Source organism: Sminthopsis crassicaudata, chromosome 1, assembly GCF_048593235.1.
Source record: "Sminthopsis crassicaudata isolate SCR6 chromosome 1, ASM4859323v1, whole genome shotgun sequence".
Lineage (NCBI taxonomy): Eukaryota > Metazoa > Chordata > Mammalia > Dasyuromorphia > Dasyuridae > Sminthopsis > Sminthopsis crassicaudata.
The window spans coordinates 234,028,416-234,100,504 of record NC_133617.1 but is presented as its reverse complement, the minus strand read 5'-3'; the positions used below and the strand labels follow the sequence as shown (position 1 = coordinate 234,100,504).

At 36.4% G+C, this 72,089-nt stretch overlaps 1 protein-coding gene across 4 annotated transcripts; it reads right to left on the bottom strand.

Moving 5' to 3' along the window:
- Window positions 1–17,391: 17,391 nt before the first annotated feature.
- On the bottom strand, window positions 17,392–59,970 carry GATA6 (GATA binding protein 6). Of its 4 annotated transcripts, none has more exons than XM_074276481.1 (7): window positions 59,833–59,970; window positions 54,498–55,658; window positions 48,394–48,560; window positions 43,988–44,113; window positions 42,856–42,943; window positions 42,656–42,759; window positions 17,392–18,990 (listed from the first exon to the last, which is right to left on the bottom strand). In XM_074276481.1, the coding sequence occupies exons 2-7, from the start codon at window positions 55,618–55,620 to the stop codon at window positions 18,823–18,825; spliced, it is 1,776 nt and encodes a 591-aa protein (XP_074132582.1). In that variant the 5' UTR covers window positions 55,621–55,658; window positions 59,833–59,970; the 3' UTR covers window positions 17,392–18,822. The 4 variants fall into 4 exon arrangements, with proteins under 4 accessions (XP_074132582.1, XP_074132571.1, XP_074132562.1 ...); XM_074276470.1 differs by lacking the exon at window positions 59,833–59,970 and adding an exon at window positions 57,389–57,636; XM_074276461.1 differs by lacking the exon at window positions 59,833–59,970 and adding an exon at window positions 57,384–57,521.
- Window positions 59,971–72,089: the final 12,119 nt, after the last annotated feature.

Sequence of the window (72,089 nt, the reverse complement as noted above, 5' to 3'; positions counted from 1 at the left end):
AAGAGAAATATAGTATAAGGCAGATCATCTGAAGGGGAAGGGTTGGCAATCTATGGAAATAATTTCTTTTTTTTTTTCTTTTTCTCTGTTTCAATTAGATCTTCTGAAGCCTAGAGAGTTTAATGTCAGTCCCAGAGTCATTATAGAATAATAGCAGCCCAATATGACAGATTTGAAGAAGACACAGCCCACTGAACCAGTCTGCCCCTCTCTCCTAAAGCTGGTTCTAACTGAAAATTTCTTCTTTTAAAACGTTTTCTTTGGCACCACATTAAAAAAAGAAAAAATGACCTATCTTTTTTTTGTTGTTGTTTTACTTTCCTAGAATATTGTCAGTTCCTAGAATACTATGGACTGTGTTTTTTAAGCTAAATCCAAGACTAGAAAAAATCACACTCCTCAGTCTGGCCCTCCTTCAAATGACAAGCAAGGTTTATACTGTGTGTTCCAATGCAGAAAAGAAAAGAAAATGAGTCTTCGTCTAACTAGATCTTGTCCTTCATCTCAAAGTCTTTAGATGTGGCTATAGATGTAGGTGGGAGAGATGCTACAAATGTGGAATGTTGATTGCATGCATTTTCTGGTGAAGGTTGATTAGTTTTTCTTAATTTCTTAATTATTTTACAGTTATTCCTTCTACATCACAACACAAAGCCTATGACCAAATACTTAACCCACATTTTACAATAAGGTACTATAAATACACCATAAAAGAAAAAGGAAAAAAATGTAGTTTTCTTCTCTTACACAAAGGGAGAACCAAAATATTTTATAAGAATTTTCCATATAATAGGGACATCCTTCCTCAACCCTGGAGATGTTGAAAAGAAAAGTATACTTTGTTACAAGCAACCTCTTAAGTTATTAATTTATAACTATCTAAAATCTATATAATCTATAACTATCTTAAAACAAATCACAGAATCTCAAGATCCTAACACAAGCTAACACAGGTAATTGACTACACAACTAATAGTTTCATATTCATTCTTATTTTTCATTTTTCTTTCTTCAGTTTTATTCAGTCAAGTCACATTTCCATAGAAATTGATTAGCGATCACTAGGTCCAGGAATAGGCAACTATTATGTCCATAGGGATTATGAACCCTAGTCCAAATCTGATCCAATACCTATAATGTGTGGCCTGTGAGCTAAAAATGGTTTTTAAAAAATATTTTAAGTCAAGTTGTACTGTACTTTAAAATGTAAAAATCTATTTTTAGTAACAATGATAATAGCTAACATTTAGTAGTACTTTACTATGCACAGGGACTATGTTAAGCACTTTTAAATTATTATATCATTAGAACTTCATAATAACCCTGAGAGGAAGGTACTATGCAAAAACAGGTGCCAGACTGGTTCTGGTCTGTGATCTTAGTTTATTCACCTTTGATCTAATCCATTTTTCACAAGAGAAAACTGAGGTCCATTGTGATTAAACTATACACAGATAATAATAAGTGGTAGAATTAGTATTTAAATCATAGATATGCCATGTTTTTAATAGATTCGGGAAATGCCATACTCTAATTTTCTCTCATTTGCCATTTTATGATGGCAGTCTTTATAAATAGGGTTTTGTTGTTATTATTACTGTTGTTGCTATTGTATTGTTTCAAGGTTTTCTTGACAAGGATATTAAGTGATTTACCATTTTCATCTCCAGCTCATTTTACAGATGAGGAAACTAAAGTAAAATTTTTAGCATGAATAGTTTCATATACATAAATTCTTTATTTCTGTTTCTTGGGGTAAAATAAAGGATTTATAAGTGTTAAATTATTTATGATGAGCAAAGAACCAGAAATAAAATATCATGCAATAGCAAATGATATGATAAACTGTGATATGTGAATGTAATAGAATATTATTGTGTAGTAAGAAATGATTAATATAAGGAATTCAGAGAAAATGAGAAAAACCTGTATAAACTGATGAACAATGAAATAAACAGAACTATAAGATTAATGTGAATGATTAAAATAATGTAAATGAAAAGAATACACAACACTGAAACTCTAATTATCCTAATTGGAGAGGTATATTTTTGTGGGGTTTTTGTTTAATTAAAAATAGAGGTGGAACTACTGAGCCTGTATACCAAAAAGATCATCAAAGAGGGAAAATATGTGCAAAAATGGGGTTGGCAAAAATTGAAAAATGAGTAGATGCCCATTAATTGGGGAATAGCTAGATAAGTTCTAGTATATGAAAATAATGGAATGTTATTGTTCTAGTAAAAAAAAAAAAAAAAAAACCAGATAAACAATCTGATTTTAGGAAAGCCTGGAATGATGCTGAGTGAAGCAAGCAGAATCAGGAAAACATTGGGCATAGCAACAAAATTGTATGATTCTCCTCAGTAATTCACCAATCCAAAGCAATCCTAATAAACTTTGGATGGAAAATGTCAATTGCATCCAGAGAGAAACCTATGGAGTCCAAATGTAGATCAACACACACTATTTTCACCTTTTTTCCCTTTTTTTTTTTCTTTCTCATATTTTTTTCTTTGTTTGGATTTTTTGCTCCCAACATAACTCATATAGAAATATGTAAAAAATGAATGTTCATATATAACTTAAAAAAAATGAAAATAAAACTTTAAAAAAAATTGATATGTGGATAGATGCTACAGAGGTGGAACGTATGCATTTTCAGATGAAGGCACTGTATTATTAGTTTTATTTAATTTGTTTTACTGTGTTATAAGAAACCTCTTGTGGGAGTGTGGGTAAAGTATAAATGTTTGATTTATAAAAACAAAAGAAACAAAAGAAAAATAATAGGGAGCTAGGAAAGTGGCCCAAGACTGGAAAAGCCATGTTCTTTAAGTTTCATGCCAATTTCTGGCAATGTTTTCAAAGCTTTATGGGCTCAAAGAAAAGGAAACTATGATCACAGCAAATCAGCATGAGCTCATTAAGGACAAAGAATGCCATCCTGAAGATTACTAAACTGATAGATTAAGGTAATGTCATAGACATAGTACACCAAGATTTCATACTCACTTGATAAAATCTCTCATGATATTCATGTGGAATATAAAGAGAGAAATGGGATTAAGATAGTATAATTAGAATAATTTGTACAACCACACCCAAAGAGCAATGTTAATGGATCAAAATCAGTGTGGAGAGAGTTTTCTAATGAAATAACACAGAGTTCTGACTTTGGTTCTGTTCTGTCCTACCTTTTTACCAGTGGCTTGGAAGACAGATATTACATTTTTTTCAAATTTTCAGGTGACAAAAAAAAAAATAATTGATTCAGAGAAATTCAGAGTAAAGCAAACTTGAAATGATTATCTTATACATATCTGAATAATTAAAATGATAGAAGGGGAAAGTGACAAACATTGGAAGAGATGTGTGGAAATCAGGACACTAATTTATTATTGGTAGAATTGTAATTTGATCCCATTTTGGAGAGCAATCTGGAATTATACCAAATTATTAAACTATCCTTTGACCCAGGAACACCACTATTAGACCTCTTTCCTCAGATAATTAGGGGGGAAAAAAAAGAACTTATATGTTCTTAAATGTTTGCGGTAGCTCTCTCTTGGAAAAAAAAAAAAACTGGAATTGGAGGAATGTTCATCAATTGGGGAATAGCTGAACAACTTATGATATATGGTTGTGATGAAATACTACTATGTTATGGAAAAACTTGCATAAAATAATGAAGAACGAAGTGAGAATCAAGAGAACATTATAAACAGTAACAGACATAGTGTTTTAAAAATAACTTCAGGACCTGCTAGATGGCACAGTGGATAAAGCAATGGCTCTGAAGTCAGGTAGACCTCAGAGACTTAACACTTACAAGTTGTATGACTGTAGGCAATTCATTTAATCTCAATTGCCTCATTAAAGAATAGAAAAAGTAATGATTTTGAATAAATAAGTTATTTTGACTATTATAAAAACCCAAGTTAACTATAAAGGACATATGAAGAAAGATGCTATCTATAGCCAGAAAAAGAATTGATAAATAGAAATATGTTTAGAATAATTTTATATATATAAACCTCTTTGTGTCTATTTGTAGCTGTCTGGGGGGGGAGAAAAAACAAATCTACATGATAATTTTGTTGTATATTTGAAAGGAATAGCAAGTTATTCTTAGTAGATTTACAGTTTTATGTGTAATCATCTTTTTCATTATACTGTTATACAAATGCTTGTTTTATTCCATAAATTTAAAATAAAATCAAAAAATAAAAGATTCACAAATAATAAAAAGCTAGAAGAGATAGATAATATGTTGAGAGATAAAATCAGGATTCCAAAATGATCTTGACAGACTAGAAAAATGGGGCACATTTAATAGGGCTAATGTGGATTTATATAAAATCTAACACACCTGGCTTCAAAAAGTCAACTGAAAAAATGCATGGGGGGGGGGAAATGACTATACACATATTCATATGAAAAAAAGACCTTTTGGTGAACCTTAAATTCAATGTCAACTCATTATGAAGTTTCTCTTTTTCCTCACACTCTTCTTCACAAAATAAGGAAGTAGCAGTTCACTTTTCTGAGACATTTTTGCTTCTAAGAAAAGTGGTTGCTAAATTATCTGCCTTTATAGTTCACTTGTTTTGGGCTTAGGTTGGCTAAGAACTGTAAGAGAAACCGTTACAATATTCTGATTCAGAGTTCTGAAACAGTAGTTATACATTCTAAATACATCAGGCTATTCTATACTGGATCAAATTGAGAACATAATATGATTCAATGATATGTATATGAAGAATTGAATAATTGTAGAATTTTTTGATTCACAAATGGTGAATTGTGGACAGCACATCCATTCAATGATTTGGAACAAATATATTTATTTTTGTTGTTGTTTAGTCATTTTCAGTTATGTCTGATTCTTTTGATCCTGTTTTTTTTTTTGGGGGGGGGGGTTGGCAAAGATAATGAAGTGATTTGTCATTTCCTTTTCTGCTCACCTGAGAGTTTGAATATAACCCTGTAGCTAACTCTATATGTTAGGGCAGATTAGAGTGAATGAGCCAACCTAGAATAGTGAGTAGATGTCCACATGTCCTGTGTGAAAGAAGGTATTACGATATAGATGATCACCCAATGTCATGTGTGACACAATTAGAACTATCCCAAAGGGGAATGAAGTATCTCCCCTGTTGAGTTTCTAGTTACTGGAGGAATCCAAGCACAAGCTGAATAACCATTTGTCAGGGATGTTTTACAGAGGAAACAAATATGGGTTGACCTATGTGACATCTGGAGTTTCTCTCAAATCTGAGATTCTACGATACTCAAAGTTTACAAATTTTATTTTTGTTTAATGTAGAGGAAGGGGTTGGACTGATTTCATAGGTTTACAGAGCTTCCAGAGAAGAAACTCATCTATCTATCTAAAGATCAGCAATTAGTCTGAGATGTTCAGACTTATTGAGCTATATGAGACATCAAGATATTTTATGACTTGTCCAGTATCATAAAGCTGTCACTGTGTGTTAGAAATCAGATTTGAACCCAATTCATCACAGCTCCAAGTTGGGCTTTCTATTATTATGCAAGAGTTCATCTTCATCCAATTAATAAAGAGAAGGGAGGAAGAAATACAAACTCAAATTGCCTGCATATCTTCCTAAGATTCTGTTCACAATATATGCACCACAAATCCCTTTCCTAAGGAAAATTAATTGATTGTGTGGCTGTGCCCTGTACAAGAAGTGGGAATCAATCCACAAATATTTATTGAACATCTATTATATGCCAAGTACTATACTAAGCAGTAAGAGAGAATACAAAGAACCCTAAAGAGTTTACACTCTAATGGGAGGAAATGGCATTTGCATGAATCAGCAGGATACAGGGTAGAAGGTCATGAGTCAGCATGACATAGTGCCCTGGTGTGAAACTCAAGGAGGACACTAAATAAGGATCCCTGCAGGCTGCAAATTAACTTAAGAAAACCACATATTAACATTATCTATGTTCTGCTGGACTTTTATTTTGTTAAATATTTCCCAATTATATTTTAATCTGGTTCCAGACATCCAGTCTGGATGGAGAGCTGTGATCAAATCTCACTTCTAATATACACTAACTAGGTGGGCCCTGACAAATCCCACAGACTCTCAGAGCTCCCAGAGAGCCAAGACGGCAGTCTCAGACCCAATGCTGAATTTCGCTGATGGAGGAAATTCCTCTCCAAGCCTTCCCATCACATTTTAGAATGTCACAAAGGTCTTATCTGCTAGGAGCTCAGGGATGACTTCATAGGGCCTGACCACTAGTCTTAACAAACTTAAAAATTATTCTGAAAATTTACAATGCCATGTATTAGCAGTTCAATATGAACAGGATATATAATATCCAGCTTCTTGACACTTTGTAACTATCATGTGAGATGAATATTATTATCCTAAATTTACAAAAGAAATTTTGTTTTTACACTAAAATTTAGAGAAGTTGAACTATTTTTTTCTGTAATTTAAAAAGTCAGGATTCAGATCTCTGATGGCACCGGGTCCAATATCCTTTCCATTGTCCCACACTGTCTCAAAGACTGTCTAGTCGGTAAAGTGCTGGACTGGTAGATAAACACTAACATTTACTTATTTAAAAACATAAACAAGTCATTTAAATTTTCTGAGCTTTGATTTTCTTTTTTAAACATTTTTTTTTATTAAAGCTTTTTATTTTCAAAACAGGTGCATGGATATTTTTCAACACTGACCCTTGCAAAACCTTGTGTTCCAAATTTCCCCCCTTTCCCCCTACTTCTTCCCCTAGGTAGTCCAATATATGTTAAGCATGTTTTTAAAATATGTTCAATCCAATATATGTAAACATAGTTATACAATTATCTTGCTGCATAAGAAAAATCAGATCAAAAAGAAAAAAATGAGAAAGAAAACAAAATGCAAGCTAACAACAACAAAAAGAGTAAAAATGCTATTTTGTGATCCACAAGATATCTAGTTCCCACAGTCCTCTCTCTGGGTATAGATGTGAGCTTTACTTTTCTTATATACAAATAAGGACAGAGGTGACTACTATAGTACATACAGGACTGCTAATAGGCTTAAATGAGATATTATACATAAATAACTTTTCAGACTAAATACAATGATATCAAAAAGACAGGAATTTGGGGAATGGGGTTTGTGATAGAAATAACACAAGGTAATCTGAGTTCAACAGATCCCACCCCTTCTCAAGAGGTCTATAGGAAGGGAAAGAGACTGAAGTTGGATAGGGAAAAAATTGCATCCTTATTTTCTCTCATTTCCAATAAAAATTTAATGTTTTCTTTACTAGGAAGCAGACATTACTCTGAGAAGGGGGTCATAGATTTCACCAGTCTACTAAAGGATTCACAAAATAAAAAAGTTTAAGGATCCCTGTTTGATAGAATACCTAAATCCTTCGCTCAGGAAAGTTTTTTCTCAATAAAAAAGAAAAAAATTACTGAGAATGTTCTTAAAACTTGTTTGGCTCAAAAGACTAAGGGCTTGGATTATTTACTTCCTTTTGCCTGAGTATAAAGCAGCTACTAGGACTTGAGGGAAGGACATGAGGAAAGGACTTGGGGGAGATCCTCCTTCCTTGGGGGAGAAAGGGGGAGGGAGATTTGTCTAATGGATCATGAGTAATGGCAAGAAAGGCAAGGGAACTTGATCAGCTATATCAACTTAAGGTATTGGATACAGGGTAGCTAAATGGCAGAGGCTAGAGTGAGGAACTTGAAGCTAAAAATAATGAGTTAAAATCCTGCCTCAGACACTTACTTGATGGATGATTCTGGGCAAGGCATTAACCTCTGTCTGCCTCAGTTTCCTCATCTATAAAATGGGGATTATTATAACACCTACCTTTTTGAGTTATTGTGAGTACAAAATGAGATATTTGTAATATATAATGTTTTATATCTCAAGTCATCTTTCTGTGATTTAAAAGTCCATAAACTATAGTACACAGTTCAAATCTGGCCTAACATCTATTTTAGTAAATGAATATCTTTGAGCTATGAATGGTTTTTGCCTTTTTAAATCACAGAAAAATTAAAAGAAGACTATTTTGTGACATGTGAAAATCATTCCAGGACAGCTAGGTGGTACAGTAGATAGAGCACCCTGGACTCAGGAAAATCTGAGTTCAAATGTGACCTCAGACACTTACTTAATACTCGTGTGACCCTGAACAAGTCACTTAACCCTGATTGCCTCACCTCAAAAAAGAAGAATTATAGAAAATTCAAATTTCAATGTCCATAAGTAAAGTTTTATTGGAACACAGATGTGCTTGTTTTTTTAACTTGTCTATTGCAACTTTTGCACAAAAACAGCAGAATAGTTGTGACAGAGATCATAAATGGGATTCTCAACCTTTGTACTGCTGTTCAGTGAATTACAAATTGTAGTGACGCAAGTATAATGCAGAAGCATTGCAATTTTTTTTATTACCAATGCATACTCATCATGCTAAGAGCAAGAAAATAAGGCAGGGGGTGGGGGTGGGGAGTTTTATCATAATTTTTTCAACTCAGGGCTGAGACTGAAATTTTTCTGAATGACAGGAACCTTCCTCAACCAACCAAGAAACTCCCAGAGATGCCCTAAAAAATACAGAAACTGGGAGGAAATAACATGAATTAAGGAAAAATAGTGACATTAATTATTAATCTGAGTGGATTTCATATGACTACTTTTCTATTGGAGAAAATGAAGGTGTGGGGAGATTTCTCTCAGGCAAGGGGGCACAATAATCTTTAAGATAGTTTTCTGACCATAAATTAGATGACAATTGAATTAAGAGATCCAGAAAAGAGGGAGAAAGTTCAGTAAAAGCTGAGAAAAGCTGAGAGTTACGTGTTTTTAACATCTGAGGGATGTCTTATTAATCTTTTTATCTTTCCCAATGCCTTGTACATAATAAGTACTTAATAAATGTTTAAAATTTTGTGGGTTGTTGATGCAGATCTTTTGACTATTCTATTTTTTTTCTATATCTCACTACATCTGTACCACACAGATGATCAAACACATATCCCTCTTTTGGTGGAGGTGACAGACTATGGAAACAGGATGCTGGAATATCTATTCAATCAGTTTTGTGTGGATTCAATGAGGGTAGACAGGAAGATATGAGCAAATGACTATGACCCTTTTTTTAAGGCATAAATTTTTTAAATAGGAGGAAAAAAGCTTGGAGGATAAGTCCAAAAAGTGAGAAGAAAAATTAGAAGGTTCTTATCAAGCCAGAAAAAATGAGTCTCTAAATTGCAGAGGACAAATAAAAAAGCATGATTTTGTTGTTATTATTCAATCATTTTCAGTCATGTTTGATTCTTTGTGATCCCTTTTGGGGTTTCTTAGATTTTTTTTTCTTTTTGCTGAGACAATTGGGGTTAAGTGATTTGCCTAGGGTCATATAACTAGGAAGTGTTAAGTGTCTGAGAGCAGATTAGAACTCAGGTTCTCCTGATTTCAGGGCTGATACTCCATCCACTGTGCCCTCCCCTCTTTTTGGTGTTTTCTTGGTAAAAATTGGAGTTTTTACCATTTCATTTTCCAGCTCATTTGACAAATGAGGAAACTGAGGCAAATAGAGTAAGTGACTTGTCTAGGTTTACACAGCTAGTAAGCATGAGGTCACATTTAAAGATGAGTCTTCCTGACTCCACTCCAGCACATGACACACACCTCCTAAGAGAGTGAATGAGGTAATAGACTCAAAAGGCAGAAACTTACATTCTTTGAACATAGCCAAATTTGTTATGAGAATGTTAGAGATTTATTTTTTCTTTCTTTTAAGAGACTAGAAGGGGAGGGGATTTAGAGAAGTTTTCATGACGAACATGGACTTGAGTTTGGCATTGAATGTCAAGGTAGGATGCCAACAGGTGAAAATAGGGTTCTTTATAAGCATTAGGAGACTATTTAAGCAAGGTTATGGATGTGGAAACAATTTGTAGAATTATTGATAAAAATCTGGTGACTTTGAAGAGGGAAAATGTAAGATCAGTATAATAGGGGAAATATTGGCTATGGAGAGCTTTTATAGAAATTGGGAATTGCTGAAGATTTTTTAGTTAGAAAAATTATATAGCAGCCGTATGTACAGGATAAGTTAGCGTAAAAAGAAGTTCTTCCTGGAAATATGTTTAGGAATCATCTCCTATAGAGTTAAAATCCTAGTAGATGAGGATGCTGAAGCTCATATAAAAAAACAATCAAACAACTAGATGAGCTGAGAGGAGAACTTTAAGAACATCTACTTTTGGGGGGCAGGAAAGATGAATATAGAATGGGAATAGTAGTATAGAATAGAATAGTAGTCAGAATATTAGGAGGAAAATCAAAACAATCAAATATCACACAAATTTGAGAGAAAGGAGGATGGGGAAGGGGAGGAGGAGGAAGAGAAGAGAAGAGAAGGGGAGAGAAGAGAAGAGAAGAGAAGAGAAGAGAAGAGAAGAGAAGAGAAGAGAAGAGAAGAGAAGAGAAGAGAAGAGAAGAGAAGAGAAGAGAAGAGAAGAGAAGAGAAGAGAAGAGAAGAGAAGAGAAGAGAAAGAGAAGAGAAAGAGAAGAGAAGAGAAGAGAAGAGAAGAGAAAGAGAAAGAGAAGAGAAGAGAAAGAGAAAGAGAAGAGAAGAGAAGAGAAGAGAAGAGAAGAGAAAGAGAAGAGAAGAGAAGAGAAGAGAAGAGAAGAGAAAGAGAAGAGAAGAGAAGAGAAAGAGAAGAGAAGAGAAGAGAAGAGAAGAGAGAAGTACAAGAAAAAGGAGGGAAGAAGGAGGAGGAGGAAGAAGAAGAAGAGGAGGAGGAAGAGGAGATAAAAGAAAAGGAGAAGGAAGAGAGAGAGAGAGAGAGAGAGAGAGAGAGAGAGAGAGAGAGAGAGAGAGAGAGAGAGAACATCAAAAACTGGTCACTAGACCTCTGCAGTCGTAGCAAGTCATATAATTTGTCTCTGGGCCAAATTTCCTCATCTACAAAAATCAAGGGGTTAGCTAAGATTTCCTCTAAGAACTTTTTAGACAGTTAGGTGGCATAGTAGATAGAGTAATGCATCTAGATTGAATTAAAATCTGACCTCTGACATTTACTAGCTCTATGACCCTGTGCAAGTCACTTACCCCTGTTTGCCTCAGTTTCCTCATTTGTCAAATGAACTGGAGAAGGAAATGGCAAACCATTCCAGCATCTTTGCCAAGAAAACCCCAAATGGGGTTACAAAGAATTAGATACAATTAAAAAATGACTAAACAGCAATAAAAACTTTTAAGCTTTTTAAAATTCTAATTCTATTATTCTGAATGTGAAAAGAACCAGAATCTGAAATTCAGAAGACCTAAATTCTATTCCCAGCCCAATATTTATTAACTATGTTATCACTGGCAAATCATTTAACCCTTGTGAGCCTGTTTCCTCATCTAAAATGGGCATTGTACTACTAGAACTGGTTGTTTTGAAGCTCTTGTTTTAAGGAAAAGACTTCTGAACTTCTAAAGTTCTACATAAATGTGTTATTAATAGTAATAACAAGCATAATGTGATCGATTTACATAATTCAGTTGAATAATGATCACAGGTTCTGACTCTGATTAAACTATGCTGATCAGCCAGGTTTCCCCTGTGCCAGATTCAACAAGAAAACATGAAGAATGTAGCCTCTTGTTTACAAACTGGGAAGCCTGTGAAAACTTTGCAGAATATTTCTGTCCTTTTAGTGATAACTGATCTCCAGGGGCTTAGAAAGACAAGCTGTTTTGGTTTGCAAGTGTAGGTGTTTTCCCTGAATTTCCTATTCTCACAAAGCTTTCATTTATTCCAGCAACACAGAGCCTGATAGTTTCCTGGAGACCAGGGACCATTTGTATTCTTCTCTGAAAAGAGTTCCGAGCCCATGTCTTGGGACAAGCATTGCTTAAGTCTCAGGGAATTCTAAGTCCTAACACTGGGGAGTGAAGCAATATTTAAGTCAGTTGGATCATAGGATCATGACCTAGGATTGTAAAGAACCTCAGAAACTACATGATCTGACTCCCTCATTTTAAAGATGAAGAAACTGGGACCTCACAGAGGTTAAAGGTCTTAGTAAAGGTCAAAGAGATATCAAGCATCAGAGGAAAGAAAATACAAGAAAGCAACCAGAGATTGCCACTAAAGAACTGATCTTGAAGTCAGAAAGAAGTGGGTATAAATCCTGTCTTTAACACAGACTATAATGAGAGAAAACCTTTCGGTTTTCCAGGCAACCAAAACTACAAATAAGAGATAAACTGTCAATCAGCCCCAGTGAAAGAAATTCCCACACCAGGAGTTGCATATACCTATGAAATCATAGGTCTAGAATAACTAACTTACTCATAGGTACCAAAAGCTACCATTTTGTTTGTGTCATGTTGACCCCAAGGGTCATAAATGCAGCTGATGTAAGTGAAGCAATGGATTTCAACTTTGATGAGGTTACATTTTTCTGTATTCACATAGCATCTAAAGCACCCTTGGCAACAAATCTTCCTTATTATTATAACTATTTTTAACAAAAAATAATCATGCAAACCATAACAACCACGTGTTGAGAATGATAAAGCCAAACATCATTGCCAAAATCTGGTGCATGTTATCTTGGGGGGAAAACCCTTTGGCACAGTGAACTGTGGAGAGATTACACAACACAGCATGGTTTCAAGGCTGACACTCTTCATTGGTCTCTCTCCTGTTGCTTTTTTGGCCCCTCTGCACTATTCCACTAGCATATTTTATGACTCTGGGCTTTACTTTTATTTTTGCATGCTCCATATTTGCAACAGCTTTGCAAAGGTATCATCTTATTTTGGAGGACAAGGATAATACAGGGGAGAAGGCAATTGTTCCATGTCAGAACCACCTGGTTTCATCTTTAAGTCAGCCTTACACAATTCTTGATATTGTATTTTCCCTGGTTTAGGAATGCCCCATGAGAGAACTACCTCCATTGATAGAGTAACAAATCTTTGCCTAATAGTTCTAAAGACTGGCTGAGGCTCAGAGAATTTTTGTAATTTGTCACACAGGCAAAGAAGCATGAACTTATCCCAGGTTTTCCTGATTCCAAGTACATGTACATGGCTTCAGCCACTCTTACAAACGTCTCCAAATATCAGACCTCCTACCACATAAGAACACAGGCAGAAGCTTCCTCCTCTGTCCACTAATGTTAATGAACAGCAAAGCAGTTTATGAAGTTATAAGGATTCTTCTATTGAAGCTTCCTGTGTCGGTCATCACCACAGTATACTTTTCTTAAACCTGAGAATTTAGTCTAATTTTTCTTCTGTGCCTCTCTCACATTTGAGACTCAGTAATTTAAGTTGTTGTATAGAAAGGACATATGTAAATATGTATATTGTACCTTGCATATAATATAAGGATTCATGGGGGCTGCTGAAAAGTTTACATATCTCTACTCTTAACAGAGAAAATAGAAAATGCTGATAGTAGAATGAACAGAGGCCAACCCTGAAGACAAGATAGACCTCAGGATCATGAAAGGTTAGTTATTTCTAAGAAATAAAAAACAAACTGCAAGATATTTTAGCTATGGGCCAAACAAAGCAAAGCTGTTTTTTCCTTGTTCCGTGGAAGGTTCTATTACCAGATTTTTCCATCTTCCGGTCTCAGTTCCTAATCTCTGTATATATTTTACAACAGGGATGCCTTAACACTTGGGGATCTTAGATGAGTATCCATAAGGCTTCTGATCTCATCCTTTTACTTTCTTTCAAATAAGCAGGATTTCTCATTCATGGTGACCTACATCAGTAGAATCCTCAAGAGAAATCAACCCATTTTTGAAGATAGGCAAATTATAGGTAGACCATTCTACCAGTTTTCCTTAACCTCCATCCATGAACTTTTAAAATATTTAGATAACTGTTTCAAAATAATTGGCCTCCTCTATAATCCTGTGTTTTATGCATTTAAGGACATTATACTAAGAAGGGGTTAATAAGCTTCATAAGACTACCAAAGGGGTGCATGACACACAAAAAAAGGTTAAGAACCTCTCCTTTGAATGATCTCAATGAAAGCCACCAGAATATTTGAGAGATCCAGAAACCATCCTGTTATTCTGTAATGGTCCTAATGCTGAAGTTAAGAACCTGGGTAGAAATCTAGCTTCCCTTTCTTGATCAAGTGGCAAGTCTTCTATAGGCCTCAGCTGGTCTCAGAACATGTTTTATATTCATTGGCCATCTTCTGTCACGGCACATTCTACAGCTCATGCCCTTCTTATCTCTAGAAACAGCAATTAAATCAATACTATCATAGCTTCTAGAAAGGAAGTGACAATTCACTGACATATGACTCTACTTACTATTCCTATAACTTCCTAATCAAAATTCCTCTCCTTTACCACCATTCCCTTATATTTCCCTGCCTCCCACCTCACTTGTATAGTGGTTATTACCACCTTCTAAGCAGCATACTATCTGATACACTAAGTGATTCATCTGTAAAAGGAGAGGTTGTTTCAGGTTCTTTCTGATTCTAGATAAGGATTCTTATCCAAAGATGATCAACCATCTACATTTCTTCTGCTATTCTAACATAAATACTCCCCTAAGTCTGCCTGAGTTTTAAAATGTAGCATTTAACTTAAAAAGAATAGGATAATCATAAGATAGTTCATTAACTAAAATTGTGCCTGAGAACAATAGAATGTTATGGTGGCCTGGTGCAATAGTGATTCATCTGGAGTAAAAAGCACGCTGGTTCAAATCTGGTTTCTGACACTTGCCTTGGCGATTTTACTTCCTATGCCTCATCTTTATAATAAAGAGCTTAGCCATGTCTCCTAGATGTCTTCAGGCTCTAGACCTCTGGTCCTCTGAGCAGAAATGCGATCCTTAGTTCACTACATCACCAAAGCCATTACAAATGACCATCCAGAGTCACACCCAGGTATGTTTCCAGCTTGGGAGGTACGTCTCTAATATACTTGGGCTGCCATGCCTAATAAACTTACATACGTACATAATATATACACATATACACTTATCCAAATCCCTTTTTTACCCTAAATAATGAAGTTTAGCAAACTGAAATACCCCAGAAGCAAGAAGCAGAAACAATGGAGAAAGTGCTAGCCTCTTTCCCAAACAATTTGTAGTTCCATAGCAAAGATGCCTGCCTTAAACTCAGAGAGTAAAATGGATGAGGAAGAGGATCCCTTTAGAGCCCTAAAGGCATAGCTCTTAATCTTGAACTGGATTGGGAAGCAGACTGAAAGTCAGGGTTGACAGGAAAGGCTCCTATAATGTATTCTTAAACTTCTCACTTAAGTAGGATTTTAAATTGCATCAAATTTCCAAGGGATAAGAAGTCAATTTATCTGCAGGGGAAAATAAATGTGTTCCCACTATGTTGATCCTTGCTCACATCTCCCTCTCTTCCCCAGGTACCAAGAAGCAATATAAGTGAGTCTAAAGAGAGCCCCCAGAGCTTTCTGATGCAAAAATGGCTTGAAATCCACATAGCTTAACAAATTTCATTAAAGCTAGATTCAAGGATAAGAAAAATTCCAAAATAATAGATCTGATAAACAGCTACAATGGAGATTTTAGCACCTGTATTTTACATTTTATTTTTAAAATATGCCTATATTAAGAAATCTTTTTTGATTAATTTTTGTTTAGACTGAATGGAGAAATGGTTGCAGGGGGAAACCAGTTCTAAAAACTCTTGCTTGACATAAGCATAGATAAAGGAAGTAATCATGTAAAAGTCTCCCTAGGTGCAATTTACTTTCAGAGTAAAGACAGGCTAATAGCAACCCCCATGTCCCTCCATCCTTTCTTTTCTCCTTTAACTCATTCCTGGATACCTGGTGCTTCTGAGCTATGTCAAAAGAAAGGTCAGCAAATCTAGCTCAGCTCTAGAATTGGAAAGAGAAAGGAAAGCTCAAGAGCATTCACAGGAAGAGGGTCATTTGGAAGCCCCTTCAACACAAGTTCATTTTTCAATCAAAGCACATTAACTGTAACAATTCCCAACCCACCAGGAAGCAAGCAGACTAACTAATGAGAACCGTAAGAGAGACATCAGTTCATGGGAAAAAATAATTTTCTTCAGCTGTCAGCCCATCCCCCTCTTCCCAATACTGAGCAGGGACCTGCCTGTTTCCTTCATTGATGTTCTCTTCAGTGGCCAAGGTCTACATGCTGCACTAGGTGACATGACTTAGATTCTACGATTCATCCCCACCATTGTTTTACTTTTGAGCAGACAAAAAAAGTGAGCTAGAAATGCAATCTAGGATTCAATTTCTTCAAGGCCTTGTGTAATCTAAACTCAAGCCCAAACCTTGTATCAAAAACTCTGCTCTCTGTGATAGCCTTAACACAGCCCTTCCCTGCACCCATAATCCCAATAGATTGACAGATAGCATATGCTGCAATGAATAAATAGGTTCATGCCAAATCCTACTATGCCCACCTATACTTCAAGGAATTACTCAATGAACTGATTAAGATGTACTACCTATATTACTAGAGCAGAGATTTAAATCCTGTGTGTGTGTGTGTGTGTGTGTGTGTGTGTGTGTGTGTATCTGTATGTCAATGTCTAGAGAAGTCAATAGACACCCTTCATCAGAATAATGCATTTTTAAATGCATATTATAAAGTATCATAAAATTTCAAAGGGACCCAATTATACTGAAATATAGTTATCAAACTTAAGTTTAAGAATCCTCATTGCGAAAAAACTCTAAAAACCCTTTTTCCTATAAAAATCATATTGGAGAAGATTGCAGTTGCATCTCCCTGATAGAACATATGGAGTAGGGATACATAAAGATCAAACCCAAGACCTAGACAGATACTAGAATTAACTGACTCAACTTCAGCTTTTGAGGTTAACTCCTTGCTCACTTCTATCTCCAAATAATCAAGGAAAAAAAAAAAACACAAAAATCAAAAACAAAAACAAAAAGACTCAGTTTCAAAATACCTCCTAGATAGCAACCTGGGTATGGACACATTTTCCTAGATCCCAGGTGATATGGGGGAAAAAAAAGAAGGAAATTCACCTTTGGATTGTCCATGGAGCTTATTTCATTCATTTAGTTAAGAAAATTCAGGTTTGTGAAATGCTTTGAATTGGTCCTCATTTGAATGACAAGCATTTCTGGCAATTAAGTAAAATACTGGGTACCTCTGATATTAAAGTGGTCCCAGTTTCTGAGCACAAATGACAACTACCTAATAAATTCAATGTCAAGACAAATCCCCAGAAGCATGAAGTACCACAAGCACAAAGAGAATCACAAGTTTTCAAATCTAAATATCAGAGGAGCGTGTGCTGGGCGTTAAACTCTGTTTGTAGGTCTCAAAGGAAAACCAGGAAGGAACACATTGTACAGAAAAGCAAACAAACAAACAATACCCTTTTATTTTTAAAGCTCTGGTGAAAGAATAAGCTTCCAAATGACATCCCATTTTTTAAAAAACTGTAAACTAACCTACCTCTAGGTTAGTCACACTATACAGACCGCATCCTATCTCTTAAAGATGCCTAAACATTTCATGGAGTATTTACAAATGTATCAGTTAGGTAGTAAAGTTTCATTGCAATCTTTCTCATTTTATAGCACATATTCCACAATAAAATAATGGGACTATATTTGCATTTTTGTATAAAACTTATTAACAAATGGAGAAAGGCAATTTTCCTGAGAGAAGATTTGTTCTTGAAATATGTTTTGTCTAACAGATAGGAAATACAAAAAGATGGGATGTGCTTGGTTTAAAAAAAAAGAAAAAGAAAGAAAACAAAGAAAAAATGCACAAAGATGTCTAGTTAACTTTTTTTAAATTATTTAAAGTACCATTAAGTTAAAATGTTTACATTCATTATAAAAAAATGTTGTTAAATCTTATGCAAATGATTTAACACTGATTGCTGCAACGCAAATTGCACTTCTTAAAAAATTATTGTATACATGGAAGAAAAATATCTTGTTTGCTACCCTGTTTACAAATTCTGACCAACTTCAGATCAGTCATATAGAAGATGAACTTTCAAAAACCTCAGTCATAGTGTATGTTAAGAAGTTATAATGCAGTCTTAAAACTGAGGAACATTTTTTATGAAAGACATCAGGAACCAGCTTGACCGTGAGAGACATGTGCCAAACAGTCTCTTTTTGCTTTCCTCCATGAGTGTAGACAGGAACTCTGATATGAAAAGCAAGGGAGAAAGTCTGTGGTCATGAAGTTGTTTGTTGGTTTAAAGGACATAAAAACCGCGTGTTATTTGGGGGCAATAAATGCTCAGAAAGCTTTTTGTTTTCTTAAATCTCTCCTGGCATCCTTTAGAACGAAAGCCCCACATAAGTCACTTTATCCGGCGAGTGGAAGCAAGGATGAGGAAGTCCCATCAGCATGCATCCTGCATCCAGAGGCGGGCAGGCAGGTTGCACTGACTGGCTGGTCGTCTGGTCGGCTATGTTGAAGATGCATGAAGCAGGTCTAATAATAGAGGAGGAAGGACGATATTCTCTTTGGTTGTATTATCTTTACCCTGGAAGAAATCCATCGTCTCTCATTTCTCTTGCATAGATGAGGAGTTGGATGGTAGTTAAGGCAGAAAGCCTCTTTGGAAAAACACCTCTATCTCAATAAAGGCACTACAAAATGACACATCAGAGCAAAGTTCTGCTAGCATCTTCACGGCTGCACAGACTGCTTGAAAAAAATATTAAAGAAACTGTGGGCGTCTAAAGGTCGTGTCGCCCTCCCTCCCAACCCCCATCCAGGGAGGTCTCCCAACTTCCTTTTTCCACTGAATCAAGCAAGTGCTAAAGCACACCATGAATCCTGTCTCACAGACGCTGTAACTTCAGCCGTGGAGGTCAGGCTGACTCCTGAGTACAGCCCATCTTGACCTGAATACTTGAGAGCGGTGCTTTCAGGGCTAGTGTTCTCTCCTGGACCAGACATCACTGAGGATCCCGCCTAGTGAGAAGGAGGGAGAAGAGAGAGCAAAACAGAAGAAAATATGAGACTGATGAAATTGTTATTTATTTAGCACAATTTTATTAGCTGCACAGGTCATAACTATCTGGAGGATTGAAAGAAGAGACTTAATTTGAATTAGAAAAGAGGATAGGAAAAGGAGGCTATATATATATATATTTATATTTATATTTATATTTATATTTATATACTTGAAATAGGCAGCCCACGCTACCAGCACAAGATTAACCCAATGCTGGCAATTTAAGCTTTTAGAAACATTATCCTATTACTCATGGCAGTAACCTCCCAGGAAGATAAATGGCTGCATGAGGCGAGAGTACAAGAAGGAATGTGGAATCAGTCCTTTTGTAAAAAATACCAACCCAAGAAGGATTTCCTGGTCCAACCATATGACACTGGTACAAAAGCATTAAGGATTATATTCCCAAACTAGCCATTCCAAACGTGATATAAACAACAAAAGGGTTACTTACACACACACACACACACACACACACACACACACACACACACACACACACACACACACCACACAACCACAATGGATCTACATAACCCATAAGGACTGATATTTCCATCAAAGACTGAATAGAAAAACACCCCTTTCAATATTTCCTGACAAATGAGATTTCTAAGCATAAGAAAATTAATCCACAGCCATCTAAAACTTAATCTCCATCTCTTGTACCTAAAATTTATCCTAGAAAATTGGCAAAATTGATACCCATTTCTATAAAAAGAAATTTTCTCATCCTATTTCTATTCTAGCACCACCATCATTTTTTTCAGCTAATATTTATTTTCTGCACAAAAGGGAAAAGTCAAACAGTTGTCTCCTATAAGAAATTGGAATGAATCATGTGCAATTAATAAAATTCACTGTGTACATTTTGGGATTAAAAGAAGGTAAAGTTTCTATTGCAAAACACAAAATGTATTTAGGGCCCAACTTTGAGGGACCAGGGTTCAAATATTACTTCTGAAGTGTTCCTCTTATGTGACCTTGAACTCCCTTACTTAACTTCCCTAGGTCTATTTCTTCATCTGCAAATTGAGGGTGTTGGACTAGATTGCTTTGGAGGTCCCTTCCAACTTGAGATCTGCACTCTTCTCTTATTTATTTATCTAGCTGCTTTATCCCCTAGGAACTAAAAGAATTTTGCAAATATTGACTATAACCAAAGAGAAAAGGAGTTAATGGTTCACATCTTGAAGGTGTGTCAGCTTCTTCAAGCTAATTTAGCACCTTCTATTCCTAGAATACTTTATTTTCCAAAACTCTTTTTCCCATATGACTATATCATTATAGAAACTTTAAAAATAATCATGTAAAAATATTAACAGTGATGAAATCAATGATTTTACATGTAAGATAATTTGAAAATGCAGCCAAATGAATTGCTGTCATCTGACTGATTTTTTTCCCACATAGTATTACATATTATTATTTTTCTAAGTTTTCTTGTATCACAAATTTTAGAAAGCTATTGAATAAGAAATTTTGTTAATTACATAATGCAAGGGGTAGCTAGATAGTATAATGGATAGAGCATCAGCCCTGAAGGCAGGAGGACCGGAGTTCAAATGTGACCTTAGATATTTAACACTGCTGTGTGACCTTGGGCAAGTCACTTAAACCCAATTGCTTAGCCAAGAAAAAGAGTGAGAGAGAGCAAAATGTAATTGTTATTGTTGAAAATTTTGATTTCTTTTAATCTGAAAGAAAAAACAAGAACTATGAAGTGGGGTAAGACAGGTGCTGAAGAGATAAGATTTCTACCAAGGACTTAGAAAATAGTCTCTCACATTCTTTGTTTTACCAGCTGGGACAATACCCTTCTATTTGTGGCATTAAGTAAAGATAAGCTGAACAGTTCTGATGAAACATGCAACCTGCTGCCCAAAAGAGAGAGGACAGAATCAAAGTGCAGATTGAGACATATATTTTAGAAGGAAGTCAGGGCCAATGTGACAATTTGTTTTGCTTGATTATATGTAGTTGTCACAATAGTTCTACTTTCCTTCTTTTTGGGGGGGAGGGAAATAGAGGAAGGGAAGAAGATGGATTTTCACTAATTAAAAAAATTGAGTTTTGAAAAATTTCAAGATAAAATGAAGGGGATGGGCTAGGTAAAAAAAAAAAAAAATCAAAAGGGCTCTTCTAAATCTTACTCTTCTATCAAGAGAAGTATCATTCTCAAAGGTTTACAGAAAGTAGCCTTCATCCCCCTTGGGAGAATCAGGATAGTTGGTTTGGGACTTTTTGCTTTTTTTTAATGTTTCTCAAGAGCATCACTATGCAAGAGTAGCACAGGTTAGAGTGCAACAATCTGACACAGCCTGCATCAAGAACAAGTTCAGGACTGCATGTCTTTTGATTAGTCAATATTAACATTTAGCTCCTCATTTTGTTGTTCAGCCCTTTCAGTGTTGTCTGACTTTTCATGTCTGACTTTTTCATTTGGGGTTTTCTTGACTAAGATACTGCAGTGATACTGAAGTGGCCATTTCCTTCTCCAGCTGAAGCAGGGTTAAATGACTAGCTCAGGATCATTCAGCTAGGAAGTATCTAAGGCCAGATTTGAACTCATGAAGATGAATCTTCCTGACTCGAAATCTAGCACTCTGCCTATTGAGCTATCTAGTTATCCTCTCAAACTTCAAGAAGTAGATTTAAAAGATGATAGGACTTAAAACTTGATAACTTTAGTTGAATGATTTCTTTGAAATGTATCCACCAATAGTATTCATTGAACTAAAAAGCTTGAGAGTAGTTCAAATCATTCAAATTCTAATTATAAAAATTAAACATATGGAAACCTTTTTATGAATGCACTGGTTAGTAAAGGTACAAATGATTCATTTTATATGATTTTTTCCCCTAAGATTGAGAATTTTCAGGCTCACCAAAAAACCCAAAAACCATTAATATTCCTCTTTACCTCTAGGAAGTAGTACATTTAGCAAAGGAATTGTCCTAATTACCTTCATCAAAAATCAATCCTACTTGGGGGCAGCTAGGTGGTGCAGTGGATAGAGCACCAGGTCCTGAATTCAGGAGGACCTGAGTTCAAATCAGATCTCAGACACTTAACACTTCCTAGCTGTGTGACCCTGGGCAAGTCACTTAACCCCAGCCTCAGGGGGGGGGGGGGAAATTTCAATCATACCTATATTAGTTCCAACATAGACTCTATATATATATATATATATATATATATATATATATATATATATATATATATATATATATATATATATATATATATATATATATTTTTTTTTTTTTTCCTTAATCTGATTTTATAAAGTCTACAACTAACTCTAATCTGTGTTCTTTATCATTATATACCTAGAGGGGATTTTCTTTTCAAAGATCTCATTTATGGCCAGTTACCTATCTTCTGACTAATCTAATATTGTGTGCATACCTCAGGCAAGAGACACTAGGCTAGAACATCAATGAAACAGAGAAAAAAAAAAGTTTTAGGCATAGTCCATGCCTTCAAATTTCTTAGGATTCAGAGGAGAATCACATTATCTGAGGAGAGTCACATATCATCAAATAAATAAATATATTAATTTTTACAGGATGAGTGCCAAAATGTAATAGAAATAAGCAATGATCTGAAAAACAAGAGCTGGGCTGAATGGGAAAGATTTTCATGGAGCAAGTGGAACTTGAGCTAGGCACAGCATAGAAAGACAGGTGGAGCAAAAAGATAAAAGAAAGATAGAAAGTATTCTAAGTAACTAGAGGCAGAGTAGAAGAAGGGAAAAAAGAGAGGGAAGTAGTAAGGAGGGGAGGGGAAAGAGAATGATGCACAATATGAGCAGCCTCTCCAACTTGGGGTAGAAATGGGAAGCAATTAATAGATCAACTTTATCAGAATGGAAAATTTGTGTAGGGAAATCACAGGAGATGAAGTCAAAAGAGGTAGGCTAGGGACAGGGTTGTGAGAGAACTCTTAAGCCAAGTGAAAGAGCTTTAAAAGCTGTCCAAATTCTGTCACTCTGTAAAGACAAATTGCCACTATCACTGAGCTTAGAAAATAGAAATGGGAATAAATCCAAGGTGAAATGATGTGATGACCGTTTTTCTAATTGCTCTTTAGGGAGGGGAAAGCAAGGAATAGGAGGATATTACTTAGAACAACAAACAGCCCAAGAGATAGGAAAAGTGTATGGAAAGGAAAGCAGGAGGGTAAAAAGACAAACCAATTCCTTTTCAATTTCATATAAGACCCTAAGGATGTACAAGGGTATTCCCAAAATGTTCTCAGTGCCACCTGGCTGCTGATCCTGGTATTCCCCTGAAGCAGACAGCTATGTTCTGTTCCACAGTGCTCACACAGAGTAAAGCATGTATACATGAATCAGTTCACCCTTAAATCCATTTAAATAGGGAGCCTGGAATTAGCAAAATGTCAGATCACTTAATTTTCTCTTTTACAAATTCTGACTTTTCACTTTCATATAATATTGTTGCCTTTGCTCTGGCTATTTCTAATGCCTTTCATGGGTGCTCTTTTCCCTCACTTAAACTTTCATATCCTGGGCTCCCTTGTTTCCCTTCAAGACTAAACTGCAATGCCCTGTATTTTCTCCATGAAACCTGTCCTGAACCCCTAGCTATTATGATCTTCTTTCCAAAAGGAACTTGTCTAGCTGTGATTTTCCTTCCAAAAAGATATGGTATATATTTAAGATGTGTCTATTCCACATATACTTATATAGGTATATATTTTCTCCCTCACAAGATGGAAGGCAAAGAGCACAGAGCCTGACATATACCAAGTTCTTAATAAATACTTATTGCTGAACAAAGCTTTCCTTTCAACAGTATCAAAAAGCTTCCTGCAGGGGAGCAAGGGAGCACAAAATGCGTGCTCTCGAACTACATTTAATTCATTAATTTCTCCAAATCCACTATAGCCCTTCAAAACACTTTAACTTGACATTACCTATTTCTTACCCTACCAGAAGTAGCAGTAAATTGTTCAGGTTTTTAACACACTTCAGGAAGTCTTCAGAATGTCAAACTAGCTTCAATCCAGTAGCCAGGCCTTCCTTTTCTGTGGGTGGGTCAATGCCCTCTTATGTTAGCACAACCCTGTAACCTGTTTGTTACTTAGCCAGAAAGGGGAACTCATTATTTCCCTGATCAAAGTGCAGGCAGGGTATGAGGGTGGGGCAGAAATCTGCTCTGTGTTTCCATTCACGGCTTATCAGCCCCCACCCTCCCACAGAACACCAAAAATGGAGACATTTCCTGTTGAAAGACTGCATTATCAGCACCAGACCCAGCCTGGGTTTAGCTTCTAAAACAAGGCAAGTTAGGTAGAACACAGACAGACAGGATAGCTGTTCTGGAAAGCTCTTCTCTTAAAGGAAAGATGACTTCAGGGAAATCCTGGGTTTCTCCCACAGGAAGACATACCAAACACACACACACACACACACACACACACACACACTCCTCTGAAGAAGGCATTGGACTAATCTTTAAATTATCCAGATTTTCTTAAGCACAAACATTTTTGTCATTGTTGTGTCATTTCAATAGTGTCTAACCGTTAGTGGCCCCATTTGGATTTTCTTGGCAAAAAAAGTAATTTCCCATTTCTTTCTTCATTCAACTCATTGTATAGATGAGGAAACTGAGACTACAGGGTGAATTGACTTGCCCAGGGTCACACAAAATCCTTTTAGAAATCTTAGTATATTTCCGTGAGATCAAATGAACAGGGAAAGTAAAGTGGATTCTGTTTTATGAACAACAATTAAGAATGCCATTTTGGAGGGAAGAAAACTAAAACTGGGATCTATTCTTAATATGGTCTGGATTTAAAGAAGCAGAACAACTTATCAACTTCATGTGTATAGGGAGCTACGTTCAGACTTTGATGATGTCAGATGCACCAGCCCTTTAGCTTCATTCAGTTCAAAATCTGTCTGCTGCTATTGACTTTGATCTCTCCATTACATCTCAGTAAATCTATGGTAAAACTTTTTTCATTTGTGAGAGGAAGCAACATGTCCTCACTATTGAGGCTATTTAATCTGCCTTTGTAAACTCTAGGTTAGACTTCTTTAAGTGCTTTATATATAACCTTCCCTTAAGAAATTCATAAAAAAAGGAAAATTTATAAATCCTAAGCCAATTTTAAAAAATCCCCCATCCCTGAAAAAAATTCACTGCACTCGATTCTCTATAGACTATCCACTATCCACTATCCTCTACTAAACTATGTCAACTATATTAAATGATAATCACAATGTGGAGAGGATTTAATATGTGTCAGTAACTTACGTGGAAACACACTTAAAGTTTATATAAAACAACTGCTTCTCTAAGTAGATTGTTTGAGATTGTAATCATATAATTCATCCACATAAGTATGTCTTTTAAATTTTTTTTTCAATGCTGTCCAATTCTTAATGAGAGACCCCATTTGAGGTTTTCTTGGCAAAGATACTGGAGGAAATTACCATTTCCTATTCCAGTTCATTTTACAAATAAAGGAACTGAAACAAAAACGACTCATCCAGGATCACACAGCTAGTAAGTGTCTGAGGTGAGATTTGAACGCAGGAAGATGAGTCTTCCTGACTGCTGGCCCAACACTCTACCAGCTGTGTTACTTAGCTATTATAAAATCTATACAAGTCAGTGGACCAAGAAATAAAATCCCAAGACCTCCATCTCACAAGTTCTACTTATGTGTGAATTGGGGTTATGTTCACATTCAGTGATACTCTTCTTTCCTGTAATATCATCAGAATCATTCAATTATATTATTTATAGACCAAAAGATTTGTGCTAAGAAAAAATGTATACTCAACTATCTCTCTGCCTTAAGGAAAATGGAAAATAAAATAATTCATAAATATTCAGTACTAATTAAATTTTTAAAAAAATCTCCAATGGAAGATTCTTTTATTGTCATAACATGAAGCCAATTAGCATGCTAAAGAACCAGCTTAACTTTTGAGTTATATTAAGGTTAATTCTACTCTTCCAGTTTACCAGATTCAGTAGACCAAGGTTATAAATAGGATTTAAAACATGATGATTTCTAATCCTACTGTCACAACTTACTTCTTTTCAAGATAGACAAGTTTTCTTTGTATAAAACACATTAGGAGAATTCATCTAAAAAATTATATTTGGATATTAACTAATTTTTGTAATGCACTCCAATCAACATACAATGGTTAAAAAAAAAAAAAAAAAGGAAAGAAAATCCCTGGTTAGAGGGATAAAATCCTCTGTAAAAGGAGGTCACTTTGTTAACACAATAACTCTATGTCTCTAAATTCCCCCATTAGGGAAATGGGGATATTTGTAAGTGCCTTTAGGTCCCTGGATGAAAAATGTTATGTAAACTAGAGTATTATTATTAACTTCCAATAATTTATTTAAATAGCACTATTCTTCCAGGACTTCAAAGGATTTTGTAGGTATACTATGTACAACATCCCAAGGAACCAGATGGTAGAAATTATTTTCCTCCTTTAATGGGCAGGGAAAATGGAAGTACAGGAAAGACTCAGTAACATGACATGGTCAATGAGAGCTGGGACCAGGAGTCCCAGTTGCCTGATTCACTAATTCACTCCTAATCTAAGTTATGTCTCAGTTTAAACTTTGAACTACACTTAGGCTTCCTTATGATCTAGTAATTAGAGACAGCCTAGAGTTGAAAATACCTGGCCCTTAATAGAATAAAAGTGGCACCGGGGAATACAGGCCTACAATTCTGCAGATCTATCCCATATTAACAACCAAATGCAGAGTGCATTCTTTTCATTGTTTAAACATCTTCCAGACATTTACTTGGAATTTTATTTACTCATAAGAATCAATATTTATTCATTTTTTTAACTTGTCTATTTATTAAGGACATTGCTTAGTAAAAATATTTTTTTGCGTCCTCATCTAAATTCTAGACCATATAATTGTTCATAAAGAGGTGAAGGATGACCCTTCCTAGGCATCTGTGCTAAAGGTCCTGGCCATTACTTTATTTCTTTTTCCCTAGAAGGTGATTCTTGTGAAGACCAACATTGTGAATACAGACTGTGCTTGATTTCAGACCCATTAGAGCTTCATATTGCTAGGAATGATTTTGGCAGACATCCATGAAAGGAATAATAAATTACTTTTGTTCCAGTAAAGGAATTCATTTTCTTCGAAGATTCATTTAGCAATAACATTTCACAGCATTCGAGGCCAGATTTCTAAAACTTCTGTCATGTTTTCCTGTAACATATTTTTTTCATCTTTGGTGACAATTTTATAAGTTCTCAATGAAGGGCTAGGGAAGAGAAGGAAGGCTGAGTCTTATGAAATATTTTAAAGCATGTAGCCAGGTTAAAAAGCAAACAACTTCTGTAAAGCCTTATCGTTCCTTTACCCAGTGTTCTGCCTCTCACATCACAACAATGAGTCACCTGCCTAATCACCCATGATTCTGTGATAAACTGGGTGGACTAAATGAAAACTAAATATTAATTTATTGGTACTGCTTATTAATATCCATGATTGTTATTGCATGCCACATTTTCCAAAGCAAACAAGAGGAAAAAGGTTGAAAATAAGATCTTGAAATAAGCTCCTCATGTAACTGGAGAGCACAACGAAATTGTCACATACACAAATCAAGATGAAATCATATAGATTCACATGCAAATACCAATTCCTGGACAAGGTGACCCACAACATATATGGTCACAGTCAGTGTGATCAGTCACACTGGGGAATGAGTGAAAGAGAGCCTGGCACATAGGGATTGAGGAGATAAAATACCAGCAAAATATTTATGTTCATGGTTTATAACAGCATGTGGTAAGTAGGATATTAATAACACTGATGAATGACCGACTCCCTAGGAGGGTTACACACTGTTTTAGGAGTCAGGAGACATCTGTTTCTGTCCCAGCTTCAGTCTATGACCTCCTGAAGTCATTCCATTTCTTTGTCTATAAATGGAGTCATCATCATAAGGCCCAGCCACTTTACTACTCTGAGACTTGTAGAGATAATGATTTTTTTAAAACTTAAAATGTATGAAAAGAGACTTTGGACTTTTAACACCTCAAAAAGTAGGTATACAAAGCATTATGTTTCTGTGTCTATCTACAGACAGAGAAGTAAATTGTGCTCAATAAATATTTTCCTAAAACATTTTAAAATATTCTTCATAGTAGTTTTACAGAAGTAATTTGAAGGCCAGGTTGTATAAAAAGCAATTTTAAATTCAATTCATAACAAGTCATAAGGGAGACAGAGACAAAAGAAGCAATTCCTTTCCTCAAAGACATTGTTCAAATATTTTATCATGCATTGATAAGTAAATGGCTTCTAAAACCAACAAATAACACTACCAAAGCTACAAATTAATTCATTGCTTTTCAAAGGAGCTATGATTTCTAACCACAATACAATTGATTTTATGTACTGCCTAACAGGTTTGGCATTCAACTGTGTGTGGATTTAAAGCAAACCCTTAATACGATTTCCACAACACATGATTTTACATTTGATATTTTATAGAACTTTATAATAATCACATTAGCTACACCAATTACCGCAATAATTTTTATCACTTCCTAGTCCCACTGTCTTTATCATGCTATAGTTCTGCAAATGGATACCATATTTATATGAAAATGGATAGTAACTGACTTGCATGTATGAATTTAGGAACAACTTTGGGATCTTGGTTTTCCCATACATAAATACTGCTGTTTCATAATAGACTACCTCAAAAGGAATGATAATAAGGAATTATGTTCTTCAATATACTATAAGAAAAGCTAGTTACTTGTTATTGAGTCATTTCAATCATGTTCAATTCTTCATGACTCTATATGAGATTTTCTTTGCAGAGCTGCTGGAGTGGTTTCCCATTTCCTTCTCCAACTTATATTGCAGATGAGGAAACTGAGGTAAACACAGGATCAAACCAGCAAGTCTGAGGCAGACATGAACTAAAGAAAATGAGTTCTTCCTAACTGCTATCCCAGTGTGCTATCTACTGTACTATTTGCCTTTCATAGTCATTAATTACTATAAAGTCAAGCTCATCCTTTATTTAAAATGTTTTCAGATAACAAAGGATAAAAGTGGGAGAGTGGTCCCTGGTCATCATGTGTTCTGATGTTCCGAGTTATTCCCTCAAATTTGAGTTAATAATGCTGGCTAGTGAGACAAGCCATAAACTTTATGAGAACTGGACTCTCCAGTACTTGGTGTACAACAAACTTGCTGCATAAGAAATCACTTCTTCTCTAAGGACCTTAATTTCCTCATCTATAAAATGAAGAGGGAGGGCTAGATGGCAGAAAGATCCTGATGTCTTAGGGAAGAGCAAGTGATTGAAGTCAGAAGGTATGGGTTTGAATTTTATTTTCCATTTATTAGCTGTGTTATTTTGAGCAAATCATCTCTCCTCTGGGCCTTCCTCTGTTTCCTCACTTACACAAGGAAACCAATGGACTACTCAATTTCTAAAGTCTCTTTTCAAACTTAAGATTGCATGAAAGAGGCAAGAACTTCAGAAATCACATTAATCTGTGTTCAAATTCTGTCTCTGGTGCTTACTAGCTAGCTCTGGAACTTTGTACAGCTTCATCACTAAAGGACTCAGTTTCCTCATCTGTAAAATGAATGGACTGGATCTAACAATCTATGAGTCTGTGCTCTATCATGCCACATGAGCAAGCATCACTTGGGACATATTCCTCCTACCTCTTTTACAGTATATAAGAAACTAGGTTTTGATGGAGATGATTTCCCAAAGGTCAAATTGAAATGGCTAAAGTCAAAAAGAGTTTGCTTTTCAAGTCTTCAGAAAGACTTTACTCAGAAGATCCAACAACTTGTATAAAGTGACAACAATCTCTTTACTAAAATTCTGACCCTTTAGTCAGCCCCTTTCTTCCTAATCAAGTTCCTTAAACCACATGGATTCAAAAGAGAAGTGGTTTCTTCCCAAATGAAAGCAATTAACACTTTAGAATTACAGAATCTTGAGGGACCATCTAACCCAACTCATATTCAATGGGAGCCCCAACAACAACATGAGATAAGTAATTATCTAGCCTCTGCTCTAAAATTTCCAGGGAAAGGGATCACCTTTTGAGGCTAGCCATGTCAGTGGGACATGTCATGGGACATCTCTATCTAGAAGGAAGGTTTTTCCGAAATCTACCTGACACAAGTCTAATGAGCATTCAGTCCATGCCTTTATTCACATCAATGATAAAATTCAACAGCACAAATCCTCTAGGGAACTCCACTCAAGACCTTCTGTTACACTGACACTGAACCACTAACAACTACTCTTTGGTTTTGCCTATCCAACCAATTAGTAATCCATCCAACTTTAAGATGAATCTTCCTGATTCCAACACAATGGTCTATTCCCTGTATCATTTAGTTGCACACACACACACACACACACACACACACACACACACACACACACACACACACACACGTTGGTGTGGGAGGGCTACTATCCCAACAGAATAATTAGAATCTTGATTTTTTTTTCTACTATCCCCCAACTAAATGTTCAAGGTAATGTAAGTTAAACTACAGTTTACATTAAATACCTTTTACCTAGCTTTCTTTATCTTCTTCAAATGTTTGTGTAAGACAACATCAAAACCAGGAGCTACAAGGTAACTAGCAAAGGTACTAAAGCTTCCCTAAGAATCCACCTTTCTTTATGAATTAGTAAAAGCAATTTATTTTAAATATTTATACTAGTTTATAATCAATTGTATGTTAGCTTCTATGCTAATCAATTTTCAAAGTCTGCAAAGTAGGCATTTTGAATTGTTGGCCTACTGTACACTACCCATTCCCCCTGTTATCTTTGCAGAGTTGGAGACTCTGAATATGGAACACTACATATAATTTTGGACTTGGGACTTCTAGTCAAGATGGCTGCCCTAACAGAGGCAGACAGCCCAGCTTCCACATACCTTCTCTAGCAAAAACCTAAAAATAGCACCAGACAGAATAATGATCAAGAAATCTAATGATAAAAATTTAACCACCCCATAAATGCACAAAATGTCATAAAAAGTACACAGATAATGGGAAAAGGGAGTTCTGCTAGCACTAGCACAACCAGAGAAAGACCAGAGGTACTAATAGCTTGCAGTATTTTTTGATCCAGAAACAACAAGAGCAGAGAACTCCCTCTGAGAAAGCCCTAGGGTGCTTGGAAACCTACAGCATGGACTTTGGAAGCAAACAGTCCAGGTTCAGCAGCATTCAGACTGAGACATAGACTCTAAGTTCCCCAGCATTTTATACTGAAATCATAGAAGGCTTTGAATGTACACAACTCTAAAACCTCAAAGCTTCAGGGAGTTTTAAGTCAGGACAGGGATGCAGATGGTCCATGTTAAGACCAACCAGGGCCAACCATCTCACCCAAAATCATAACAGAGAAAATCTTCTCCAGACAAAACATTTCAATCCAGGAACTGATAGGAAAGAGAAAAATGAGATCAACATCTATAAAGAATTATCTATCCAAATAACAACCTGCAATCAGAGACTCAAAGAGGGGGAAAAAAATGAATTTTCTGCAAGTACTAAAAGAATACCTAAGAAGAAATGGAATTGGGGCAGTTAGGTGGCACAATGAATAAAGCACTAGCCCTGAAGTCAGTAGGACCTGAGTTCAAATTTGGCCTCAGACACTTAACACTTCCCAGCTGTGTGACCCTGGGGAAGTCAACCCCAATTGCCTCAGCAAAAAAGAAGAAATGGGATGGAAAATGAAAAATGAAATAATTAGAAGGAAACCAAATAGCTTAGAACAAAATTAGTAAGCTTTACTCAAACAAACAAACAAACAAACAAACAAAAAAAAAAAAGAAAAGAAAGAAAGAAAGTCATTGAAACAGTTGAAAAAGTACAAGAGAAGATCAAAAGGAAGCTTTGAAGGAAGTATAGAAAAGCTGGATAATTTTGAAAGTAACAAGTTAATTTCTATTTTTAAGAGCAACCAATGCTGAATAGGCCCAGTTTCATACACAATATTCTTGTATTCCACTTTGCACATAAAAATGTTCCTGTTTGGGGGGTTATGTTTACATTCAGAATTTTTCAAAACTAAAAACAGTAAAAATATTTGGATCCATCTGCTATATCATGGTTAGTTCTGCTCAACTACTTTTGTTTTCCTATAATTTTAGTTCTTTGAAAAAAAAAAAGAATAGCTCTCTAGGATGGGGAAGGATATATTGGGAATGTAGTTGATATTTTTAAAATGTCAAAAATCCTTTTAAAAAAATTTTTTTAAAGTGATCTTGAGGGGGAAAAAGGAAGAAAATGTGCTTTTCAGAGAATTAAGAACTAGATTAAGTTCCTATCATCTACAAAGGGAGCTTCGGAGCCTGACTTGGGTCTGGCTTCACAACTGGATGGATAAGAGATCTGATGCAAAGCTGGCTCAGGTTTCTTTAGCAAGGTAGTAGTGTGCCCTGAAATAAGAGTCAGTTACCAAAAGAGCCACATGCTACCCTAATTATATTGTGTTACTTTTTATGGCAATAATTTCAAAACTACATGTTGAACTTCGTAACTTTAATAGAACTATCAGAGAAGTTTCATTAATAACAGAAGTATTTTAAAGAGGCCTTATTATTTCTGGAACATGGTACACCTGGGGGTGAGGGGAAACATTAGCTTTTGAAGTCATAAGACTCAGGTTTAAGTCCTAATTCCATCTATTACTAGGCACATGACACTAGAGGTAGTCATATAGCCTCTCTGACCTATTTTTTCATCTGTCAAGGAATAAGAAATGACCCACACTTTAGTCTCACTGGATTATTTATCAGGAAGTGTTGACTCTTTGTAAACCTTAAATCACTCTCAGTTCAAATTGTATCAATTGAGAGTGTACTGCAAATGCTAAATATCCACTTCTCTGGGAAAAAAAAAAAGTCTATATCTGCATTATTATAATTTTCTTCACACTTTATTAAACCTAAATAATCAATTAAAAGATCAATATTTTTATATTTGTAGAATCTGCCAATTTCTGAAGGCTAATTGCCCACAGTCAAAATTTACCAATTGACTCTTAAGCAGCTGGCTCCAGCATCATTCCCTATCTCACAGATTTCAATTGAAAACACATGCAGAAGCACTAAGGCATAATATAAACATATCATAGAAGCTAATATATATGAAGAGTATTTTAGTAATTTAATTTGTCCACCAAAGTAACCTACCAATTTTTAATCTTTAAAATAAATGATCAGGACAAAATATCAAGATCAAGAAAAAATATCAAAGAAAGTTGAAATGACATGTGAATTGATAGAAAGTGAATTAGAACCAACAATACACAATAACCATACCAATGTAAATAGGTAGAATCAAAAAGCAAAATAAAAGCCTGCATAACTATAATGATCAAGTGAAGAAATACACCTTCCTCCCTTCTTTACAAAAGGACTATGGGCATGGAATAAAGTTATATGCTATAAATCATAGTTAATGTGATAAGTTTTGCTGAATTTTTTTTAATACTCTGTTATAAGGGTTAGTTAAATGCATAGGAGATGGTAAGGAATAAATTTTTAAATTATGTAAAAAACAAAAGGAACAATGAACAGCATACAATTTTACTACCTTAAGAGTGTTGTAATAAATATCTAAAAAAGCAAATCAGGAAAAGGAGAGATAACAAGTAATGTATTTATATCAGGCTGTCTGTTCTAAATGTTTCCTAGGGTGGCTAACTATGTTACAGGTAGAGACAATGTAATCAGTTGAATCAATGAAAAAAGTACTTAAAGAAAAAGACTGGAATTTCAATCACTGCCAGTGTAATTTTGGACAAGTCAGTTCACTTCTGCAGAGCCTCAGTTTCCATATTTATAAAATATGATCATCTAGTGGTTCTGAGAAAACCACTTTGTTAACACTTTTAAAGCTATGAATTATGTGTCCTTTTGCTCAAGACAAGATATTGTACTTCCCTTTCTGGGTATTGTCACCTGCTATAGATTTAGTCTTCCCTCCTCTAAAAGATGAAGCTTTACTTCCCTAGAGCCCCTCCAGAGATTAATCTCTTCTCAAACTTCCTAGCAATGATAAAGCACTTAAGTCAACCAACAAGCATTTCCTAAATGCCTACTCTGTCAAACACTGTATAGGACAATAAGGATCAGGGCTTTTATTTTCCTTTGTCACTGAGTTTTGTTTTGTTTGTTCATTTGTTCAGGGAAATGTCCAAACTTTTGATTTAATTGGCATAAGACAGTAACCTTTATTTGCCTTAATAAATACTTATTAAGTACAGACACTATTCCTCAGTTTCCTCATCTTTAAAATGGGGATAATAGTACTACCTCCTGGGGTTATTATAAGAATCAAATAAGATAATATACATGAAGCATTTGGTCAAGTTTAAAACCCTTAATAAATACCGGTGATGATGATGATATAAGTGGTAGTAGTGGTGGTGATGATGATAATGATGATGAAGATGATGGAGGAACTCTCAAAAAGGGAAAAATCCCTCTAACACTACAGACTGGCAACTTACTGGCATTTCACCTATTACAAAGAGTCTAAGAGAGTAGCACGAAAGAGTGGAGTGGTTTGCCAAATGTCCCACAATCAGCTTAGATGTAAAAAAAAGATCTTGAAATCAAGTATCCCTAGTTCTGAAGCTGGCTGTCTATCCATTAATCATGAGGGACATTTAAAGAAAAGTCTCTGACAGCAAAGCAGTTTAGGTTCTAGGGGAAAACAGAATATATAAATGTTAAATAAACATATATGGTGATTTCAGTGATGCACGTTAACAGCAGGAAAGAGAAGGTCTTTATAGGAAAAAGCATGTGGCTTTCAAGAGGGTTGGAAAATATAATCAGCAGAAGTAAGTAAGGTGGCAGTTCATTCCAGGAAAATGACCTGCCCAAAGCACTGAGTAGGGAGATAAAAGGTTGTGTACAAAGGTTAGCCAGTAGACCATTTTTGCAAAAAAAGCAGAGTATGTGAAAGTTGGTGATCTATGAATAAATTAAATTAAAAACTATTAAACATTTACTACATGCCAAGCACTATGCTAAGTGCTAGGGATTCAAATACAAGCAAAAAGGATACTAGCTCTCAAGAAGCTTCCATTCTAATTAGCCTAGAAATATAAGCTAGAGCCATATTTTATAGATTTTATATATTAAATAGCAAAGAGCACACCTGTATTTGGGGAATAGCACTTTGCTACCTGAAGGATAGCTTAGAGAAAGGAAATGTTTTGGGGGTATTAAAGGCCTGAACTAGGGTAGTGGCCATGTTTTGGTTCATGAGGTATGGTAGAACCATTGATTAGAAGCATAAAATGAAAGTGGATGAAGACTGTAAGGTGAGGTTGCAGACATAGGTGATTAGAATGATGGTTTTGCCTTTCATAGAAATAGAGAAGTGAGAAAGATCAATTTTGGGGGGAGAGACTATGATTTTGAGGCACCTATGGCACATCCAGTTCGATATATTCAATAAACAATCACTGATGTGGGCTTAGAGCTAAGATATTAGGGCTATGCAATTTTGTATATTTGTAATGTTGCATATTATAGTAATTAGGGTTAAAATATCTCTTTACTACTCTGTAAGCCATTTTGGGGGCACAGTGAACAGAGTGTCAGGTCTAGGGGTGGGAAAATTCATCTTCAAATCTGGTCTCAGATGCTTGTTAGCTATGTGACCCTGGGCAAGTCTCTTTACCCTATTTATCTCAGTTTCCTTATCTGTAAACTGAGCTGGAGAAAGAAATGGCAAACCACCCCAGTATCTTTGCCAAGAAAAATCCAAATGGGGATCAAGAAGAGTCAAGAAAAAGATTGAAAACAATAGCATGAGCTAGATATTGTACTAAGTTTAAGGGCCCTTAAGGTGCTTTGTAGCTCTAAACTATGAATCTACTATTCCCAACTAAAAGTGGAATCTAGTCTTTGCTAATACCATGACTTTATTTCAGCCCATGGTCTCTACATAACTTGAATGACAATTAGATTTCTATCTAGGCCCTAGAAATTGTGTTTGATTACAGGTTCATAGCATCATAGGATATTAAAGAATACAAAGGAGTTTAGAGATAATTTAGTCTAATTCCCTCATTTTGCAGGTTTAAAAAAATGGATTTCAAAGAAAAGATGTGATTTGTCCAAGAACACACAGCTAAGTGACCAGGTCATTGGATTACAAATTGAGTCTTTCTTACTACAACACAACTATCCCTGCATTTGGGTAAGGTTTGATTTTTTCCACCTGTCTTTGTGTAAGGACAACAACATCATCACTGATTCTATAAACACTGCTCTGCAAGTGGCTGATAAGTTTAGCTAGGTAGCACAGTGGACATAGTGCTAAAGTGCTGAGCCCAGATGTAAGAAAATCCAAGTTCAAACCTAGTCTCAGACTCTAAGCAAGTCACTTTACCTCTATCTGTCTCATTTTCCACATCTGTGATATGGGAATAATAGTATCACCCACTTCCCAATATTGTTCTAAGAATCAAAAGAGATAATAGTTATAAAGTCACTTAGAACCTTAAAGCACCGTATAAATGCCAGGTGTTATTATTATTATTACTACTAAGAGAAGAATAGCTCCACTAGAATTTTTTTTAATTTATTTTAGCTCTTCACTTCAAAAAAATGCTTCTTTAGGATTGACCCATTATCAAAATATTCTTAACCATATGATAAAAATACTGTTAGTTATGATAATCATTGACATTTGTAACCTGCAAAGAGCTTTTCATACATGACCTCCTATGACCTTCATAATAACCCAATAAGCTATGTCATATGCCCGTCATTACCTGTATTTTATAATGAGTAAACAAGCTCAGAGAGGTCAAATGGCTTTGAAAGAAAATTATAAAGTTTTGAGCAAGAAAATGAGAATTATAGGAGCATACATAGTATTTTCATTACTGCTGCCTTATATGAACAAGGCCTTTGGAAGAGAAAAGCAGATGAGGAAATAGTTAAGAACATAATATATAATAACAGGATTGGGAATTCTGGGAAATGAATTAAAAGGCAGGAATAACAAGCTCTACTGTCAGGGATAAGGTAGTTTGCCTGATATCTTACAAATCTTTTAAAACCTCCCGAATCTTTTCTAAAAGCACTTTAAACTGAAAAGGAAATAGAACATCTCCTATATGTATCCTATATTAATGGGCACCAGGGAAAATAATATTTAGGGAGGACAATAGCAGTACAAATTGTCTCTCCAGAGGAAATAATAAAACTAATGACTTGAGATAGCTATATATTAAATGCAAAAATTATGGGTAGCAAGGAAAGTAAACCTGAGATGGTAATGCAAAGAAGCAAATTTGATCTTATCATCCTGCAAAATGAAAACCATGAGGAAGAATAAATATACCTTATGCAGAAGAAAATGGATGGATTAAATAAAAATGTTTAATTAAATAAATAAAAAAGATGGGGAGTGGAATAGCACTCTATATTGGAAATTTAAAGCCATGTGGGGAAATCTATGAACAAGAGAAGAAACATGCTAGAGAACATTTGGATAATGATCACATGAGGCTGAATCAGAAATAATGATCATTAGATCTTGCTAATAGTCTAATGACCACATTATTGTAACTAATAATGTCATTTAATGATTAATATGGTCACTAGACCACATTAAAAATCACCTGTACAGAAAGATGAAAAAGATGAGGAATACAGATGACAAGTCTCCCTGATTTTGGACTGTGTTTCTGCTTCCATCTTTCTATGTTGTTTGGCTGTCTCCACTCTTTCCTCTCTTCCCTCTCTCCCATTTCTCCCATTTCTTCCATTTCTCCTCTCTCCCCTGCCCTTTTCTCTCTCATATACACACTCACAAGATGATAATTTCTTGGCTAGTCTTAATGATAATTTCATCTTTTTAAAGGTGAAGTAAAGAATGACAGAAAATTCTATCTTGGATCTAATTCTCACCAACAAGAAAGAACTAGTTGCTGAAGCAGAAGTGATAGGAACTTTGCAAGGGAAATTGCCCCTACATATTACTACTTGTGACAATGAGACATGCAATCTAGATTTTGAAAGAACAGATTTCGGAGAGTTTAGAGAAAGCATAAGACAGTATCAGCCTAGAGAGATAATTAACTCTGCAGAGTAAAAGACAATTCAAAAGAGATGGGAAAGAGGAGCATGGCTAAAGAAACTGATTTGAATGTACACAAAATTCAGAGACCAATTTAAGACATACACATGACATGGAAGAATGGTAGATCATGAATAAGTAAGAATAGTGCCTAAAGTGCCAAAATTCAGAATAAGCTCAGGTTGGCAACGAAGACTAAGACTAATGAAAGATACAGTTTTAGGTATGTTAAGGGAAAGAGGTTAAAGAACAGATAGGATTATTGCTAAGGGTGAATGGGACAATGTTAGAAGGCAAAGGAATGCTTAATTTTTATTTTACTTCTGCTTTTTCTGCTAAGGAGAATGACATTTAGTTTAGAAAGGACAGAACAAAACTGGACAAAAGGGAGTTGAAATCCAAGATTAATTAAACACATAATAAAATATCTATATGCCCTTGAAATCACCATGCCGAGACATACTACTCCACACTCTAGAAGATGGAAAGAATTGGCAGGCATAACTATTATGTTTGAAAGAAAAAGGAGCATAGAGCTTGGGAGAGGGACTATAAGACTGGAGTTCTGATTTGTTCTGATTTCCAAAAGAAGGAAGACTAAAGTCAGAAAACTTAAGTTAGTGAGCCAAGATCTTGACAGACTATAAATAAAGTTGATAAGATGACTTTTAAAAACATAGATAAGTGCAAAATTCTATGCTTGTGTTAAAAAAAAAAAAAAAACTCATGAGTATAATATGGAGATATGACTTGAAAGTTCACCTTTTAAAAGCCTGTGTATTGTTATGAACTCCAAGCTCAATAGAAGCAAAAAGTAAAATATGATTACCCCAAAAAAGTGAATATTTCTCTAGTCTACATTGAATCGTATAGTGTATTCTTAGATGTGCTGATAATGTGTAACAACAGGCTTTCTGGAGAAAATCTGTTTTAACATCATTCTCCACTATTTTGTAAATCTAGACAATCAAAAATATAATAAAATCAAATTCTGGATTCATAGCATTTGCAATTTCATCAACTCAAGATTGTACAAGCTGGTTCTTACAAGTCTGTGAGTATATTATTATATTGGGGCCAGAAAGGAGAAAGTCCATTGTAATTCACCTTGAACAGATTACACCTTGAATATGTGTTCAATTCTGGCATTATATTGGAAATGACAACGTTAAACTAAGGAAAAATGAAAGAGGATAACTAGATTAGTGAACAGAATTCTTATTGTTCAAGGGCCTCAATTTTATGACATATAAGGATTAAATTGAAATTCGTATGTTAATCCTGGAAAAGAGAAGTCTAAAGTGGAGTTATGATTATTTCCCTTTAATGTTTGAGAGATTGTTATGTAGAAAAGGAAGTCAATTTGTTCTATGGGGAAATGGGTGGCAATTACAAAGAGGCAGATTTCAGCACAACGTAAGAATAAAATACCTAACATTTGGGCTTAATTCTCCAGCATCAGAGATCCTCAAAGTTAAGTCAGATGACCTTTCTGCTGCACAATGGAAATACTATTGGACCTGAAATCAGGAAATTTAGACTTGAATTTTAGCTTTTTTGTGGCCTTTCCTTTAGCCTTCTTAGTCTCAGCTCCATCATCTGCAATATAAATAAGTATAAAGTCCCTTCCTTGAATAATGATTGATAATGGGACAACTTAAAAATCCACAAATTAGACACAAAATCAAATGGTCCTATGACCCTGCATATCAAGGTCACTTGGGAAAATGACATGGAGAACTGCCAAGTCATCTCCAGTAGTCCTGACCAGAGCATTAATGACAATTGGTTCGATGGTCAATAAAGCACTAAAAGAAGCAAAACCCCCATCCTTCCTCTAAATAATTTAGACCCTCCAGAATTCCTCAGACTTTTTTTCCCTACTCATCTTTAGTGGCTGCTATCAGATTGGAAAGAATAGTTTCAAGAAAACCATAAAATGAATATGCAAAGTATGCAAAGTTCCCCAAGATTAAAAATGACCAAAATCTCCCTCTCTAGAAGTGATGTCAAGGAGGGGGACATTAATGATGCTAAGAAGTGAAGATAGCAGGGAAGAGAGCTCTAGAAGCCTATGAATCACAAAAACTTCATTTCTGGACAACACAGGTTTTTGGAGAGGAAGCAAAAAATAGGAAGAAAGGTCAACAAGAATACAAACTCCTACTACCAGCCCCATATTGGGCCAGCTCCTGGGAATACAGAGAAAAATTAGTCTACCTTCAAGAAAATTTTGCTCTAGAGGAAAGATAACATGTGGTTGGGTTTTTTTGTTGTTGTTTTTTTACATGTACTGGGGGAAAAATTGTCTCTCCAAATGGCAATGAGATGATGACCAAGATCATCAGTGCATCCATTTGTGAAATACTGGTAAAGAAATTTGGTTGAGGGGGAGAGGTGGTAGGGGAATGGTTAGTCATTCTTCTATGTACATCTCCTATTTGCAGCTTACTCTATGAGCAGGTCATGCTAGAATGGGACTGAACCTAAAGCTAACAGCTACAGGCTCTAATAAGTCTAATGGTGAAGTGAGGACCCAGCCCAGCATGGTAGACAAGTGATTTATAACAGAAGAACCCATCTCTCATTCTCTAAACAATTCCAAAAGTCTGAGTTGTTTTGCCTTCCCTGGCCCTTAAACAAGGAACTGACCTTTACTCTGGATAGAAAGCACAACTAAGTAGCCAAAATAATCTGCAGACTACCAGGTGGGACATATTCTCTCCTCTCTGAGCTGATAGCAACAATGTGCTTTACTAGAAATAATAACTACCATTGACCAGACCTCTAACAAGAAAACCCCATCCTTGGACAGACCTGCACATCCAAATCCAAAGGCACCAAACAGAAACCAACTGGAGTCAAAATTTCACTCCTTCTTAAGACTACAGATGTTTACTGAATATGCTTTTTTTCCCCTTGAGAGCAATAGATTTCAATCACTAGTAACTCATTTTTACATTTTAAAATAGGAACCACAAAAGAAAAAACCATTCTACCCGAATGATTTCTATTCTCAATTGCCCATTGTTGCCAGTTATTATAATAACAGGAGATCCAAACAGGCAATGGGCCAGGGGAATTTACAAAATAAAAATACAAAACAATCTTGGCAATTATCTAATGACTTGGGGTAATATAGTCTACTGATAGAGAATGCCAACGCAAAAGAAAAACAAAAAAGTTTGCTCAATTATCAATAAAGTTTAAAGCAAACTGGGTTTGTATTACTCAATTTATAGACATAGTCATAGCTCTATAGGCCTGGAGTAAAAAGACCAAAAATTTTTCACTGTCCTTTTAGCATTTACTTTTCCCATGTTTAATGTGTTCCACTTAAAAGCCTCAAAAATTAATGTTTTCTCTGTCGTCCTTGTAAACTCATCATCTAATACCCTCAAGTCCATCTTTTCTAAAGTCAATAGGCATTCTTTAAGATGCATCAATAAACAACAAAAGCAGATGAAAAGGATTCCCTTTTCCCCCCCTTTCTGAAACTTTTACAGTGAAACTGCATATTTCTGTAATGAAACAGCTGGAAAGAATTTGGGTTAGAGAACACTGAAGCATACCCAAAAAAATCATTCTAAGGACAATTTTTGTTTTGAGTTTTGTTTTTTAATAAAGAATAAACTTAAGCCACATCATAGCCTTAGGAGGTTAATATTCTGACAACAAACTATTTACTACATATATAAGGTAGAATATTTAAGACAAGTTGGCATCTAATGTAAAGCGTGGTTAAGAGTTAGAAGTCTTGGGTTCTACCTACTTCAATCTGTATGGCTTGGTTCCTCACAATAACTTGCTCCTCCAGTTGCCTACCTAGCTACTTATCCCACCCATCTTCATAATCTTTAAGGCAGTGAAGACAGGTGACATCACTAACATGGTTTGAAAAAAGAAAGTCATATTAGACAGTAAGATATTACACAGCTAAAGACAAGACTATGGTGAAGACAGAAATAGAGCTTTATATATACAACACATAATAAATTAGAATAAGCTTCGCTTTGAATAGATAATAAAAGCAAGAGTTGATAAGGCAAGGTAACTGACTTTTAAAATACTATCAGTCCTGGATTCCAGGCTATTGACCTGATATTTTTTTCTGATCTATATTTGTAGTACACGTGACTAAGATAAAAACGTGGAAATAAAACAATTTAAGGCTCTTCAAACCAAAACTTCTTGGTTTTACATGAGTTAATTTAACCATAAAAATGATATGGATCTTAATTAAGAGGTTTGTAAAGTACTTAAGTTTGTCATATGTTTACATTTCAATGTAATTTCCTTTAAAAAAAAAAAACAACTATTCAAGTATCAGCTAACTAAACTAAACTGTTGGTTTAGATTATTTTAACTACTAGATAAGATAAAAACTGAGATAACATACTTTAGAAAACCTTACTTTAGAAGGAAAGGTACAGTAGTCTTTTTATCACTCACCCCTGAGGCTGTGGTGTGTGTTGTAGGAGAAGCATTTTTGCTACAATCATCAGAGTTTGAAGATGTGGAAGTTGGAGTCATAGGAACTGCATTGTTATTGTTACCTAAAACAGACATAATTAACACCATAACTATACATATTGCTTCCTTTCTAAACTTCGGCAAAAACTTTGCAACCAAATTCTCTATTTTATATTTACCAGAGCATGACTTTGACTTATTTATGTTCTTTGGTTTTCGCTTCCTTGTTTGAATTCCCTCTTTCTTCATAGCAAGTGGTCTGGGAACCTGGGGGGAAAAAAATTCCATACAGAACATAAAGTTTAGTAAATACATCTTTGAGAAGAAATGAAACTGCAGTTGCAACTAATTTTTGCAGACATGTCTATCTGGCAAAAGAACATTTATGAAAACTCAGCCCCATCAATTTTACAAAATAATTTCATGTAGGCAAAACAAGCATCACTTGCCCTCTTCATCTCAATATTTATGCAGAATTCTTTCATTAAAAAAGTAATGAATTGCAAAACAGAACACCACTACTACTTCACGTTAGTATACATTATTTTCACTAAATCCACTTATTGGAAGGAAAAAACAAGAGATTAAATTTTTCATTCTAAAGAATAATGGAGGGCCAATTTGAAGTTACAATGATGGTTTTGATAACTTTTACATAGTTAACCCATCTCCACTCTCCCCTATCAAATAAAGAAGGTCTGTGTTAATAAACTTTTTCATTTAAAAAAAGGAATGATTTACTAACCAGAACATCTATTTCTTCACTTTAGTTTACATTTTTTTCAATCAACTCACGTATGAAGAGGTAATAGATTAAGTTTTTCATTCTAGAAAAAAACTAAATCCAATTTACAATTTCAACTTTTATATACTTAGTATATTCTACATCTCCCTTCCCAATAAAATAAAGAAGCTCTAGATATTAATATTTTGTGCCACGTTCCAAAAGAAAATTCTGGTACTGATAACAAAAACATTGATACTTTGTACTATTTAGATACATACAAAGTAAGCTATACTGATTTTCTTACATTCATAAATTAGTCTGTGATTTTGTTAGAGCTTTTTTTGTTTATTTGCTTGCTTATTCTTGTTTTTCTTTACCTTTGTAAAAAAGGTCTAACTTTTTTCATTGAACACAATATCCTGAATGCTTCTCATCTTGTTTTTTTCCTTTTTTTTTTTTTTTTTTAATAAACACTTCGGTTCATTGGATATGTCCTAATCCTACCAGAGGTACACCACATGTTTGATGATGTAAAACCACATTCAATTGCATCAGTAATGTAAAAACCACATTAAACGGCATACCCCGTGAAGTTTCATGTAGAGCCCACATGCATTGCAAACAGGTTCACCCTCTGCATTTCTACGCCACAGGGTGGTGGTTGTGGTGTGACAGTTGGCACAGGATAAACCTAGCCGCCGTGTTGAAGGCTAGAAACAAGAACAAATAAATCAGACATTAGGAAAAATATCCATTTCTTGTGTCCTTTAACATTTGATGTTCCTGACAATGGCAAATCATGTCATTTGGTTTTTGTGAGAACTAAAATACTCCAAAAAAGAAATGCAGAAAACAGGAAATAAAACTTACCAGTTACAATTCTTCCTGGATCAAAACTACATACTGGAGATTTATATAATATGATTTATCTCACAAAGCTGATAAGCAGATTTGCTATGGTGTATTACTGTTTTATAAAATAGCCATGCAATATTAAGTAATTGGTTCTGGCTCAGAGGTATTAACAGCACCATCATCTTGAGAATATGTTTGAAACTTGAAAGTACCTCCTAGTCATTGGTATTGAAGGGTTTTGCTTGTGGTTTTGTTTAAATGGAAAAGTCACTTCTGCAGTTTAAAAGATTAGCAAGCTCATTTTATATTCAAAATTTACTTCTGGTAAGGCACAATATGACCATCCATCCTATTGTGATAGTCAATAGTCAATCATTAAATCCAGGCGAGATACTGGAAAACCTAATCTCAGAAGAGCTATTATTTGCTGAATTGCAAAGGGCTAAGGCCCTCTTAACTTTTCATCTTCATTTTCTCAAGTACAGAATTAAGATAATTGTACTGTTTTTCAGGAAAAAAAGCAAATTATTATCTGCCAAAAGCAATATGGGAGCAAGAGGGAAGGTATGGGGAGGGAGTTCTTATCTACACACCTAGTCTCAATTGACCTTGGGAGATTTTTTCCAAATAGAGCAAAAAACAAGAATATGCTATATGTCCTATATTCAGCTGTTATCTTAATTATTACCCAACTGATTATGGTTCTGATGATTAGAAAAAGAATGTAGATGTTTTTATTGTTTTAACTATTGTTAAGTGGCTAAGACTATTATGTTTACACTGATAGAAATGAGGATCACTTATCCAGATTTGTACTGACATCCGATATGGAGGTAAAGTAATAAATGCATTTTGTATAAAGATGTCATATCGATTCATTCAGGTAGGTCACCTAGATAGAACTTCAGAACTGGCCTGCCCCTTTGTTCATGACAACATTAAAAGAAATTGGTTTTATCCAGGTTCTCAGTTGTTTCATTCTCAAATATGAGAATATATGAACCTTGAAGTTATTAGAAATGTCCAAACTTTTAAAATAATCAGATCTTTAACACTAAAAATTTGGTTCAAATTATTTTCTAAGTGGAATCTACCTAGCTGTCCAAAATTACAAATTATTCAGTTGAAAAGAAAAGTGGTGAGAATCTAAAAGACAGTATTTTAATATCTCAAAAAACTATGTGTGGTAAAGAAATAAAATGTAGGTAAGTAAAATAAATTAGAAAAAGTCATCATAAAGACCTAGAGAGTATCTCATAGTATACAACTAATATATCTGTCAGCAAAATGGCAAAATTCCTTGAAAGGTCCCCAGAACATGGAATTAAAATACTGGAAGAAGAATTAGGGTCCTATCTGAACTCTGGCACTTACTAGCAGCTCTGTGACCCTGGGCAGATCACTTAACTCTCTGAAGGTCAGTTTCCTCATCTATAAAATGAGAAATATTGAATAACAGAGGTACTACCAACCTCACAAGATTATTGTGAGTAAAGTTGTTGAAACTCTAAAAATGTGAGACATTATAATTATCATTACTAAATATAAACATTTAATCAAGAAGTACAATGTAGGATTTTATTTCTATGTACATTGAGAAAACAAGCACAGGCACACAAAACAATTTTATGAGCCAGACTGATGCTAGAGTAATTTTTTAAAGATCCCAAATGAAAAGTAAAATTGGATCTTATGTATATCTGTATGTTGTACTGCTATGAGAGTTAAGATTTGACACACACACACACACACAAAAAGCAAAATAAAATAAAACCATATCACTGGTGCCTTTCAAGAAGTACCTTCAACTAAAAATTAAACTCCACATCAAAAATCTTCTTGAAGGAGGAAGGGAAGGCACAAAGAGTGATTACATTTTTCTTTAAAAAAAAAAAAAAAAAAAAGATAATGATATTAGATGACTTCCAAGATCCTGTAGTCACACCTGAAAGCACGTCCCAATTTGCACTAGAATTTTTTTTTAATTTCTAACTTCTCCCCCACCCAACCCCCCCAAAAATAAGCTTGACTTTCACAGGTTTAAATTTATGAACCTGACTGATCTAATGTATATTTGGAATAATTATTTGATATGATGACAAAAAAATGTGAGATAAATTGACTGTGCTAAGATGGAATCAATTCACTACTTTTTGTCTTTCCCCCCACCTCCAGAAATGATGGAGAAGGGGTTAAGAGTGATAATTGCTTCCTCTTTAGGAATTATATAAAGTCAGTAAATTAGTGACAGTAAGGTCCATTTTGTAAACAAGCCATTTATGAGTTTTCAGTGGAATTTGAAGTCAATGGAAACAATCCAGTATCAGAAATTGCCACTATTACAAAGAATTTTATGGCTGTCGACCATATATCATAAGTCAAGCCAGTCCTCATAAACATGTGAAATGAAGGTGAATGGGTTATAAAAGTTCCTTGTAACAAGTGATCTCTGTTACATTCATCACTAACAAGGAATTTAAGTTACACCATAAATCTGCTATTTTGCAATGTCAAATTCACTGTGATTGGTTATGTACTACAGGTTAAACAAACTTAAATATAGCATTCAGTTTCTGAGAAGTATTCTCTATCCATTGTGACCATAAATAAGGAGTCTATAATGACTACTAATTGTTCATGACACACCCTCTTATTGGTCCCATTTATTGCCTATTTGCTAGCTATATTGCCTGACCTTGGTTTCCACCTGTTACATTGAAGAAAAATAAGTCAACTCTGGGATTTTTTTTTTTGTTCCTATGTTTTCTTCTTAATTCTTGCCCCTGCATTTCTTCATCATATTTACTGCTAAAACAATCTTGCTTATTAGGTATACATACACAAAACTTGTACAACAAATAGTACTATCAAAACCTGAATGTGCTTCTTGAATTGATTAAGTTTATTTAGCAATGAAGTTTGAGACCTAAATTGAAGAAAATGTTACCTTCTGGAGCTCAGCAAGTACTAAACTCAATGTGGCTTTTCAGAACTATAAATGTAGTTTCCATTAACTAAAATATGGAAACGTTGAAACTTCCCTATAACATTTATCAGGGAGGGAGACACACATATGTTATATATGGTTATACATAACACAACTTACTGCAACATCCATGCTCTACCCCATATCTTTGTACTTATTTATTTGGTTCTTAAAAGTGCCATTTGGGGGAAGCAATAAATTGCAGGAGATTGTAGGATGTTATAATTAACTTTAACTGTATACATTCACACTCATTAAATTCATTCTAGCCACTTGATTTTAAAGACACTAGAAACAAACCCATAAAACTAATTGCCTCCCTATAAGGTGAGAGACTTCTATTGTGATGCAATTTCAATCTAATCTATTTAGCACTACAACTCTTACTCCTGCTAATTAGAATATAACAAATTAGCTGCACACTTAAGAAATCTAGCATCCCACAGTAAAATGTTTTCCTTCAAAATGGATTTGTGGACTAGGATATTTCTTTAAAATAAATGTAGTTCTGTGGTGTTAGTAGAACTGTCTGTAATGAATTTTCTCCAGAAAATACAACAGTAATGAGCTCATTAAAAGAGACTCAACACACAGAGGTGAAATTGATCCCTAAAGAAAAATCAGAGCTTTTAAGCATCATAAACTTGAAAGATGTTTTAATTTCTAGATTTCAAAGACCTCAGATATAGAAATTCAAAAACAGTGGCAAACTAACCCAAATTTACCAAAATTCAATATTCTAACTCCCTCCCCCTCCAAAAAAAAATTAAAGAATGTGTAGAATTCTACTCAAAGTGGAATTAAAGTACCCCAAGAAATTATTCACAATGGAATGCAGATGTGAATAAGAGTCTATATAGAGAAAGAATATTCTCAACCCTCTCCTTCCTTCTTGAATCCAGGACTACCCTGGCGACCCAACTCCACATAGTCCCAGGAGGAGCTAGGTCTGTCCTGTCTCCCCTACTTGTTAACAAGTCTGTGAGAACTGTCTGGCTGTGTCCCAATCACAGCACTTTCCCTCAATTCCCTTCTCATGATGCCATCCTGGGGGCTCTGAATTCTGGGACATTCCCAGTCAAAGAAAACAGTATAATTCAACACCATATAGATTCAGTCACAAGCTGCTTTGTGAATGCTCTTACTTACCACTCTTTTCTGGGGTTTGATAAGAGGTCGACTCAGCCCATTCATTTTGCTGTAGAGCCCACAGGCATTGCATAGGTAGTGGCCTGTCCCATCCCTTCTCCACAGGGGCGTCTGGATGGAACCACAGTTTACACATTCTCGACTGTCCGACAGATCCTCCAGCAGTTCTGGGTTGGGGAAGGTGGAAAGGGGAGAAGGATCAGTGAGGGAACAACAAGGAAAAAAAAAAAAAAAAAAACAAGGGTTGACATGAATATCTGGAAACTGAAAAGCTAATACTGACCTGATGAAATTGAGTGAGGGGAGGGAAAGAACCCTGGGCCTCAGATTTATCATTTGTAAGTGGAAGGGGTTTGAACTAGTAGGGAACCCTTAGTTTCCAGTTCTACATCTGTGATCCTATAATGGGACCTATTATAGGTGCCGGGAGGCAGATGTTAACTTTATCTGCTTTCCTGAAAAATAATCTGGAATTGAAATGCTCTCCCTACTAAACCAATGGAGTTGTAACGAAATTACTATGCATGCTTTGAAATGCGACTGCAATCTTACTCTTTATTCCCCCCTCCTCTTAAAAACCCAAGGTACTCTCAGATCCAGGAATGATTTGGGGATTTATCCTAAAGAAGACCTTTCAAAATAATCCCATGTTCTTTGCACTCCTCCATTCCAATGAGAGTCAGAATGCAAGCCGTAAAACCAGGAAAATGCTTAAGTCTCAATTCTGACAAATTTCGGCTATGTAAATCTGAGCGGTCATAACCTCTCAGCATTTGAGGCCAGAGGCCTCAAACACCTGGCCTACCTCCCAGTGTGGCCTGAACCAAGATTAAAATATAATTGGGAAAATTTAAACTAAACTAAAACGCAATCTAATATTACTGCCTATGTGGGGAGTAATCCTTAGGTAGAACCCCGCTTCTATTTGAGTTTGATTCCTTTGCTCTAGTTAATTTTCTAAGACTATTAATTTGCCAAAGAAGGTACAAATCTTCACTAGAAAAGTGAGTTTCCTCACCTGGAAGTTCCCTAATATTTTCTATTTTGGGACATCTTATTTCATATGTTTGGTGGAACTACACCATCCTGGTATTTGACTAAAATTTTACAGGGGGCAAGGTCAATGAATTTATTGTCCAGCAGCCACACTGGAATCTGTACAAAGATTGATATTGTTATATAATTTTCCATTTGAAGAGGGGGAAAGTAGGGGATTTTGGTGTATTTTTGCTGAGAAAAAAAAGGTTCTTTAATAGGAGAACCTATTGTTGTGAGTCTAGCTCTAATATTATCCATACTAATATTCTCCTTTCTATGGCTCTCAAGTTCTCAAGTTTAGACTGAACTCGGTTGCATGTACCTTCGGATTCTAATGTTTATTGTGCAACAAGAAAATGATATTCACACACATGTATTGTACCTAGACTATATTGTAACACATGTAAAATGTATGGGATTGCCTGTCATCGGGGGGAGGGAATAGAGGGAGGGGGGGATAATTTGGAAAAATAAATACAAGGGATAATATTATAAAAAATATAGATATAATAAAAAATTAAAAAAAAAAAAAAAAAGTTTAGACTAAACTCTTTCAGGAATGAAGCCTGCACAGTTACAATAAGATTATTTGCCAAACTAGAAGAAGTCATTAAACATTAACACAGATCTGTTCACCACCACTTCCAAAACCTGGGAAAAGTTAAACAGAGGCAGTGTGACATTTTATCATTTTCCTAATGTTACCTGAAACATTTTTAAAGCATAGCACTGCTGTCTACTCTCATTTAACAATTCAGTAAAAGACTACTGAAATGAACCTTACTGGTACAGGTTTTTGGGTTTTTTTTTTCCCTTACTGAGGGAGGATTCTTTTTCTCTAAACTTCTTGGGACATTATCAATTAATTAGTAAAATAACTAATTTTCTGAAAAAAGATATCAGCCAAATAAACATTCATGGGGCAGTGTCTAAAAGATTGCTTTAAAAAGAAAAAAAAAACCTTACTTGAAAATATTTCTTTCTCCTATAAGACAATTCTGTAAGACACATTTTAAAGAGTAGCTACAGTGAGAGGTATATACAGTTGTCTCTAATGTCTTTTATCATTGTAACATTAACAGCATTAAATAACCCATCCACCCAACTCATACTGTGCCTTTCTTTCATTTTAATTCACAAATTATCATCCAGACTAAAATTTTTGATCTGTGAAAAATATGCTTGGAATCATGATTCACAGATTCGCCTGTTTTGTTGACTATCAATTAAAATAAACCTATTTATAAAAATCACTAATTAAGAACAAATAGTTGTAACATTTTATTACTCTCCCCACAAACATCTAAATGAGTGAATGGATAAACATATCTTCTCCGTGAAAGACTTCACCAAGAAGAATTAGCCCAATCATTTTATCCTTAAGATTCTTTAAATTATAGGTGACACATTTTCCCATATTTATCCCTTTTTCTGGAAATTTCTGGACCATATCTTCATATTTTATAGAATTACCACTTGATTATTATGCCAAACTTTTATACCTTTTTATTGCTTGTTGAAGAACAAGTACTCTACTTACTGACAACTCATAGTAAGGTTAATTAAATGTGCTTAAGGTTTTCAACTAATGCACTGTTTCAGCTATAAAACAAATTTTAATAAAAAATTATTTTTCCATCTTTCAGAAACGAACTGAATATCTCCAGAAATGAGAATGTAGTTTAAGGTTTTCACTGGCAAACTAACAAACACAATACACGAGAGGTTTTGTTCTTTCCGCTAAAAGCTACCATTGAATTCGGTAATCAGTAAAAATGCTTAATACTTCCAAGGACACTGAAGTTAAACAGTTATTTGTCTTGATTGTTGACTTTAAAATGTTACCTTTCAGAGTTCCTATTAGAGGGAATATTTCACTATGCCTTGAAAATTCTTTCCTTATGGTGTTGGGTTGTTTTGTTTTTGTTTTTTGCACTGCTATATATATTATGTGTCATTTTGAAGTTACAGAAAGTATGTACATATATATAACCTCCTAAAGAGAATGCTATTATTAATAAACGCCCCAAATCCAATTGAGAAATTAATTTGAATTTCACTTTTTTTTTTTTTTAATTCAAAAGGAAAACCAAGCACTCGTTTCACATGTTTGTGGTTATTGTTTAATTAGTCGGGTCTTTTCCCATTTATTATCTGGCTTAGATGTATTTACAAATCTAAACCCTATTTTCGATTAAAAAACCAGGAGGAAGGACTCCTGATAGGTAACACTGGTAGTTTTTCCATTCATTTGTTTTAGAACCCAACCTTTGCATAAATCAGTCGCTATCACTTATCCCTCTTCTTCCTCGACCTTAGAGCCCACACAGAAATTACTCAGTAACAGAAATCACCCCAGATCCCCATCCCTTCACTTTTTTTCATGCTGCGTCCCCTACACTGTGATCACTAACTACACATTGTTGACCACACGGGAATTTTTATGGGAGATTCGGCAAATGCAAAGTCGGTGGGATCTTCACGGAGTCCTCTACCCATTACTTCACAGGAAACCCGGGACTCAGGGATAAGGAACTCTGTTTAGATTCCAAAACTCTAAATTGTACAGGTTGAAAGCTTTTCATTTGTGCTTTAGTTCTCTTGCTTGCAAAGATGAAGAAAAGAGAGGGATAATGAAAAAGAGATGTCAAAAGCTAGCTAAGAGCAGTGTAACACTGACATTCCCTGCATTGTCCCCTCAAAGACATTTGTTATCAAGACACCTGCAATTTAGGGAGCAAAGAATAGAGTGATATTTAGTTTCTCCTTTCTTCTACTTGGGGAGATCTCTCTGCTTTCTTTTTCTCAATCATGGAAAATTTCCCTAAGCCTTATTCTTAATAATTCTATTCTTTCAACACTGAGAGAGAGAGAGAGAGAGAGAGAGAGAGAGAGAGAGAGAGAGAGAGAGAGAGAGAGAGAGAGAGAGAGAGAGAGAGAGAGAGAGGTTCCACAAACGTGATTCTGTCACCTTTGAATTATTACAATAAAACCTAAAGGGAAGATAAGAGTGTAGATAAGTGAGAAGACTTAAGTTTGAAATGGAGTTGTTACTAGAAATATTTAAAATTAGATACCACCTGCTAGAGATATTCTAGGAATCCTTTGATTTACAATAGTTCACTAAAGATTTATTTAGTATTATTTAGAAAAACATCTTCTCACACTATTCTATCAAATATCAGAATAATTTGGAAAAGAGGAGAGGCAAAAAGAGACATTGTGTCAAAAAAAAAAAAAAGCCTTCATTGCTAAATATTGATCTACAAATACATCTCATTTACTGTTTTGTGGTCTTCCTCTGATACAATCATATCCTCAACCATAAACCCCTCCATCTGTTGTGTTTTTTAAAAGTTTCCACTTACTCATTCCCAGAAGCAAATAATATTTGCTATCATACAGATAGGTACCCCTATGTCATCTTAAGTAGGGGAAGTGTGGCTAGTTAATACCATGCAAATTCCACAAGCAACACACACACATATGTTTTTATGCAGGTGATTTTCAAAATTTTACCATTAAATTATGGGGGGGAGGGTGTTACCAAAAGGGCAAATTAAAACAAAAAAGGTGGTAGAGAGCAAGGCAGTGCTAACTGTTTCCATATTTGTCTGCTCCTAATAAAAGTGAAAATTTTGATTTTGTTTTTACTTCATGGTCACACCACCCACTGAGGTATCTCAATACCTGCCAGTAGTAATCTCTAAAAGATTGGGAGCTTTGTATTCCAGAATTTGTCTCATAATTGCTTGTTTTCATAATTCAAGTTTTACCACCTGGACCTAAGAAAGTATGTGAAGAAGGCTAAGAAGTTGTATAGATAAGAGTCTGACATTAGTTGGTTTCTTCTCTAGCATCAAAATCATGCTCTCCCCAAAACTAAATATATCCCATTGAATCTGTCAATTCATCAAACTTTAGATCAGAAATAAGATGAATAGTGCTCCTGGAAGCATCGAGAAAGAATTAGATGGAGATGAGGGGGGGGGAAAAGAGATTGGTGCAATTTAGGTGCCTTGATAATTACTGTATGGTTCAATTGTTCTAAATATTTAGAAAGATATAAACTGAAAAAGGTCCAGTTTCAACTGATGAGAGGTGCCCTTCAGTGTATTACCATGAGGGTGATTTGCCCAAATGGCATCCCCAGACACAAAGTTGGCCTGTCGGTGACTATGAACATTGGAAACCATACCAGGTCTGGCATCTGCCAGCTACCAGGAGTCCTCACCTATGCCAACAGACTATGATAGTCTCCCCCAAAGATGGAAAGTCATTGATATAGAATTTCAGGGAATAATCACCTAAATTGCCAACTCTGCAGGATCTATTATTTGAAAATGACACCCATAATCCAAGACAAGACTGGTTAACCTCTGCTCCTTTATTCTATCGCCAGAAACTCAGGAGACAAGTTACACTGAACCCATTACTGAGGAATGGTTATTTAAAATATTTTGAAAGAGGGAGAAAAACCTCTTATGCAGGGAAAAAAAAAAAAAGTGTCTTGGGGATTGAAAGGAAGAGAGATTATTAAAACTCCCAACCCCTCCTAAATGCCTCAAGGTGCAATCAATCAAAAATCTCATCCTCACTATAGAACTTCATCTTTCACACAAACACCTAAACGCTGGTTGGAGGACAAGAGAATTTTTTGAAGGCCGAGAAGAGAATTTTAGGCAATTTGTCTGGCAAGGCCTGTTCTTCCCAAGAACCAAAATAAATTAATGCTCTTTCAAACACACTAATCCCCCTCCCAAGAATCTACATAAAAATTCAGGACATTTAGATACATAGTAAAAGGAAAACTCCCCTTTTTAATTAAATATGTCAATGGTACCTACATTTTAGAAAGAGCCCATAGCCTCAGCCTCTAACGTGAATGTAACAAGTCCAATTTGTGACTTGCCAGTTTCTGACAGTCTCTACCACTCCGATCGCCCCCCTTCAGCTCAGTATTCTGGCTTCCTCTCCCTCTCTTCTATCCTCTACTCATCCAATTGCTTGGTTTCCTTCCTACCCTCACCCCTGCCCCAGCGTTTGAAGTGCTTCACCGATTTTACCTGCACTTGGGCCTCGGGGCACTGTGAGTGGAGGGCCTGATCGACTCTGAAGGCTGTGCAGAACGGAGTTCTCGAAGGGGCCTGCGGGCCAACCAGGCGTCAGCGGAGCTCCCACGTAAGGCGAGTAAGGGCCGGGGTGGTGGTGGTGATGGTGATGATGATGGTAGGATCCATTCAGGGGCCGAGGCCCGGCCAGCGGGCTGTACTGATGCTCCCGACTACCCATGGCTCCAAGACTCCCGCTGCTGCCTCCGCTGCCGCCGCCACTCCCTGCGCTGCTCCCGCTGGCCCCGTAGCCGCTGGATTCCCGAGGCGCACCGTTGGGCATAGGAGGGCTAGGCGAATAAGGGAAGCGGGCAGAAGCATGCGACCCTCCGGTGCTCGCGTTGCCTCCACCGCTGCTACCACTGCCTCCGCTGCCGTATGGAGGACTATCGGCTGAAGGCTGAGGCCAGCCAGGGTGCCCACCGCCAGGATGATTAGGAGGCCCGCTGGCAGCGCCTTGTAAGTAAGGCAAGCCGGGAAGCATGGAGCCCACGCGGGTGGTGGGCACATACACAGGAGAACTGGCGGCCGCTGCGGCTGCGGCTGCGGCCGCGGCGGCAGAATGCACGAAGCCGCCGGCCGCGCCGTCGTAAGCCGCTGGTCCCTGGGAAGAGAGGGCCGCGAGGGTCTGGTACATTTCCTCCGGCTGCTCCGCAGCAGCAAAAGGGCTCAGTTTGGTGCCGCGACTGGACCAGAGCAGCTTGCTAGCGGTCGCGGCCTGGTCGAGGTCAGTGAAGAGCAATAGATCCTCCCAGCCTGACAGGGCACTCCCCTGCCCGCTGACCCCGGATGCTGAGGGGCCGTGGGGGGGCCCGAAGTGGTGTGGGGTGTAGGAGCTGAGCAACAAGGATCGTGCTGGGGTTCCGGCTCCGTCCGGGTCTAGCTGGGGCGTCCTGCAGGAACCCGCGCCGCTGGGGCCTCGCTCGCCCCCTCGGGAGCAGCAAGAGGAAGAAGAAGAGGAGAGGGGAGAAGGTGGGGAAGAAGGCTCCCGCGTCGGAAAGGGACAAGAGTCGCTGGCGTCCGAAGCCCCAGCCCCACACCGCTTCAACAGGCACCAACTACCGTCAGTCAAGGCCATCCACGGTCCGGCGCCGCACCTAGCAGCTCCGCTAGCTCCTAAAGGAAGGGAGGGAGGGGATGGAAACCAAGGAGAAAGAGACACCAAGAGAAATATTACCAAATAAGAAAATGAGAAAGCGCTCCAAATCTCTCTCCTCTTTTTTAAAAAGTTATTTGAAAAACTCCTTTTTCCGCTACTATGAGGAGGGGGAACTGGAAGATAACTGAAAGGCTTGGGCAGGGGCAGCAGTAAACCCGCACCCCGAGATACCTAATTCTTCCCACAGACGCCCCCACCGCTCTTCCCCTCACCCTCTTCAGCATCCTTTGCTGAACCCAATATCAGCCCTAGAGGTTCCCTTGTACGGTCCAATCTAGTGAAGTGTCGCTTTGGCGGCTTTTCTGGCTAGGAGTTAATTCCTCTTGGGGAAAAGGAGTAGGAAAACAAAAGCTTTTTTTTTTTTTTTTTTTTTTTTTTTTTTTTTTTTTTTTTTTTTTTAAGAGAATGAGAATTGAGTGCGGACACTCTGGGTCCCTAGTCCCTCTCCTTTCTCTATCTCCGCCTTTCCCCCGGTTAAAAAATAAAATACTAGGAAGAACCCATGAAAAGCAACCTGTCTCTGAAAACGAAACCACGGACTTTCTCCCCCACTGGATCGCTCCAAGAGTTTTCCTAGCTGCCAAGGAGGGAAGGAGGAGGGTGGGGAAGAGGGAGGGGTAGAGGAGGAAAGAAAAGAGAAATCCCGAGATGAGCACAAGTGAAGAGAGGACGTAGGAGGCTGGGAGGCGGAGGTGAAGGGGAGTCTAAGTGGAGCCAACTACCTTTTGGTGAGAGGCTGTGCCAGGCCACGCCATCAGCTACGGGCCCCAAGACTTACAAGGATCGAGACCCAAGCCCAAACCTTGTTCATCAGTCGCCGCCGCAGCTGCCATTGCACACCTTAGAAATGGCACAGTTCCACTATCAACAAGCCCTGCGGTGCTGACCACACTCACACACACGCGGCGCGCACACATACACACACACGCGAGCATTCACAAAGACCAACATAGACATAATTTGTAACCCTGGACCCCTACACCTCATCTATTATTCTTCACCAAGACCATACTCACGCGCAACAGAAAGATCCCACAATTCTGGGGGTGAGGGGAGACACTAGAAAGAGGGAAGAGAGGGGAGTGTGAAGAAAAGGGAGATGGGAAGAAACTCGCCCCAGAGTCAAGTCTGCCCAAAAGCAGGGAGAAGGAAGGAGTGACAGCGGGCCACGGAAGAAACCAAAAAGTCCCACCTCTTTGGTGGCTGATTTCTGAAATCTCTTCGGAAAGTTGGGAGATAAACATAATCGAAGTAATATCAGCATTCACAATTTTGTAGTATAAAAGGAGTCTGCCTGCCCACTCGTCAGCTCCCCCTTCCCGGTCTTCCCCTCCTCACCCCACCCCACTCCAGTTCTCCCTCCGAGATAACTCGCAGATAAGGCTCGGATCAGATAAAGTATTTCAGGCTCAGAAAAAGCATCGAAGTTTGCCTGAGGGAGGCTCCGTCCCGGGAAAACCCGGCAGCAGCTACAGACATCGAGGAAGAAGGAAGGGAAGGACCCACCCGGAATCCTGGACGTAGCTTTCTGGTGGCGGGAGTGCGTTTGTTTCTGCTTCCCCCCCTCCCTCTGGGAAAGGCCAGAAGCAGGGGACTGAAAAGAGGAATGGGTGGGAGGCAGAGAGAGATGGCAAAGGGAAGAAAAGGGGAGGGAATGAAAGGCGGGGGGGAGATAAACGAACCAAACCTAGAGTGGTCGATTTGCATCGAGGCTGGTTGGAGTGGTGTTTAATCCCGGGAGCTAGGATCTGGAGCTGAGGAAAGCAAGCAAAGGCGAGAGTCCGGGGTGTGCAGCGAAGAGCTGCTCAAGTATAAAAAGGAGAGAGGAGGCGCCTCTCACAGCCCTGCCGGAAAATTGCAGCCTGCTGCTCCTGATTGGATTCACTGAGCCCTAAACAAACAGCGCTCGCCAGAAGGGTGCCAGTCAGCGGGCCCTCTCGGCTCACTCTGAGCTGCTATGCTCTGGAGGTGAAGAGGAGGGAGAGAGGGAGGGGAAGGGAGGGAACCAAAGCGGAGGGGAGGGGACCAGTAAGGAGGTGACGAGAAGGAGGGGGAGGGGACTGGGGGAAGGGAAGGCTGTGTGAATTCTAGAGAAAGAGGCTAAGCTCGGACAGAGCCTAAAATATGAGGGGTGAGGAGAGCAGCCCGCGAAGTACCAGAATTAAGGTTAGTTCCACTAGGCCGATTCCAAGGAATCAAAGCTGTACTGCTGGATGGCAAGAAAGGCGGATCCCAAGCGCTTGAGGGGTACAGGTGGGACGACTGAGATCCACAGTTAAAGTCTCTATGTCCAAACCCCCCCCAACCGCGTTACCTAACCGTGCCACCCCAAATTCACACGGTCCCTAAAAGTCCCCTTGGGTTCTTCCCAGTCCGCCCGACCAGAAACAAACATATAATGAAAGAGAGAAATGTCCCAAATAAACTATTTCGACTAAAAGAGAAAATTCGATTGGTCGCAAGTCCCTTCTCTTCACTCCCACCACCACCACCCACAAATTAACCACTACAATGGGGTTTGGAGAATGGAGGACGGAGAGTGCGGTTGATCTAAGTTTGTTTCCTATCTTAAACTTTTAGTACCGACGTACCCACTTTCCCGGGAGCCCGGGATTGCTAGTTTTGTTGCTAGTGGGGAAATTTGGTTTCTAAAATAGCTAGAGGCTAATTCCACTTAACTAATTCTCTCTCTCTCTCTCTCTCTCTCTCTCTCTCTCTCTCTCTCTCTCTCTCTCTCTCTCTCTCTCTCTCTCTCTCTCTCTCTCTCTCTCTCTCTCTCTCTCTTTTTTTCTCTCTCTCTTCAAACCCACCTCAACCCCCGGCTCCGATCCTCTTCCGATTCTGTCTTCGTCTCAATCCTTCATCTAGCTCTGAAGTTCACGTTCGCCACTCGCTTATTATTTCAAGTCGGACTAGTGGGGAACACGTTAAGCGTAGAGCATCCGGTGGGTGAAAATGGTCCCATATTCAGACATCAATAATTATCATAAATTTTATCAGGTTTTTATATACTCAGTTTGGTCTTCTAAATATCCCTTTCCATGTCCACCCCCGTCCCACTCCAAATTCAGGTAAGCCTTTTCAAGCAGGTTGAGTTGAGAAATTAGTATTCATATTTTCTTCTTTCTTTTTTGTCTCCAAATGGTTATCACAACTGGGCACAGATCAACATGGCTCTTAGCAGGAAAAGTGACTAGGAATTAAAATAACTCATTCCCCAGGGGTTATCAGCTGGATATCAGTCCGCATCAGTTTGTACAGAGAGAGACTCATCTGGCGGGAGCTGTGTGAAGTCTGTCTCGATCCCTGGAGCTAACAAACATCATTCCTTCCGATGGACGTGACCCAAAGACTGGGGACAGAGAATTTAACTGGGGTAGGAACTGATGTGTTTTGAGGGTTTTTTTTTCTTTCCTTTCCCCCCCTCTCCCCCCTCCCCCCAGGTAAATCGAAGTAAAAGCATTTTTAATACGCTCTGGTCTTGCTTGTTTTTTTTCTGCATTCGGTTTCTCTGGGATTTTCTCTTGGGCTTCTTGGTAGAGAAAACTGAGTTGCAGCAGGTAATTTTCAAATGTTATTGAGGACTAAATCATCAAAGTCAAATGTAAATAGAAAATTTTGTTTCCTTTCTAATAAATCTGAATTGTGAGCACTATGGTTCACTGGTGTGGAATGAGGGTGGTTTAGAGAAGAGAATGAGCTAGAAGAGGGAATTTACCCTTCCCCCTTCCCTCTTCCGCCAGTTCTTCGTTGTAAATTTCTGTTAAACACTTAGGGATTTTAAATCCTTACTGTGAAGATTCCTAGTTTTGCTTGCTTTCCTTCTCAGTTAAAACTATGTGTCTCAATTTCATATAAACGATTGAGTAGCTTTTATAATTAATCCAGTTTTGATCTAGTGTTAATGTGAAGAGAAAGCAAAGCTTTTGTTCAATTGCTAAAATGAATTAGTTTTGAGCCCAGAATGCCTTAGAATTTAGCAAGTAGTAATTAAGTTAAAATCGGATTGATTTGCTTGTTTTGCAAGACGGCTTATAGTCAGAACTATTGCTGATGTAGACCTATTTTCCTAATGAATCCAACTATTTTGTTACGGAAATTTTTTTCCATTAAAAAATTAACAGTACTTACCTCATAAATTAGTGATTTTTGAAAAGAAATGGCTTTCCACAGAGATTTGCCTGAGAGCCAGTAATAAACTTCGGAATCCGAACGCACACATCCAGCGAAGCTCCCAAGAACCAAGTTACCTACTCTAAGGATACCATCTAGAAATTTGCGATTATGAAGGTGGGGCGGGAGGGGGAAAGGCTAAAAGGGTTGGGCTACTATTTCTATACAGTAAATTAATGCCTTTGACCAGCTCTTTACCACGTCTCTCCCCGACTGAGAAAACTCTTCCAAGCTATGCCTAGGAAAGAGAAGGGGAGAGACACTGGTCCTATAAACCCAAGTCTCTTGTGGCTCTGAGGTGACCTGATTTTATGCAGAGTCCCAAACTTTTTTCTAAAACAGTAAAGAAAACGGTATAAGTCTCGGCTAAGCAATACATTTCTTCTTTTTTGTGCTTTGGTTTCCAACTGGAGATGGCATTAGGAACTGTAGGGCTGCCCTGGTTATATAAATGCCGAAGAAAGTGAGATTTAAAAAATAAGAAGTTTTAAATAAAATTTTTAATTACTTATGTTGGAGAAACGCTCAGATTTACTCCTTTTAACTTGTTCTTTTTAGGGTCCGAGAGGATTACTTCGATGGCAAAAAAGCAGTATATTTTCAAAGAAATCAAATCAGTCTTGGGTCATCTGCTAAGCTCCTCTAGACTGGCTGGCTTCTTTTCTTTCTCCCACTAAAGTCATTTTTCAAAATAAGAGTAGGAGAAGAGGTGTGGAAGGGAGGATCTCTTTTAAAGAAGAGGGGAGAAATTCAAGAGTTTGAAAGAGCTAAAAAATTTTTCTTCAAAAGTAAACAGTCTCGGTTTTTTAGAACTCTTCCTCTTTCGTTTTTTCTCTTTTCTCTTTTTCAAAGAGTTTTCATTTTAAACAATTTCACTGCTTTAAATTCAAAACATAAAAAAAAAAAAGACAAAGGTCTTCCATCTAATTAGCCCGGAGTGAAGGGGAAAACCTGGTCCCTGCGATGATTTCATTAAAATAGTGAGTCGAGTGAAATTGGCTTCTCTGGAGTTTTCTCCTTTGTCGAGAGGTATGATTTATTTTGGCAGAGGTACATTCATTATTCTTAGTTTTAATTCAACCATAATACGTCAGTTAATGGGGGGGGGGGGGTCAAAACTGGCGAGACTGTGTTCTTAAACTCCGTCATTAGTTCAGTTTTGTAGGCTGTTTTAAAGCTAGCTCAAAAGAGGATTAGCGTCATAATATACCCTTCACCCTACAAGTTCAAGCCTATTATAATGACATTTGACTAAATTGATGATTTTCTTTCAGGGGAAAAAAAATACGGAAATAATACAAATTTTCATTAGAAAAGTTTTTCCATTTTAAGATTTTTTTTAAGCCCTTATTTGTGCTGCCTGCTCCTCAATACACTATATTTCTTTTGACTTGAAGATCTCCTGCTTAAAGACTTAGATCCTACTAAATGTTGCCCCTATTCTTACTTCTACCCTTATTCCTACTCCAATGAAAAAGTCTCAGCAATTCTAGTCTAGTCTGCCAAATTCTAGTCTACCAAAGGGAAATCTTTGGCTTTCAGAAAATGTACATCATTATAGATCCCTTGGTGTATTATCTTTAAAAAAAAAAAAAAAAAAAAAAAAAAAAAAAAAAGTTATTTAAAACCCAAAATTGTTTATTTTTCATTTCAAGGGAAAGCCAACGAATGGTGAAAGCTAACTCTGCCCAGGTGTCCTTCCCACCCTATCCATCTACTTCCCCCAACTCAATCCCCTACCCCAGGTAAGAAAAACTGTGAATGTTGATCTTTTCAGCACATATAAAAACACAATTCTTCTGGAATAAAGGAGGCACCATGGCTTCCTGGAGCGGAGAGACTTTAGGTTCCTAGGTTTGGATTCCTGCTGGGGATGCAGGCTACAGTCCCCCTGGAGGGCGGGGCTGGGTTGGGCCTGGCCGCCGCTGCTGCTGCTGGGAGGTGGGATATACAGTACGAAAGGTCACTCTGGTAGCATTCTTCTCTTCACCATGTTTATATAGCTAAATGTACTTCATACCCGGCTAGTAAGCTATGGCAGTCCAGATAAGCAGGCTTGAGTGGGGGGAGGGTGATAGTGAAAAACTTGTTGGAGGTACCTAAAATTCAATTCTTATCCATTCATGTTTTCCTTCTTTTTTGCCTCCCTTCCTTTTTACTTCAATCATTTTTTTCCTTTCTCTTCTTTTTTTCTTATCTTCTTTCCATCTTTCTTTCCTTCTTAATAGTGTTATCCAGTCACCAAACAAGAAATTAATTTATTTGTCATTTTCTGCCTGTTCCAGCCATAGTCACTTTAAATCAAGTTTGCTATTAAGTGAATACCATAGAACATCAGTAATGACAAAAAGTTGTTTTCTATAGAAAATTCCTCTTCCTTTCCTAACAATAGCAAAAAATGGAATCAAAAATTCTTGGGCCAGTTTAATCAGGTTGATCTCTTGTTAGCAGGACCCAGCCTAGTTTTGAGGAACTCAGGCCTAGAGACCAGAGCAAAATATAGTTAGTCAAAAAAGCTTCACAAAAGCCTAGAATTCCTATCCTTTCAAAATATTTCAAAGCTTAGGTGGATCAGTTTTAGGCTAAGGTTTTGACGGAGTCCATCTTGGGCAGAAGAATTTTATTTAGTCTTTCTCACTATAGGTTTGCTGAATAGACCAAGTCCTTTCTAAGATAAGGCAATCTAACCATTCCACTTACTTAGGTAAATAGAGTTGGAAGTGATCTAACTCAAAATCATGCTCTTATTTTTAAAAAATAAATAAATAAATCATACAAACAAAATAACATTTACATTGTTCTCCCCTTATTCCCTTCACCCAAATAAAGTGAAAAATATATCAACACCAGCCACAGAAGGCAGATCTCCATTAAAGATGCTGATGAACAGGACTCAGAATCATAAGGCCTCCTATTGATGGGACTAGATAAAGGAATGAAGTCAAGAGCAACAAGACAGGGAAGTGTCTATTATTCTCTTATGATAAAGGAGATAGATTTAATTTAATACTATTTGTTTTCATAATTAATTACCATCCATTTTGACTTACTATATATCTAATGTCCTTTCTAGCTCTAAATCTCCTATGATACTCAATGAGAGCATGAAAATCTTCAGGAACCTTAATTTAAACATTTACCTTACTTTCACCCAAAGTGGCAAAAGGAATATGCATTTCCCAGTCTACCTCTTTTCCCCCTTTGGGGGAATGAGAAATTTGGGAGTACTCAAGGTTCCTGAGGATGCTGTTCTGCCCCCAGAAAAGAAGCATAGAAAAAGAAAAGATTAAGGAGAGGAAGAAAAAAGGAAATCTATCGTTGGAGGGAGAGAAACAACCCCCTAAAATTTGTTTCCTTTTTTCCTGCCTCCACTTATCTCTCCCCAGACCCAGACCAAGAAAAAAGTACTTTAGTTTGCTTTTTCTTTCTTTCTTTTTTTTTTTTTTTTTTAATTATTATTATTAACAAGGGTTTGATAGATGGGGAAAGAGTGAACATAATCTTTGCTCTTATCCCCAACTGACAGCCTTAGCTTCCTTACCTAGTCCAAATACTCTGCTGTCAAGATTTCTACAGTAGCTAGGTTCGCAAGCCTCATGATCATGTGTTTATAGGGCTTTACTCTATTCTGGAAATTATCAATATCTTTTTCTTCAGAAAGGAAAGAAAGAAAGGAAAAAGAAAGAAGAAAGAAAGAAAGAAAGAAAGAAAGAAAGAAAGAAAGAAAGAAAGAAAGAAAGAAAGAAAGAAAGAAAGAAAAGAAAGAAAGAAGAAAGAAAGAAAAGAAAGAAGAAAGAAAGAAGAAAGAAAGAAGAAAGAAAGAAAGGAAAGAAAGAAAGAAAGAAAGAAAGAAAGAAAGAAGGAAAGAAGAAAGAAGAAGGAAAAGGAAGAGAAAGAAAGAAGGAAGGAAGGAAGGAGAGAAGGAAGAAAGAAAGAAAGAAAGAAGAAAGAAGAAGAAAGAAGGAAAGAAGGAAGGAAGAGAAGAAGGAAGAAAGAAAGAAAGAAAGAAAGAAGAAAGAAAGAAAGAAAGAAAGAAAGAAAGAGAAAGAAAAGAAAAGAAAGAAAGAAAGAAAGAAAGAAAGAAAGAAAGAAAGAAGAAAGAAAGAAAGAAAGAAAGAAAGAAAGAAGAAAGAAAGAAAGAAAGAAAAGAAAGAAAGAAGAAGAAGGGAGGGAAGAAGGAAGGAAGGAAGGAAGGAAGGAAGGAAGGAAGGAAGGAAGGAAGGAAGGAAGGGAGGGAAGGGAGGGAGGGAGGGGAGGGAGGGAGGGAGGAAAGAAGGAAAACTGGGACAATTCATTCCCACTGAAGTATAGCCTAATCATTTCAACTCTATTCTCTCTACTCCTAATTGTACAGCCCTGTCCCTTGTCTCTCCCACATACAGTTAAGCAAATTATCTTTGGAGAAAGAAGGGGTCCCAATACAGGTGACCAATGGTGATTATGAATAATGGGGCCAATCCTTCAATTTCAATTAAAGGCAATCTGTGCCCTGAAAGTGCTGCTACCACCACAGACCAGATTCAAGTATTCCTTGGCATACTAATTTGTTTTTTGTGGTTTCCCCCAAGGACATCTCAGCGCAAATTACAATTTATTTTTAAAGAAGTGGGAGGAATGGAAAACAATAGCAAATTCAGCCTGAGCAACCCACTTAAGTTAGTACACACAAAGATTTCTTAAATCTGAGTATGGAGGTTTATTTTTAAAGAAGCCCCAACTAATTTCATTATTTACTAGAAATATCACACTTTGCACCCATTTCTTGGACAAAGATACAAAAACTGGAATTGTACAGATATCTTTAATGAAAGTTTCCTCTCTGTTCAGTTCTCAAGAACATTATGCTCTGAGATATAGTTCTAAAATTTCCAAAAAACCAAGAGTAGAAGTTGCTAATATTTACTAATCATTCATTGGGTGGACAGAAAGTAGGAACTTCATATCCTGATTTTTTAGCATTTGCAAGTCTCTCGACTGAGACCACTTTACAAAGAAGGCTTTGACAATTAAGCAGAATTTCCAGGCTTGCTCCCTTAAAATTTTGTGAAAAAAGTGAAATTATCCTACAATTATATCTATTGTTCAAATCTCTTCTATATTTAGGATTCAGAAAATAAAGGGATCTCTTTCGTATTTAGGGCATTTCTGACAGGAATGACCTTAACCAAGGTATAATTTGAATAGGTAATGTCCAAATTTAAATGTCTTCATTTACCCAGCTGTTTCCTGGGAAAAGTCCAACTTGCACTTTAAACCCTGAGCCTTGAGAGATTTCTTTGAATACATATCCAACTCCGAGAGCCACATTTCTAATAGAATCCCTATGGAGGCTCAACCCCATGCTCCTTGAGACATGGAAATATATCCAAAGGCATGAAGAAAGAAAAGAAATAAGGAGAAAAAAAATTCCTTTATTTTAATTCCTTTTAAAAAGGTAAATACTTTGTTTGCTTGTTTTCAGTGTCCTTAAATGAGAAATCTCATAGCAAAGTTCAACTGGATGTTGAGAAAAAGATGGTGAACTTGAAACTCTCCAAATAAAATTTCTCATAAAGAAATCCATTGTTTCAGCCACTTTACATTCCCTTGAGCTTTTTCTTTGTGCATAGTAAAACATTAAAAATTCAAACCCTGGAGAATGTTTAAGAGTTACAGGGAAATCCTGATCAAAATGATCAGAAAGTACCAAGTTCTGCTAATTCCTGGTTCTCAGTTAAAATACATTTTAAATAACCAAAAATACCTCCAAAGCCTATTGAATCAATAAGTCAAAATGGATTTATTACTGAGAGTACAAAAACAAAAGTAACACAATCCCTTCCTTCAAGGAGCTTATATTCTATCAGGAAAAGAAACAGTTACACATATAGGTATACACCAAAAAGATACAAAATACATGGTTATCTAAGTCATTTCTCTTGTTTTGAAATTTTCAATTTTCACTTTTCTTTATGATTTTTGGAAAAAAGGAAGGAAGGATGAAATGTGAAGAGAGACCTTTAGAAAATCTAAAGTGACTTTGCAACTGGAAGAATGGTAATGGAACTGATAGGATTTTCATTTTAGAAGAATTACTCTTAGGAACAACAACAACAAAAAAAGTAGATTCAAAATATTATAATTACAATTATTTTCATTAAATTCTGAGGTCATAGGAAATGTGACAAAAGGGAATAGAAGGTTTCTAAATAGGTCCTTTCCAGATTTAAAATTCTATGGTTCTGTGGTCTCTAGCTTAGGATGGTGAGAAAAGAACTTCATTTGCTTTTGAGAAGGAAGATCCTGAAAGAAATGTAAAAGAGCTTCAAATGCCTGTGCATTTTTTTCTTTTTCTTTTTAGGTTGTGCTTGTGCCCAGAGCCTGTTTTTCTCCTGTCTTTGACAACCCTGATCTTCTCTGGGTTTGATTTATTGAGTGCTGTCGTTTCTCTGCTCTTTACTTTCACAATCACACATTCAAACCCGATAAAGTTCAAGACCCTGAATGCTTCCAGCTCTCCCAGATTTACAGTCTTGCTGCCTCCCAGAGCAGCTCTGAAGCTGATTGAATCCTCATGCACGCAAGAAGTTGGCAAGAATCATCAAAAAAAGCCAGAAGAGATGGTTCATAGGATGGTAACAGTCATATTGTTGGGGGGGGGGGGGGAAGTTGTAAGATATCCTTTGAATAATAGAACAGACATGGAGTGGTAATGTTTCATATGGAAAGCACCATCTCTGGACCTATGCCATGTTACCAATCTATGCTATGTTAGTTTCAACATTTAATGCAATCCCCTGAGTGTTAAATAGTTAACTATCTGTAGGCCTATTGTTACATAGCCACTTAAGACAGGTTAATGTTAAGGTGACTCATGACTTCAGCCAGAAAGATGGAAAAAGATTCTCTGCTATCTAGAGTTCTGAATCATATTCTTAGATTGGACTAAATAGTGTTGTGACTTAGGGCTAAGTATTTAACTCCTCTCTGCTTCAGTTACTTCAGTTGATAAAAATATTAATTTGTACAAACATTGATCCTGAATGAATTATGTTTAGCAATTTAGACTGATGTATTCGTGGAAAGTGGGTGAGACTAAATCTGGACTTGTGATTTTATCAGTGTGAAGAATTTCTAGTATGGAAATTCCCTCTACCAATACAGATCTCAACTCTTCTGAGACAGGAAATATGGCATCTTGAATAATGTGATAGACTTGGAATCAGGAAGATCTGGGCTAGAATTCTGCCACAGACATTTAGCTGTGAGATTGTACAAATCGGTCTCTTTATCTATAAAGTGTTCACAATAAAAATGCCTACCTCACAGAACTATTGGGAGCATCAAATTAAATTATTTATGTAAAGAACTTTGCAAACCTTACAGTTATATAGGTATGACTATCATTCTGTAACTTATAGTATTGGAAAGGTGATTAGGGTCCTAATAAATTAGGTACCTCTCCCACGCTCACACCATCCGTATTATCCAGAAGCGAGTCTTGAAGAGCACTTTTTCACATTCTGCTTCCGACACTTACTGGCTATTTTACATTAGGCAAATCATATAACTTCTCTGAGATCCCATTTACTCATGTATTTAAGAAAAAAAAAGCTTTTAAATTGGATGACTTCTGAGACTCTTTTAAGTATTAGATTCAAAAGTAATTTAATTTCCTTCAGTCTCAACTTCCTCATATGTAAATGAGAGGATTGTATTAACTGACCTGACAGGTCCTTTCCAGTATGAATCTTTGACTTCCTGACTTCCAAAGCCAGCTACCTAAATTCTACACTAATCTGCTCCTCATATAAAAAAGAATTAATGCATCCCTTAAAAATGAAGAATTAATTGTCCACTGCTATTGTGTGGACAGCTAGGTGGCAAAATTAATAGAGCACTGAGTCCGTAGTTACTAATACTAGCTTTAATGACTTCAAATCCAGCCTCAGACACTTATTGGCTAGTTGATTCAGGGCAAATCACTTAATCCTGTTTACCTCAGTTTCCTCATTTATAAAATGAGCTATAGAAAGAAATAAAAAAGTACTCCAATATCCTTGCCAAGAAAGTCCCAAATTAGGTCACAAACATGACTGAAATGACTGAACACCAGCTACTATGTTAAAACCCAGATCTTTCTAAGCACTGAGACAGCATTTAAATAATGAAGTATATTATAGATAGGCATGCTGTTAAACAGCAGAGGTTGCAAAGGAAAGCATTTATTTCATTCAATATTTCAATATGACTGATATATAAGTATATTTGCTACATAAGTTTTGTCACTTGCTTTAATTTATTTGCATTCTTATAGTTGGGTATGAATGTTTAGTGTCTTGAAGGAAGCACCTGAGGCAAAGTTCATTTAGAATAGACTTTCCCCCCCCCCCATAATTCTACATGACTTCATTAGAAACATGTGCAATGTTTAACCTATATTGGATTGCTTGGTGAATTGGGGGGAGAGAGAGAAAAGGGGGGAGAAAGAGAAAAGGGGAAGAAAGAAAAATTTGGAACACAAAGTTTTGCAAGGTGAATGTTGAAAACTATCTTTTGCATGTATTTAGAAAATCAAAATACTATTAAAAATTTAATTGTTTTTGCATGAAACTGGGAGAAAATAAAATACTAAGTAAAAATATAGAGGAAAAAAAGAAAGAAACATGTGCAAATATTCTAAGTCCATAAATTTTTAAAAATGTAATTTTTTTTTCTATTTTGAAATAAAAATTAAACTCAAGAGCTTGTACCTGGGCATAGGGGGCGAACTTCACTAGCCTCTGAAGGTAGGAAGCTGACATTTGGATATTATACCAAACTTCTTTAGCAGTGTTAAGTTTTGATAACAGTTGCTACCAGGATCTCTGCCTAACTACAGCTTCGCTCGACTCCTTAGAAGCAAAAATAAACAAATAAACAATAGATGAGCAGATGATAGGTAAATAGATAGACTGAGAATAGAGATTAGATAGATGAGAGACACATGTATTGTTGTTCAGTCTCTTCAGTATTGTCTGAGTGTTCATTTGGGGTTTTCTTGGCAAAGACACTGGAGGGATTTGCTATTTCCGTCTCCAGCAGATATATATACACACACATATACACATGTGTGTATATACATATAATGTATCCATATGCATATACATATATATATATATATATATATATATATATATTTTTTTTTTTTTAATGGGTCATCAGTGGTGGAGATAATGGAGATAATACCAGAGCTCTTTGAGCTTTGGATCCATAATCTTATGAACTTCTATAGGAATAGTGGCATTTTGGTGAGTCCTGAGCCAAGATGATTCTATTTGTACTACTACAAATAGAAGTCATGCAACTAACCAACCACTGTTGTGTAAATCTTTTAAGGTCTTAGACTGTTAGAACTAGAAAGGACAAGAGGATCTATCTATGTAGTGCTTGAAATTTTTGGACTATTAGGCAGGCTGCCTCATTTTACAGAAGAGGAAATGGATCCCAAATCACTACATTTAAAGGCTGTGGCTGTTTAAGTCTGCTCCGGTATTTTCTGGCCACACCCCAAGTATGGATCTACAAAGGAAGTCAACTTTTGCATTTCAAAAGCATCTTTATCTAAGGATCTTAACATGCTTTTCTTAACTGTGAATAAGAAACTGAGGCAAAAGGGAGCTACTGCATCATTTACTTATTTATCTGATTACTGGTAGCAGAATCAAGTGTATATATGCCCAGATTATAAATAGAATAAAGTTTACCATTTTCAGATTATTTCTAACCAGTAATGGGGAGTAAGGAAAAAGTACTCTTGATTTGAAAAGAATGAGGATGGAGGAAAGGTGAAAGTTTGTTGGAAAAACTTTTGAAAGGACAGAAAGGATTAAGGGAAAGATCTCTTGAATGTAATTGCTGGAATTAAACTTGGTACACTCACTCTCAAGAGCCTTAAACTTGTCACAGAATAACCAAGTTCAGAGAATTAAAGCATCTTTATTCCTTCTCATGATTTCTTCACTATAAGTTTTTAAATGCATATTACATCCTAAGTCTGCACATGACCTGTTGCTTCCTTTCTTGCCTATTTGACCAACTTCAAAGGTCTTCTTTCCTGTGACATTTTAAAAATCAATAATCATCAATTAGGAGCTGAAAAGAACCTCAGGGTTCATTTAGTTCACCTACACCCATTTTACAGAAACAGAAACTGAGGCCCAAGGAGTGGAATGATTTACCTAAGACCTCACACGGATGAAGTAGACCTGAGATTTGAACTCATTCATTTCACCCCAGTCCACTATTTGCTCCCCTGAACTAGCTTTCCTCTCTTATATAGAAGAAATGTAGTATTACAAATGAGATATTCATTATTCTGTTTAAAAAACAATCAACCCAACTTTCAGAGAATATTAAGTCCCTACTGTGTGCAAAGCAATGTGTCAAAAAAAAAAAAAAAAGGTCCAATAAAGCCACAATTATATATTGCGGTCCATTTGTTCAGTCAAATTTGACTCTTCCTAATCCTGTTTGGGGTTTTCTTGCCAAAGATAGTGGAGTGGTTTGCCATCTCCTTCTCCAGATCATTTTACAGGTGGAAACTGAGGCAAATAGGGTTAAGTGGCCAGTATCTGAGGCCAGATTCAAACTCACTAAGATGAATCAAAGATTAATAAATACATATAAGCTTATTCCCTGTTATTTAGTATTGCTACTACATGTTCAAAATTGCATTGAAACTAACTATTCCTTTTTTAAAACTTCTAGATAATCTTTGTTAATGTTAGAGAGCTGCTTTCCCCATTATCAGCTAGAATACACAGCCAGGATCTTCAGAGAAGTTTTGGTTTTTTGTTTATTTGTTTGTTTAAATCTAGGATTCTTATTCATTCTATGTTACTATACTAACTCTCAGCTCTTAAATAATATTTTTATTGATATTTTTTATTTTTACATAATCCACATTTCATAAAGTACCCCCATTCTCTTACTCCTCTCAGAAGGGGTTCTCTTATAACAAAAAATGAAAAAGAAAGGGGGAAAAAACCAGTTAAGCAAATCTAACCTAAACATAAAAACAAAAACAAAACTCTGTTATCATATGGTGTTCCATAACCAAAATCCACTATGTCTGTTAAGGAGGAAGAGTGGTGTATTCTCATATCTCTTCTTTGGGGCCAGACTCTGTCATTACAAGTTTACATCATTCACTTTCAATTCTTGCTCTTATTCTCCTTATCTCCATTGTTGAAATCAATGTGTGTGTGTGTGTGTGTGTGTGTGTGTGTGTGTGTGTATAGTTATCTTAGTTCTGCTTGCTTCACTTTGCCAGTTTTTTTTAGTTTTTTCATATTTCTCTGTATTCTTTATGTACGTCATTTCTTATTGAGTAGTAATATTACATTACATTTTTGTACCACAATTTATTTAAATATTCCTCAATTGCTGTTCGTGTATTTTGTTACTCTGAAAAATGATGTCCTTTTAATAATAAAATTTATTAAATTATTACCATGCATGCAAAATGACACTTTTAATAAATAGGATATATAAATGGACTGGCAAAAGTCAATGATTTGGGAAGAAATAATTGCATCCTCCTATGTATACTTATGGTAGATGAAAGCCTCTTCAGATAACCAAATGGACCACTATTCCCATTCATATCCAAGATGTTCCTGAAGAGAACAGTCCACAAAACAATCAGCTGCATAAGATGATACAAAGTTGTCATGTTGCATTGAAGGCTTTTTAATGACATTAGAAACCAAATGAAGCTCAAGAGATTTTTATGTATTCTAGAAGGGGCTAAAAATTAGCATCCTTCCATAGTTTAGTCATGTTTTATTTTTAGCAGCATTAAAACACATGATGATAGAAAATCTCATCTAATAAATTTAGATGTCATTATTTTCTTTTATGTGTTTAACTTTTTTTCTAATATTCACAAGCATCAATGGGGCTTATCTAATAAAGTATTTTTTGTTCTTAATGAGATTATAATAACACACTATTGATACTACCATTCATATTTTAATGCAAAGATGATGTCCTTTCCTAAGAACTATTCCATTCAAAAAGTCATAGACAAAGGCCATTGGACAGGACTTCCCTCAGCCTGAGTTCCCTCCCTGCATTGGAGGGGAGAAATATGTTCAATTATACCTGACACATGCCAAAGCATAAAGTAATGTGAAATCTCCCATCCTGAACAAAAAAGCCAGTAAAAGCCCCTTTCTCCTATACTGATCTCA

Bases quoted from the DNA above. Each gene is read 5' to 3' on its own strand.
- GATA6 (XM_074276461.1), bottom strand. From the start codon at position 57,408: ATGCAAATCGACCACTCTAGGTTTG. The intron at 55,659-57,383 runs GTTCGTTTATCT...CCCTTCCTTTAG, and splicing joins AATCGACCACTCTAGGTTTG to GAGCTAGCGGAGCTGCTAGG. The intron at 44,114-48,393 runs GTAAGTAAGAGC...TCTTGTTTCTAG, and splicing joins TCAAACCCCAGAAAAGAGTG to CCTTCAACACGGCGGCTAGG.